We start from the raw sequence: 72,089 nt of genomic DNA on the forward strand, positions 1-72,089 counted from the left end.
CACCACACTAGCCCCCACCCTCTGACGCTACCATGAGGGGCCTGCCCGCTCCATGAGCGGCAGCTCCATATGCTGGCCCCCCTGCCGTGCCGCGGGTCTTACCTTTGATCTCCTGGCCAATGGGCCATGGCGTGGCGGCCCTGAGCTCTGTGCTCTCCCACATGCACCGAGAGATGCCTGTGGCGCAGGAGAGCAGAGACCAGGCCACCTGGCCAGTTTTCGAGTGGTCCATTGTTGCTTGCTCGCTCCAGCTGCCACTCTAGGTGCAGCAGCGAGATTTGGGCAAAAATTGTCGGTTTCTTTGCTTCCATGCATGCATAGAAGCAAAAAAATTGCAATTTTTACTGGAATTGCACCAGTTACATGTGCATGCCCAGTGGCAATGGAGCAGGCCTTCGCACTCTGTTCTTGCTGGTGGAACGGCGTTCCCAGTTTGACGCCCATCCCTGGAGCAAATCAAGGGTGTACGCACTCACACTTGCAAACCAGAATGTATGTGAATACCACCTCTGTATTTCAGGCTGTACTGTATGGAATTCTCCACTACCCAAGCCCTAATGTATATTCGGTGTGAATTTCATTTGGAATACAAAATACCTGTTTTTCCCCCCCAAACAATTGCATAATTACTTTAAGACTACTTGATTATCCTTTTTGCAAGCTATTTGCTCTTATCAGGTTAAGTTGCAAAATGTAAAATCATGTTTGTTGCTCATGAAAAATAATTTCTGTTCCTGCAAGGTCCGTCTGGGAGTGCAATAGTATATGTTTATTCACATTCAGAGGGCGACTATTGTCTCGGCTTCATTTTCTTCCCCCCTGGATTTCTCTCTGATGACCCATCTGGGTTAGAATAAATTCAAAGGCCTTTCCCAAATTACCCTCATCTGAATACATCTGCAGTGCAGGAGGAATCAATAGACAAGTAATTGTGGCAATTTTCCTCCTTCTAAAGTCTGATGGAAACTTATATTCACAATGTCGGTAATTACCCTTAATGAAATATTATCAAGCCCCACCGTTTGCTGCAAGGGGGAAAGGAAAAATGGGTTCCTGGAATCAGAACAAGGCATTAGTCTCTCAGCATTGGAACAATTTAATAATCATGCTTAACATTTATCGAGGGCTCTTGAATACTCAAGGCACTTTTTATCCATTACTTTTAAAAAATTATTTTTCCTACAGTTGACAGGGACGAGGGAAATAGCTCCTAAGGTGGGAGGGCCTGGTAATGCATGGCATTTTCTCCCATCTCTTTTAGAAAACATTGATTTTTAGGCACAGTGATATGGACCTTTCTGTATTACTTACGGGACCACCTTCTGCCGCATAAATCCCAGCAGCCGATCAGGTCCCACAGAGTCAGCCTTCTCCAGGTCCCGTCGACCAGACAATGTCATCTGGCGGGGCCTAGGGGAAGAGCCTTATCTGTGGTGGCCCTGGCCCTCTGGAATCAGCTCCCTCTAAAGATTCAAACTGTCCCTACCCTCCTCGCCTTCCACAAGAGCCTTAAGACCTATCTATGTCGCCAGCCATGAGGCAACTAGCTTATGCCCCACTCCTCCTGACCATTAAATGTTATGTATGGATACGATTGTGGAATATTGATTGTGTTTTAGGATAATGGGCTTTAGCAGTAGTTTTAATGTATTAGATTTGTACCTGTATTGATTTATTGTTGTTGTGAGCTGCCCCAAGTCTTTGGAGAGGGGGGGGACATACAAATCTAATAAAATAATAATAATAATAATTATTATTATTATTACTATTATTATTATTATTATTATTATTATTTATTTATTTATTAGATTTGTATGCCGCCCCTCTCCGAAGACTCGGGGTGGCTCACAACAATAATAAAAACAATGTTACAGTGGAACAAATCTAATATTAAAAGAGAAAAAAATATATAAAACCCCATCATTTAAAACCAAACAACACACACATACCAAACAATTAGATCGAGCCCCCTTCCCCTGTCTATGAAATGAAATATGTGGTTGTGAATGAGTTGGTTGATTGATTTGAATATATATGGGATTTTTAGTAGTAATTTTAATTATTGTGTTGTCGTGCTGTTTTTTTTATTTGAGCTGCCCCAAGTTTTTGGAGAAGGGCGGCATACAAATCTAAATAATAATAGTAATAGTAATAGTAATAATAATAATAATAATAATAATAATAATAATAATAAAAACAATAACAACAACAACAAACAATAATAATAATAACAATAACAATAATAAAACATTAATAAAAACAACAATAGCAATAGCACTTAGTCTTATATACCACTTCATAGTACTTTACTGCCCTCTCTAAGCGGTTTACAGAGTCGGCCTATTGCCCCCAACTATCTGGATCAGATAGTACAGAGGTCCCCAACCGCCGGTCCGCGGACCGGGACCGGGCCGTTGGGGTTTTCCAGCCGGTCCGCGGCGCTGCTGCCCTCCCGGCAGAGGACATTATGCAGGACAGGGTGGGGCGTCGGGCAGGGCGGGGAGAATCAGGAGGCTCCTTTGGCGGCTGGGGGCTGCCTGGCTTTGTGATTTTGGCTGGGGGGGAGTTAGGAAGGTCCTACTTCTCCCCCCCCCCAGCCAAAAACTCAAAGCCTATCTGCTGGATACGGGCGATGAGTGGGACAGAGCGGCGCAGAAGCCTCTTGCAGCAGCTGCCACAGCCACCGGCTTTGGCGCCGCTCATCCCGCTCATTCCCCGTGTCTGGCAGAAGCTGCTGCCCGAGTGCTCTTGGCCGGCGGGATTCAAAGGGGAGAATCAGGAGGCTCCTTTGGCGGCTGGGGGCTGCCTGGCTTTGTGATTTTGGCTGGGGGGGGGACTTAGGAAGGTCCTACTTCTCCCCCCCCAGCCAAAAACTCAAAGCCTATCTGCTGGATACGGGCGATGAGTGGGACGAGCAGCGCCGAAGCCGGTGGCTGTGGCAGCTGCTGCAAGAGGCTTCCGCGCCGCTCTGTCCCACTCATCGCCCGTATCCAGCAGATAGGCTTTGAGTTTTTGGCTGGGGGGGGGAGAAGTAGGACCTTCCTAACTCCCCCCCCAGCCAAAATCACAAAGCCAGGCAGCCCCCAGCCGCCAAAGGAGCCTCCTGATTCTCCCCGCCCTGTGGAGAAGTGTGGAGGGCTGCGTCACTAAGCTCCACCCCTCCATAACCCCACCCCCATTTGACCAAAGCCCCCCCCCCACCAGGCCGTGGAAAACTGGTCTAGCTTAAAGCCGGTTCCTCGTGCAAAAAAGGTTGGGGACCTCTGAGATAGTAGTCTCTCTTTTTATAGGTAGTCCTCAACTTACAACCATTCATTTAGTGACTGTTTGAAATTACAATCTCTCAGGTGTCCATTTGAAACAAAGGATGACACAGTTACCAAAGACCCCTCCTAAGTAAGTTTCTCCAGCCATTCAGAATGTAGCAACATATGAAAGAGGAACGTTGATAATGGATATAAAACCTGGGCTAGCTCCTATGAGAAGAGATCATTCTTTCATTTGCTAATTCCCAAATCTTTTAAGAATTCTGAGATAATCACCGGGACTTTGAAGTGTTGAACTTTAACCATTAACCCAGTATGTCTTCTATAATCAGTTTCTAAATTCTTCTGAATTTTTGAAGTTTGCATCAGAACAGAGGCATCAAAGGTATGCCATTAATGTATTAACTACATTGTTATGTGCTGCAATACTGTAACTTTTTAGTGGACACCATCAAAGCTGACACCAGCCAGAGCATAGAAACACATAGTACAAGATTGGAAGATATGGTGGAGAGACCTGGCCCATAGAATCACCAAAAGTTGAACACGGCTAAATGGATATCCTCTTCCCCTTCTCCTTCCTCTTCCTCTTGTTCCTCTTCTTCTTCCTCCTTCTCTTCCTCTTCCCTCTTTCCCTATTCCTACTCCTACTTCTCCTCTTACTTCTCCATCCGCATCATCCTCATCATTACCATCATCTTATTAGAGAATAGGGAAGAATTGCCTTGTTCAGAAAATTAGATACATAAACAGACACAACAACTACTGTAATTACTGGGATTTTCTTTTAGTTATACCAGAAAAAAATGAAGCCAGGGCTGAACAGCCAAAATTCACATTATAAATTGCAATTTGAAATGGAACATTTTGGGATTTCACTGGAGAAAGCATTGACTCTATTACGCAGTCCTAAATCACATGTTGAAAACAGGCCATGAATTTTTGACCCTGATTGGCTGGTGATTTGACAGGTGGGAGGAAAAAGCCTTCTTTGGAGCATGAAAAAAGACGCCATGGCAGTTTTCAGGAGAGGCAATGCTGCCTTACAGGGATGGGATGATGATCAGTGAAATGTCAAATAGTCTGTTTTTTAATAGAGAATAAATAGCCAGCCCTTCTAGGGGAAGATAAAGGGATTCTTTCCCTTTAGGTCTAAAGAGAGAAAAAGCTATATCAGCCCGTAAGACAGAACAGAATTAATCACCATAGGCTTCACAAAGCCAACAATATTAGACAAAAAAAAGTTAAGGGCTGTTATTTATTTCCTCCCTCAAGAAAATACAGAAGGGAAACACTTCAAAAATACTCTCTGAAGACATCTTTCAGGGGCCATGTCACAGATAAACCTCATCCTGAAAATGGAAGCCTGGATGAGAAGAGATTTCCCAGAGGCTAAATAAAATTGTTTCAGTTGAGCTAAGACAGGGGTGTCAAGCTCAATTTTATTGAGGGCCGGATTGACCTCAGGGGCTGTGGTGGGTGAGGCCAGGATGGGCGTGGCCAGCCGTACATCACTCATGTCAAGAACATCTGTGGTTTCAGGTGCAATGGCCTCCTGCCACTCTCTGCCAATGAAAACAGAGCTCCATTTTCACTGGCAGAGCATGGCAGGAGGCTGTCACAGCTAAAAACGGAACATGGTGGACCGCACACAGCCCTCCCGAGCCCCCTTTTTGCAGGCAGGGGTACTGTGGCCCAGTACTTTGCTGTTTCTAGTGTGGCCCCACTAGAGAAAGAAAGAGAGGAAGAGCAGGAGGGAGGGAGAGAGAGAGAGAAAGAAGAGAGAGAGGAAGAGAGAGAAAGAAAGAGAGAGAGAGAAAAAGGGAGAGAGAGAAAGAAAGAAAGAGAGAGAGAGAGAGGGAGAGAGAGAGAGGAAGAGAGAGAGAGAGAAAGAGGAAGAGGAAGAGAGAGAGAGAAAGAGGAAGAGAGAGAGGGAGAGGGAGAGAGAGAGAAAGCGGAAGAGGAAGAGAGAGAGAGAAAGAGGAAGAGAGAGAGGGAGAGGGAAAAAGGGAGAGAAAGAAAGAAAGAGAGAGAGAGGAAGAGAGAGAGAGAAAGAGGAAGAGAGAGAGAGAGAGAGAAAGAGGATGAGGAAGAGAGAGAGCGAAAGAGGAAGAGAGAGAGAGAAAGAAAGAGGAAGAGGAAGAGAGAGAGAGAAAGAGGAAGAGGAAGAGAGAGAGAGAAAGAGGAAGAGAGAGAGAGAGAGAGAGAAAGAGGAAGAGAGAGAGAGAAAGAGGAAGAGAGAGAGGGAGAGGGAGGGAGAGAGAAAGAGGAAGAGGAAGAGAGAGAGAGAAAGAGGAAGAGAGAGAGGGAGAGGGAAAAAGGGAGAGAAAGAAAGAGAGAGAGAGAGAGGAAGAGAGAGAGAAAGAGGAAGAGAGAGAGAGAAAGAGGATGAGGAAGAGAGAGAGAGAAAGAGGAAGAGAGAGAGAGAAAGAAAGGATGAGGAAGAGAGAGAGAGAAAGAGGAAGAGAGAGTGAGAGAGAAAGAGGATGAGGAAGAGAGAGAGAAAGAGGAAGAGAGAGAGAGAAAGAGGAAGAGGAAGAGAGAGAGAGAAAGAGGAAGAGAGAGAGAGGGAGAGAGAGAGAGAAAAAAGAGGAAGAGGGAGAGAGAGAGAAAGAGAGAGAGAGAAAGAGGGAGGGGGGGAGAGAGAGAAAGAAAGAAAGAAAGAAAGGGAGAGGAAGGAAGGAAGAGGAAAGGAGAGGGAGAAAGAGATAGAGAGAGAAAGAAAAAAAGAAACAAACAAACAAACAAAGCTTATGACCACATCTGAGCCCAAAATTTTGGTTGCTAAGCAAGAATGTTGTTAAGTGAGTTTCACCACATTTTACAAGTTGGCCATGCCCATCCAGTCACACATTATTTGCTTTTACATTGATTCCTATGGGAAAAATTGCTTCTTCTTACAAACTTTTCTACTTAAGAACCTGGTCACGGAATGAATTAAGTTCGTAAGTAGAGGTACCACTGTAATGCCATCCCTTCCAATATTTAGGAGGGTAGTGAAGATGGAACTGTCCAAGAGAGCTTTCAGTAGCCAAATATTATTACTGGGAGATGCCCATATTTATATAACTCTAGTAATTTAAGAGATTATTGTGTGGTGCCAGAAATCCACTGACAACATGGTGGTACAAGGATATTTTTATATCCATCTATATAAGAGGCTAGACACTGTACAATTTACAGATTACAGATTATTAGAGTTGGAAGGGACCTTGTAGGTCATCTAGTCCAGCCCCCACCGCTCAAGCAAGAGTCCCCTACACCATTTCAGACAGATGACAGTCCAATTTCCTTTTGAAAGTCTCAAGTGTTGGAGCTCTCACAATCTCCGCAAACAAGCTGTTCAACTGGTTGATTGCTCTCACTGTCAGAACGTTTCTCCTAATTTCGAGATTGAATCTCTCCTTGGTTGGTTTCCATCCATTATTCCTTGTCTGGCAAACAGCTTGCTAACAAACTTGCTAACGAACAAGCTCTTTATCATATAACAGTTCAGTAACCCAGCAAAAATCCTGTCTGATAGCAAGCCCTTTTATAGGGAGCTGTCAGACTGTCAACCAATCACTTTCAAGTATTCAAGACTGTCAACCAATCACTTGGAGAGTGGCTGCATACAAATCTAATAAATAATAATAATAATAATAATAATAATAATAATTATTATTATTATTACTTTCCCACCGTAATGGCGGTGATTTTAGTGAAGCCTTTGCATAACATGAGTTGAATACATAACAGATATAATCAATCAATCAATCAAAAGTCAATATAGAATAGAATAGAACAGAATAGAACAGAATAGAATACTTTATTGGCCAAGTGTGATTGGACACACAAGGAATTTGTCCTGGTGCATATGCTCTCAGTGTACATAAAAGAAAAAGATACATTACTCAAGAATCATTAGGTACAACACTTAATGATTATCATAGGGGTGAGATAAGCAATCAGGAAACAACCAATATTAATAAAAATCTTAGGAAACTTTTCTGTACTCATAATAAGTTTATAGCATTTTTATATTTGTTAATGTTTGGCAGATCAGCAGAAGGGGAACATAGACTATTAGAACCAGCATTTGTCCTTTCTAGCTTGCCATTTCCCAGAACGCCTCCCATCACAAGCTACCAAATGTGTAAGCTTCTCTCCTTAAAAAGAAAAAAATGAAACCCACTTTGTACTCTGCTTTAAAATATGGCAGAATCAATGCATTGGATAAAGGAAGAGGAAGAAGCTGCCTGCAAATAGGCGTCTTGCAATTCACAATTTTCCAGCTTCTAGTTAATCATTGGACCTTAAAAACTCAAACTAGTTTCATTGTATTGTTTGAAAAGGTGCTTACAGAGTATATTTCCCCTAAAACCCAAATCTGATCTAGAATCTTTTGCTGGGTCTATTAAACATGTGAATCCAAAGCCTCCAGCTGATATTTCCTTCAAAGACAGTCAGTTTTTTAAAAATGGCATAACACTGAACAATGTGACTAAAAGCTTCGTTCAACCCTTTTTACGTTTCCTCCTTCTTCACCTGCTGGATGTAGTGTCTTGAGATGGTCCAGGCCAGCTGCCACCTCAGATAATAATCACTGTATAATCCAGTTCTAATTTCTCTTGTCGGTTGAATAGCCTCCACAATTAATCCTGGCAGGGTTCCCTTTAGGAGCTATTTTTCAGTCACTTGTTAATTCATACAGAAAATTGTTACTTAGGCACATTGTAGTAAATCCATACTCGGTTGTATATGTTGCTTTAAACGTTATACCTTCTGAAAAAGTGCCATGCATAAAAGTCTTATATTCATTTTTTTAAAAACCCTGTTCAATAAATATTTAGCTTTTAGTTTGTCTTCCCATATAACAGATAGAGATAGATAGATAGATAGATAGATAGATAGATAGATAGATAGATAGATAGATAGATAATAGATAGATAGATAGATAATAGATAGATAATAGATAGATAGATAGATAGATAGATAGATAGATAGATAGATAGATAATAGATAGATAGATAGATAGATAGATAGATAATAGATAGATAATAGATAGATAGATAGATAGATAGATAGATAATAGATAGATAGATATAGATAGATAGATAGATAGATAGATAGATAGATATAGATAGATAGATAGATAGATAGATAGATAGATAGATAGATAGATAATAGATAATAGATAATAGATAATAGATAGATAATAGATAGATAGATAGATAATAGATAGATAGATAGATAGATAGATAGATAGATAGATAGATAGATAGATAGATTGATTGATATATATAATATTATATCTATTGTTTTCTAGATAAGATGACCCAGTCTTGTAGATAATCAAAGTATTGCTGGGGACAGGGAACTGGGGCTGAGTTTCTGTCTTAAGAGTTCTACTTCTCTTGTAGGGGAAATATTTTGCCTTTTTAATATTTCCTAAAATATTTCATTCTTCTAGGAGAGGGTGGGTGCTAACTTTCTAATGCTAAACCACAATATTATCTGATTCAAGCAACTGGGAATTAAGGATAAACTTCTTAAGAATTAACAATTAACTAATGGAATAGTTTTCCTTCAGAAAACATGGGTGCTCCACCACAGGATGTTTTTAAGAAGAGACTAAACAGCCACTTATTATTATTATTATTATTATTATTATTAATTATTATTATTATTATTATTATTATTATTATTATTATTATTTATTAGATTTGTATGCCGCCCCTCTCCGAGGACTCAGAGTGGCTCACTTGTCTGAAATAGTAGAGGTTCTTCTCCTCAGGAGTGGGTTTCAAAACTTTTAGCAAGGGCTTCTCTGCCCCATTGCTGGGTGGGTGTGGCTGCAGTGGGTGTGGCTTAGTCAGCTTCCTATACTATGGCGACGTGGGAGGGGGGTTGCCCTCCCTGGGCTCCGGAGGCTTTTCTCAAGCCTCTGGGACGCCGATAATTGCCTCCTCAGGCTCCAGAGGCCCTCTGGAGGCCGGAAACGGACTGAAGTTCCAGTAGGTCTATTTTTCGCCCTCCCCGAGCCTCCATGCATGCCCTACACACAATGGGCTACTTGGGGACTCCTGGGAGGAGTGGAGGGGTAGGTAAGGCCCAGTAGCGGTTTGCTACTGATACGGTAAAGGGCAACACACTGGTAGCAATCACTGCACTGTGTGCGCAGCTTCAGTTATCTTGTGTGCGTGTGCATCCCAGCATGCTTTTGCTTCTGAGATTTTGCTGAAATCTCAAGTATGCGCAAGCATCCTCTTGCGAGATTTTTCTGCGCAGAAGCAAAAACTCGCTGGGATGTACGCACGCTCATGCAAGCTAACTGAAACTGCAGGTGCAGTGAACTGGTAGCAGTGCTAATAAGAATCCGCCCATGGCAGGGCCAGCCGTGAGTGGGATTTGGGGATTCTCCAAACTGCACAGATTCCTAGTTAGAGGTTCTCCTGAATCCCTGCAAACCACCAGCAGCCCACCCCTGGTTCTCCTGCTTCACTAGAACAGTGATTTTCAACCTTTTTTTGAGCCACGGCACATTTTTTACATTTACAAAACCCTGGGGCACATTGAGCGGGGGGAGGGTGGGGGCTAAAAAAAGTTTGGACAAAAAAATTATCTCTCTCTCTTCCTCCCTTTCGCTCTATTTCTCTCTCCCTCCCTCTTTCTCTCCCTTCTTTCTCTCTCCATCCCTTTCTTTCTCTTCCTTCCTTTCTCTTTTTTGCTCTCTTTCTCTCTCCCTCCCTCCCTCTATGTCTTTCTCTCTCTCTCCTTCCCTCCCTCTCTTTCTCTCTCTCGATTGCTTTCTTTCTCTCTCTTTCTCTCTCTCGTTTCTTTCTCTCTTGCTTTCTTTCTCTCTCTGAGCTTCACGGCACACCTGACCATGTCTCACGGCACACTGGTTGAAAAACACTGCACTAGGAGATCTCCAAGCTCCCTTCCAGGTTTATTTTCTTCAAGTTCAGAATGATTTATGGACTCATCACTGTAGTTTATAAAGCAGAGTTGATGGGCTCAGCAGAAAAATATCTCACTTTAATCCTAATCCTAACCCTAAACTACCCATCTTGATTTTCCAGCATTTTTCATTGTGTCTGCTCAGCCTGCATTTGGTGATTTGGGGCAATTGCATACCATATGTCCTTCATTACAGGCTTCCCAGTTTTTTGCAAAAGAAGGGTATTCCTGAGCATGTTGAGAGATCCCTGTTGTTTCTTAGGGACCCTAATTTGATTTTAGAGACCGAGGCAAGCTCTAGCTCTGTAGTGCCCCCCTTTTTATTATATGTATAATACCCCCAAGTTATAGCTATCTTCATTCCTAAGCTCTGTGACTCAAAAAGGTCATTTGTCAAATAACTAGGCAAGTGATTTTCTTTTTAATTGCACATGATTTGTTTTCTTCCATCCTTATTCCTGCTGGCACTGCATTAATATTTTACAAAGTGTTCAGAAGGAATGAGGGTCTGCTTATTCCCCACTGCTTTTATTTGATTTTTGAAAGCTGGGTTGCAGTCTTGTGCATGCTCTCATAGGAGAGTCTATTCCAGCGATTCCCAAACTTTTTCAGTCCACACACCCCTTTGGTGCTACAAATTCATCCTCAGTGTCCCACACCCACACCCCTTAAGGTGGGCGTGTGTTGGTGGTCAGGTGACTGGGTGGGCGTGGCTAACTTGCAAAATGTGGTGAAACTTACTAAACAACGCTCTTGCTTAGCATCCAATGTTTTGGGCTCAATTGTGGTCATAAGCTTTCTTTCTCTCTCTCTCTTTCTCTTTCTCTTGTCTTTCTCTCTCTCCCTTCCTCTTTCTTCCTCCTTCTTTCTTTCTTTCTTTCTCTTGTCTTTCTCTCTCCCTTCCTCTTTCTTCCTCCTTCTTTCTTTCTCTTTCTTCTATCTCTTTCTTTCTCTTTCTCTTGTCTTTCTCTCTCCCTTCCTCTTTCTTCCTCCTTCTTTCTTTCTTTCTTTCTCTTGTCTTTCTCTCTCCCTTCCTCTTTCTTCCTCCTTCTTTCTTTCTTTCTCTTTCTTCTCTCTCTTTCTTTCTCTTTCTCTTGTCTCTCTCTCTCCCTTCCTCTTTCTTCCTCCTTCTTTCTTTCTTTCTTTCTTTCTTTCTCTTTCTTCTCTCTTTCTTTCTTTCTTTCTTTTTTCTTTCTTTCTTTCTTTCTCTTTCTCTTGTCTTTCTCTCTCCCTTCCTCTTTCTTCCTCCTTCTTTCTTTCTCTTTCTTCTCTCTCTTTCTTTCTTTCTCTTGTCTTTCTCTCTCTCCCTTCCTCTTTCTTCCTCCTTTCTTTCTCTTTCTTCTCTCTTTCTTTCTTTCTTTTTTCTTTCTTTCTTTCTCTTTCTCTTGTCTTTCTCTCTCCCTTCCTCTTTCTTCCTCCTTCTTTCTTTCTCTTTCTTCTCTCTCTTTCTTTCTCTTTCTCTTGTCTTTCTCTCTCTCCCTTCCTCTTTCTTCCTCCTTCTTTCTTTCTCTTTCTTCTCTTTCTTTCTTTCTTTTCTTTCTTTCTTTCTCTTTCTCTTGTCTTTCTCTCTCCCTTCCTCTTTCTTCCTCCTTCCTTCTTTCTTTCTTTCTTTCTTTCTTTCTTTCTTTCTCCCCCCTCCCCAGTGCTCCTTGAGGAAGGCCAGGAGGGGATGTATGGCTGATTGTCTCATTCATAGTTCCATGGGGCGGATGGGCTGAAGGAAGCGCAGTTGAGCAGAGTCGGGGCAGTGCAGCCTATTGTGGTTTCTCTTACCCCACTCTCCATCCCAGAGGGCTGCCCATCGCCCCACCAATCCTCCGTACAAACAACCCACCCTGTTTCTGCAAAGGCAGAGCCCTGCAGTGCAATCTAAAGAGGGGAGGGGGATGCTATAGAAAAGGCCACCTTCCACCCCTACCTCCCGTGCCAGATCCACAAGACTTGGGGCTCCGAAGCAGCCTACTAACTTCCAACCAGCCCTGCAGGCCAAGTTCCCAGAGTGGCAACGGCAGTGGTAGGGCGAGAGGCCGGTGAGCTGCTTCAGGGACCCAAGCATCACAGAGCCGGCAGAGGATCACCTTGCAAGTGCCTTCCTGTTACCCCTCCCAGCACCTGCATTTCCACCAAGGGCCACCCACTGGCCAGGCTGGGCTGTATGCCAACTTTGGAAGACAAGCGGGCATGGGGGACCACTGGGAAGGCTGTGTGGAAGGCCACAAAGCATGGCAGGGCTGCAGGGAAGGGAGTAGGCTGCTACCTCCATTTCCTGCTGCCCCAACAGGCTTTCCTGCCTTCCATGTGGCCTCTTAGTGCCCTTCTGCTGCCCCCCTTGCTCTTAGTGCCCCCCTGCCACCCCTCTTGCCGCTTAACGCCCACCTAAATCATTCCACCGCCCCCTAGGGGATGGCACCGCTCACTTTGGAAACCACTGGTCTATTCTATTCGCCTTGTTTCTAATAAACTTGCACTGGATCGCCTTAAGTAGAGGATTCTTCAAAAATTATTTGGAAGAAACACTTCCAATGTCATGCAAGTGCAACACCTTTCTGCTATTCATTAAAGCAATCCAGTTTCTCCCCCACCCCCAGAAGCTTGGGAAAAACCGCCACTGCTTTAAAGAGTCAGATTAACTTTACTGAGTGGATCCCTTAAAGGAATTACATCTGTCTAAAGCAGATCTTTTTCAACAAGATCTGCAGATAGGTTCGTTGTAGAAAACATAAATTGCTCAGCATTCAAGAAGGCTGTTCCACCATATGTCTTATTCGACAGATCGTGTATAATTTTTAAACTAACTCTTTATTTGCATAGAGATGTTTTCCATTTAATTATTTTATTAACATTTTTAAAGGGCACTATTTGTGAAATTAATTATTATTCTTATCGGATGATGCCTCGCTGTTACTCCAGTAAATGCACCTGCCCATTCAAAACTAATTACAGCAATTAAGGATTAATGGTTCCACCAAATGCGACTGCTCATTAACTTTAATTATTCCTGAAATGCAGCTGCTCAGATACATGTACATAGGTCCGTATTTATTAATTCCTCCTTTTAAAAACACTCTTTGAGAACAGGACAGCGTTGGATAATTTCCTCTTTAACATCATTATTTATTATTATTCCATGTTTCCTCACTCTTTTCCCCTTTCCTCCAGCAAGCAGTGTTCAGATTTTTGCTTTTAAAGCATTCCTTGAAGTATAGGAAAATGAATGGCTTTATTGCCTTCGTGATAAATGCATTAAGCAACTCAAACTCCAAAATGAAATTAGCCCAGTTTTGACTGGAAAAAAAAAATAACAATGAGATTAAATAGTCAATTTGGTTGATTTTATCAGATATAAAACTAATCAATAGTCAGGATAAAATTATATAAATCCATATGTCACGTGACTTTCCTGTCTGAGATATAAAGGGCAATACTGCTTTAGCCGTCTTGCTGCTTACACCAAACTTTGGAAAGGCTGCTGGGTTATCTGATCTTGCCTTCTGCAAAATGCAGCAGTCTGTCTGCCCATCCATCCACCCATCTTGCTGCCCACCTCAACGAATGACTCTAGTCTAGTCAGCGTATGTCATAAAAACAATTAAAACAATACAAATAAATGTATATGGTTGTGTGAAATATTCAATGACTTGAATGTAAATAGTTGAATTTGAATGTTTAAATTTGATTGGTTGTTGGGATGAAGCGGGAAATTTTGCCGCGCTGTCAGTTTAGGCGGGAAAACCAACAGTATAAAGATAACAGCCCGGAGCTGTTTGTCACTCAGCGTCTTTACTTTGTAGCGGCTGGAGAGACATTGTTATTATTGCTTGCAAGAAATAAACCTGTTGAATTCCGAGTGCTCAGGCTCCCTTTATTTTAGGTTGCCAAGTAAAATTCTTGCCGCAGGTGTTAATATAGCCGAGAAATTGGGCCTTTAACATACTGAGGGACTCAGGCCTAGACAAAGCAAGCTCTTCATGGCCTTACAAAAGGCCATCCTAATCTCTGAGGGGAGAAAATTCCAGAAGGCAGGACAACAGCAGAGAAGGTACACTTCATAGTCTCCACCGGGGCGGATTCCCATTACTGCCGCTACTGGTGTGTTGCACGCGCAGCTTCATTTCTCCTGCGTGCACGCGTGTGCCATGTGTTTTTGCTTCTGCGCGTGCCCAGGAAGCAAAATCTTGTGAGGGGAGCACACATGTGTGAGATTTCAGCAATTTTTTGGCTTCTGTGCAGGCACAGAAGCAAAAAATTGCCAAAATCGCACACGCGCGCACCCCTCATGAGATTTTGCTTCCTGGGCATGTGCAGAAGCAAAAAAACCTCCTTGGGATGTGCACACCCCCATGCAGAAGAATAGAAGCTGCAGTAGCAACCCACTTCTGGTCCCTGCCAGGCAACATTCCTGGGCTGATAGGACCCATAAGGGCCCAACCTGCTGGACCACATTGGATGGAAAGAGATTTATTTATTTATTTATTTATTATTTAGTCCAATACATAATACAGATAGCTGGGAGAAGATGGTCCCTCAGGTAATCTGGTCTCAAGGCATGATGGACTTTAAAGGTGACAACCAGGAGCCAATGTAGCAGTGATGTCACATGTGTTGAATAACCAACACTGTTAAGTACCAACGCAGCTGCATTCTGCATTGGTTGAAGCTTTCATATGTTCCTAAGGACCAGCCCCATGTAATCTAACTATAAAGTAATTCAGATGATTACTTTATAGTTAGATTGCACTTCTTATAGATTCCGTTGTCTGCATTTTATGGATTACTTTCTTTGGTTTTTAATATTCACAGGAAATTGATTAAATATTCTTGTTATAAACCTTTGATTTTTTTAAAAAAAGGTAAGTTCTCTACAGCAACAAAAAGAAGAAAAAAATCTATTCAAGTGAGTCTGCACCAGATTTTCACATATTCTCTTTACTCCACATATATTTTTAGAATAAGCCACAGTAATTTTTCTACTAGTTTGCATATGCATTTTTATTGCTTTATCAACTGCAGAAATTTATGTACAGCATAGCCTTTATATTATTCACTATAACAACTTTTGCTCTAGCAACATTTATAATCTCACTCTGTGAACAACCCCATCAGTAATTGAATATCCTACCAAAAATATGCAAGCGTTAATTTCAATTCTTTATTAGCCATTTTTCAGCTTAGCCTGTCAGAGCAGACTAGCCAAATAAAAATATGGAGTAATAAAAATAAAACAGAAATAGCGGATAATATGCCAGAATAACAAAGACTAATTGTGCAATCCTTTCTTTTCTACTCCAATATTTAAAGATCTGATGAATAAAAAAATAAAGCTTCTCTTCTATTTTCTTGAGCTATGGGCAAGCTAGGTAGAGGAATGCAAAGCGAACAATATCTGCCTGTACAAAGGGACTGGAAATAGGAGCACAGTGCTAACTCACATGCCTCGACCCCTGTAAAATCGGGTCCAAGGTGGCATGGTAATGGGATGGGTAATAAATGACCACATTTGTTTGATGATCTATAAAACCTTTTCCAATGTTTAATTGTATGGTATGCCATAACTATACCAAGACTGTCACTTGGATACTTAGATGAGATGCTCTGACAGGTACCTGTGCATCATTTTGGCAATATTGTAGTTTTGATGTAGATGCCAATGATTATGAGAGCTTCATCCTTCCCTTGCATCCATATGGCCTGATTATACATGGACATGATCAGCCACAATTTTCCTCTAAACCAAGAGTCTCCAACCTTGGCAACTTTAAGACTTGTGGACTTCAACTCCAAGAGTTCCCCAGCCAGCTTTGCTTCTGCCGCACGAATCCCAGCGACCGATTAGGTCCCACAGAGTTGGCCTTCTCCGGGTCCCGTCGACGAAACAATGTCTTCTGGCGGGACCCAGGGGAAGAGCCTTCTCTGTGGCGGCCCTGACCCTCTGGAATCAAATCCCCCCGGAGATTAGGACTGCCCCCACCCTCCTTGCATTTCACAAACTCCTCAAAACCCACCTCTACCGTCAGGCATGGGGAAATTGATTCCCCTGGGCCGTTTCTACTTTATGCATGATCTGCGTGAGATGTATGATTGTTTTTATGTTAAGGGTTTTAAACTGTTTTTTAAATATTGGATTTGTACTATTTTTTCTTGTTGTGAGCCACTCTGAGTCCTTGGAGAGGGGCAGCATACAAATCTAATAAAATAATAATAATAATAATAATAATAATAATAACAACAACAACAACATGCAAGCGTAGCATGCATGCGAGTGCTCACATTTGCGAACCAGTAGGGAAGTTAAGCGAATACCACCTCTGCTTTAAACCAAGGTTTTTTTCTTAAAACTGTAGGCAACAAAGAGGAAATACCAATCATCTCTTTCAAAAAGCATTATGAGATTCGCCTTTCTCCTACCACCTTTGTTCCTCCACTCATACACAGTGGCCTCACCTAAGTTGAATGAGGAGTGCAAAATTAATCCTCCATTATCAAGCCTCCTTTCCTGCATTAGCTAGTCTTACATTTAAAAAGGCTTAAGATTCTTATTTGACAAGCTGTGAATACATGTATGGTTATTTAAAAGCATGATTTAGGATCATGAGTCTCTTATGCCCTCTGAGCTTTGAAGGCTGTGATTTATGAGTCAGAAAAACTGCCCCTCCACACACACTTTTGCAGGATCCTTTGAAATGTTCTTTTCTGAACCATGGAAGAAAACAGAAACTCTATCCCCAATTCCCTTTTTTTAAAAAAGTTTAAGTTATTTACAATTAAAAAGAAAACAATACAAAGAAAGAAAAAAGAAACACACTCGGACAAAACAATAAAAAAAAACACAACTATACCTCAAGGGTTATCTTACAGCAATTAATTCCATCCGGATCAATTCACTTTTTAAAGTTGGGTCAGCAAGGCTATATCTAAATATTGGTGTATTTAAGCCCAGGTACGATGAGAGCAGACAAGAGTATTAAATATCCTGACTTTTGAGTAGGTATGGGAAGGATGAGTTTGTTATGATGGAAATCTTTTTTAAAAAATTAGATATTTTTAGGGAGGTGTATAAAATGAGACAGAAGGAGGCGAAACAGATAATACATGCTGCTAAAGCCTCAAAAGAGGAAGAAATTGCCAAATCTGTAAAGGAGGGGGATAAAACCTTCTTCAGATATATTAGTGATAGGAAGAAGAAAAACTGCAGCATCACAAAGCTTAGTACCGGGAATAATACATGCATTGATGGGAATAAGGAGATCGCTGACCATTTCAATAGCTACTTCTGTTCAGTTTTCTCAAAAGACACCGTACAAAATAATACTATAGAGGGATATAGCATTGCTTCCAGCTGTACGGATTCAGCTCCAGTGATCTTAGAAGCCGATGTCTTAGAAGAACTTGAACGATTAAAGATAAATAAGGCAATGGGTCCAGGTGGCATCCACCCCAGAGTTCTTAAAGAACTCAGATCTGTAATTGCTACCCCCCTGACTGATTTGTTTAACCAATCCTTGTTAACAGGAGATGTTCCTGAGGATTGGAGAATGGCCAGTGTTGTGCCTATCCAGAAGAAGGACAGTAGAGAAGAAGCTGGTAACTACAGGCCAGTTAGCTTGACATCAGTGGTAGTTAAAATGGTGGAGACTCTACTCAAAAAGAGGATAAATCAGCACCTAAAAAACAATAACTTATTGGACCCAAATCAGCATGGCTTTACTGAAGGCAAATCATCTCAGACTAATCTCATTGATTTCTTTGACTATGTCACAAAGGTGTTGGATGAAGGTGGTGCCGTGGATATTGCCTATCTGGACTTCAGTGAAGCCTTTGATACGGTTCCACATAAAGAGCTGATAGATAAATTAGTGAAGATTGGACTTAATCCATGGATAGTTCATTGGATTTGCAGCTGGCTGAAGCATAGACATCAGAGAGTTAATGTTAATGGCGAGTATTCTGAGCAGAGTCAGGTTACAAGCGGTGTGCCACAAGGGTCTGTTCTGGGTCCTATTCTTTTTAATATGTTTGTGAGTGACATAGGGGAAGGTTTGGTAGGGAAGGTTTGCCTATTTACCGATGACTCTAAAGTGTGCAATAGTGTTGATATTCCTGGAGGCGTCTGTAATATGGTAAATGATTTAGCTTTACTAGATAAATGGTCAAAGCAATGGAAACTGCAGTTTAATGTTTCCAAATGTAAAATAATGCACTTGGGGAAAAGGAATCCTCAATCTGAGTATTGTATTGGCAGTTCTGTGTTAGCAAATACTTCAGAAGAAAAGGATTTAGGAGTAGTGATTTCTGACAGTCTCAAAATGGGTGAACAGTGCAGTCAGGCGGTAGGGAAAGCAAGTAGGATGCTTGGCTGCATAGCTAGAGGTATAACAAGCAGGAAGAGGGAGATTATGATCCCGCTATATAGAATGCTGGTGAGACCACATTTGGAATACTGTGTTCAATTCTGGAGACCTCACCTACAAAAAGATATTGACAAAATTGAACGGGTCCAAAGACGGGCTACAAGAATGGTGGAAGGTCTTAAGCATAAAACGTATCAGGAAAGACTTAATGAACTCAATCTGTATAGTCTGGAGCAGTGATTTTCAACCTTTTTTGAGCTGCGGCACATTTTTTACATATACAAAATCATGGGGCACATTGAGCGGGGGGGGGGAGTGGGGGGGGCTAAAAAAAGTTTGGACAAAAAAATTATCTCTCTCTTCCTCCCTTTCACTCTATTTCTCTCCCTCTTTCTCTCTCTTCCTTCCTTCCTCTCTCTCTCCATCCCTTTCTTTCTCCCTTCCTTCCTCTCTTTTTTGCTCTTTCTATCTCTCCCTCCTTCCCTGCCTTTCTTTCTCTCTCTCTCTCTTTTTCTCTCTCGTTTTCTTTCTCTCTCTCTCTCTTGCTTTCTTTCTCTCTCTCTTTCTCTCGCTTGCTGAGCTTCGCGGCACACCTGACCATGTCTCGCGGCACACTAGTGTGCCCCGGCACAATGGTTGAAAAACACTGGTCTGGAGGACAGAAGGAAAAGGGGGGACATGATCGAAACATTTAAATATATTAAAGGGTTAAATAAGGTCCAGGAGGGAAGTGTTTTTAATAGGAAAGTGAACACAAGAACAAGGGGACACAATCTGAAGTTAGTTGGGGGAAAGATCAAAAGCAACATGAGAAAATATTATTTTACTGAAAGAGTAGTAGATCCTTGGAACAAACTTCCAGCAGACGTGGTAGATAAATCCACAGTAACTGAATTTAAACATGCCTGGGATAAACACATATCCATCCTAAGATAAAATACAGAAAATAGTATAAGGGCAGACTAGATGGACCAGGAGGTCTTTTTCTGCCGTCAGGTTTCTATGTTTCTATGTTTCTATGATATTTAACAGTTCTGTTCACACAACATAATGAACTACCAACCACATTTAACTAGTATCTTGTGTGAACTCCAGTTGTATGCTAAATTCATGGTTGTGCCCTGCAAACTCAGAAAATGTTAATTGAATAAAACTGATTAAGTTAACTATCAATAAATACATCAGGCAAATCTAGAACATGTATTCATATAAATATTGATTGTATGCTAGTTTGCTTTTATAATTCTTAAAGCTAAGAATGTTTTCTTTGACATCATACAACAAGGACTCATACGCCCCAAGTCCTTTGGGATTGGGTGGCATAGAAGTCAAATTAATAAATAATAAATAATAATAAATAAACAAGCTAGGCTAAAAAGGAAATTGTAAAATGATTGAAATAAAATATTTATCCCATGCATAGCTGACCTTTTTTTGTCTAAATCAAAAGGCAAAGCAAACGTTAAGTCCATGGTAACCCTGTAAATCTATCATCTGTGCATGTCCTCAAACAAGCAGCAGGTTCTTTTGTAGAGCCTGACAGTAGAGAAGACAGCACCACTTCCAGTAGGAACAATTCTCTCATACAAGAAGAGACAACTCTGCGATGTACTGGCTGGTTACCACAGATGGAGCTAAACATCATAAACCGTTTGATTTGTTCTTGGTTTTAGTAAGAGCAAGGCTGGTGACTGATGATCCTAAACTGGACAAGGTGGCAATGTTACACAGCTGAAGGGCTGTTGGTTTAAGAGGAGTCTAAAATTTCTTGATGTAGAGCTAGATCAGATCCAAAGGAGGTTCCCAAACAAAAAGAGGCACCTATACAGAAGAATATTTGTAGGTAAAGGCTGAAAAGGGGGGGCTCTTTGGTGCTCTTGAACTCATTTTCATGCAGACATTTCATTACCCAAACTAGGTAACATCATCAGTTCTAGCAAAGTGTGGGGGTTTACTCTCAATTTATTTTCTAATGAAGGATGAGGAATAGTGATGGGCGAACCCAACGGTGTTCAGGTTCGGCAAGTTCGGATGAACTTTACGCAAAATTTGGCTGAACCCGAACCGAATGGGGAATCCCACCAAGAGATTCCACGGGCGGAGCTTTGACGTCACGTATACCGGTAGGTTGCTAAGGACGCCAAGGTGATCACTTCCTGGATTCCATGGAATCCAGGAAGTGATCACCTTGGCGTCCTTAGCAACCTGCCGGTGACATCAAGGCTCTGAACGCCAAACGCGACCCCGAACTTTGCCCGAAGTTTCAAAAAATTTCAGGTTCGTGTTCGGCAGACTGAACACCGCAAAATTCGGTACGGACCAGAATTGTGCGGGTTCGGTTCGCCCATCACTAATGAGGAATGATGGCCCTTTTATAACTTGTGGACTTCAACTCCCAGAATTCCTTCAACTCCCAGTTGAGGTCCACAAGTCATAAAGGGGCTATTGTACCCTACCTCTGTTCTAATGGCTTGCCCAACCAAATTCAGAGAGCACCAAGGACCCCTCAAAAACAGGCACGGAGGGACTTTGTAGGCCTGTGGTGAACAAGGAAGCCTTTGCCGGTCCTTCACTTATCTCTTATTTATTTTATTTATTTATTATTTATTATTTGGATTTGTATGCCGCCCCTCTCCGAAGACTCGGGGCGGCTCTTAATAGAAGACAAGAAGAGTATTGACAAATCATGAGGTCTACTGTACTTAGCCAGCTTGCTGTTTTATTAAAGAGGAAATTCCACACTGGAGCATCTTCACAAAGTCTTTGCAGACCTTAAAAGCCAAGTGGGATTCTAAGCAAGGCATGGCTCCCTAGACAGGCACATCTTAAGGTTCTTGTCAATGCACAGAATTGTTCAGGTTCTTCACTTTCTGCCATAGATGACCGTTTGCATAACATATTGGCTGATTTCTCAAAACATATTAAAACATCCTTGCAAAAAACTTGCAGCTTGAGGTGTAAAAGTCAAGCAGCTTTCCCAATAAAACTTTGGTGGTTTCCATGTACAGGCAGTCCTGTTAAGTGAGGTTTGCTCCATTTTATGACTTTTCTTGCCACCGTTGTTAAGTGAATCACTGCAGCTGTTACTTTAGTAACATGGTTAAGTGAATGTGGCCTTCCTATTGACTACTTGTCAGATCACACATGGTGATCAGTTTTTTTCAGCAATTTCAGTCTAGCCTAGTGCTTCTCAAATAGTGGGGCACACACACGGGGGGAGGTGGAACAGTGCCAAAGGGGGCACGTGTGACCTTTGGGAACATGCATGGTCCGTCTCGATCAATTCCCCTGGACGGGGAGTGTTTTCTCAGTTGCACCCTGCTCCAAGCCCAGAAGAGAAGGTGGCCAAGCAGGGTGGGGTGGCTGTGTGGGTTCTTCTTAGTATCAGCAAGTGCCATAGTAGCCACGAATGGGTGGCGAACCTGCTGCTGGACAAGGAGGAGCATCCTCTAACCGAAAACAGGCTCCACTGACCTGTGACTTACTCCCAGGTAAGTGGGTAAAGCAGCCTTCCCCAGCCAGTTTGGGGGCACGAAATGTTTATTTCTTCCTAAGGGGGACGTAACATAAAGTAATTGATAAGCACCGGTCTAGCCCAAAGCCTAGGATTTCCTAATGGCCCCGAACCCTGTTTTAGGTTCCAAACCCTGCAAAAGGCCGCCTTAGGTGTACGGCTTTGAACGTGGCTCCCAAAATGTGCACTGTGGGGTAAAAGACCAATGACCCAACAAGTCCTTCCCCTCCTTCACCGCCAGAGAGCAGCACGAGCCCCCACGAAGCGATACCATATTCCTGGCTGTTAAGCACTAGTTTTAGTGCCTCGTGGGCCACCGTCGAAAAGCACTTTACGGAGGCAGGCCCCCCATGTTTGTGCTGATTCTCCTTCCGACTTTTCTCTGTTAAACCCAGAAGGCACCGCGAGCAAAGGAGGGGGGTGGGAGGAAAAACGTATTTCGCCCAGCGTTGTCCCGGCACGCATGCGCCCCGACGCTTTCACCCGGCTCGGCCCTTTTCGCTCACACGCGCCCAGGGTCCAGCAGGCGGCGCTGTCGGGGAGCTGCTGCCAACAGAGGCCTGGCGTATCCCAACGTAGCGCGCAAGCCAGCGTCCCCCTCCACCCCTCCGCCCCCCCCGCGCGCGTTCGACGGAGTGCCACGTCTTTGGTGCGGCGGGGCAACGTCGGCTGGTTAACGCGGGAGGGGCGGTTGCGCCGCGCGCCGCCGGAGAAGCCGCTGCCGCTGCTGCCGCCGTCGCTCGGCGCCCTGGTCGTCAGTCGCTGGGCCTGAGCCATGGGCTTGTCGCAGAGCGTGGAGATCCCCGGCGGGGGCACGGAAGGCTACCACGTCTTGAGAGTAAGAGGAGGGCACGTGGGAAGGCGGTGCACGGAGCGTGGGGTGCGGGTGGGGGTGGGTGGAAGAAGGCACCCCGGCAGGCGAAGAGTGCAGGAATGCGGGCAATGCCGGGACCAGAGCTGTTCTTGGAGCAACCCTCCGGCTACGTCCCACGGGTGACTTCCAAGACCTGTCGGACTATAATAAGCCCCACCGGGGGAAAGGGGGGGTGAGATTAGTTGGATTTTGGAGGATCGGTTCATCCAGAACAGTGTTTCGCAACGTTGGCAACTTGAAGATATTTGGACTTCAACTCCCAGAATTCCCCAGAATGCTGGCTGGGGAATTCTGGGAGTTGAAGTCCAGATATCTTCAAGTTGCCAAGGCTGGGAAACACTGATCCAGAAACATTAATCCTGGGGAATCTGATCTCCCTGCCAGAAATTAGTTTGGCTACTTAGCGCCTCTCTTTAAAAGGTAAGAGAACCCGAGAACGAAGTGCCCGTGTGTTTATTCGTTATGAGATGGCCGAGGAGTTGCGTTTACACGTTCCCGATAACTCTGGGTTTGAGTGACTTCGGGGAATGCGTTTCGGGGCAAAGAAATCTTGCTTGAATCCGGCATCAATGCTCAGTTTTGTGCGCAGATCTAGTTTTCCCGAGCTTATGGTGGTGGTCAGTCTCCCTGACCTTGGTTTCTTTTTTTAAAAATAATAATAATAATAATTATTATTATTATTATTATTATTAATAATAATAATTTTTGTAGGTTTTCATATTTTCCACATCTTAATATTTCTAAGCAGATCCACTTCCGTGTATATGCATTAATATATAGTTTATACATTATACATTGCTTTTCCTTATTGTCAATTCCTATGTTCCTATCCCACATTGTCGTCTCCTCTTTCTTTTTTTTATCCATTCATATCGTTTACTCCATATACTGTATTATGGAACTCAGAGTCTTTTTGTCCATTTAGCTCCATCATTAGTCTGTCCATCTCTGCTCCCTGACCTTGGTTTCTTTGATTTATTGATTTATTGATTTTCATATTTTCCACATCTTAATATTTCTAAGCAGATCCACATCTGTATATATGCATTAATACTTATATAGTTAATACATTATACATTGCTTTTCCTTATTGTCAATTCTTACATTCCTATCCTACATTGTTGTCAACCTCATCTTTCTTTCTTTATCCATTTATATCATTTATTCTGTATAGCAGTGGTCCCCAACATTTTTTCCACCAGGGACCAGTTTCAGCAAGGCAATTTTTCTATGGCCCGGTGGGGGCGGAAAGGGGTGTGGTTGGGGGCGGGATTAAGCATGGGGGTGCTGGTCCTTCCCGCCCCTCTTTCCCGCCATCGCCCTGTGGCCGGCAGAACCTGCCTCCCAAACCCTCTTGCCCGGCGGCAGGTGAAGCGCTGGAGGGAGGGGGTCAGGCCGGCCCTCCTGCCTCCCCCCCCCAGCCAAAAACGCAAAGGCGTGCCACGGCAGAAGCCAAAAGAGGCTTGAGCCTCCCGGTCCTTCCCGCCCCTCTGTCCCGTCCATCGCCCTGTGGCCGGCAGAACCTGCCTCCCGAGGCCTCTTTCCCAGCGGGAGATGAAGCACTGGAGGGAGGGGGCGGCGGCAGGAGGACTGGCAGCTGCTGACTCCACGGACTGGTGCAACATGCCCCGCGGCCCGGTACTGGTCCGCAGCCCGGTGGTTGGGGACCCCTGCTGTATAGTACTCAAGAGTCTTTTTGTCCATTTACCGTAGCTTCATCGTCTGACCTTGGTTTCTATCACTGTATTGATTCCGTATGCTGGAACAAGCTGTCCCATGCGACAGTTGCATTACTGCCTCTCGGTCAACCTCCAAATAGTCGAGACTTCGAATGACTTTATTGTCACTTTAAATGTACCCTGATCGGCATACCTTAAAATGAAATTTCATTGCATAATGTTTCTTAGTGTCTCCACCTGCCATTTACACTGCATAAAACATGACAAAAAAGTACAACAGTATGCAGATAACCACGTCTATTATGATCGCATATAAAATATGTGATGTACAATATTTGAATCTCTTCTATGGGAAAATCAGGGGTCTTGTCACTTCTGCGCTATAAAATGTAGTCTGTCTTTCCCGCTTTTGGAGAAGTGATTGATTTTAAAACATAAGATGAATTTCCAAAGCATAGTCAGCTAGTAAACTTAATCCGGTAAAATTGTGAAATAAGCCATGTTGGCAGTTAAGATAACTGATGTGTGTTAAGCCATTAAACTATTGAAGCATGTTAGCAAGTGGATAATTGATCTCCATTGTCTTCACATACCATAAACTTTCTGGGAATTTCCCTACACTTTGGGATTCATGTTATTGTTATATGTTGGTGGAAGTGTTCTTGTTTTGACTTTTTTAAAGCAAGTGTATGGTGCAGTTTGAGCAGTTTTGTTGCACTTTCTTCAATTGAATTCCACAAAAATACAATAGTAAATTGCAACTTGTCAAGCTGTTGAAACATTCATATTTGTGAGATTTGTTCATTTCTTTCCTCATCATCTGATTCCAGAGTTATTACAACTTTAGTTGGTTCAAATAACTTTTTTCCATATAAATAGGCATCAAGAGGCAAACATGTTCAGTAATTTGCTATTTTAAGGATTTCTAGGCAAGAGATATGAAATACTTTGTTCAAGATCTCAGTAATGCCAGAAAGACTAATCATGTTGTCAATTATAAGTTCAATTAATTCCAAACTAACTGTGTAGCCCTAGAGGAAATTTGTGTCAGCTTCTTCTCCATAAAAATAATTAGAGATTGGATTTGTGTAGTAGTGCTTCCTTAACATTGTAGTCTACATAGATATACAGTACTGTATAGCTCTTTTTTTCTTCTTTCATTCAGACGTGTCTGATTCTTGGAGACTGCCTGGACAGGTCCCTGCAGTTTTCTTGGCAAGGTTTTTCAGAACTGCCATTGCCTCCATCCTAGGGCTAAGAGAAAGTCAATGATGCAGAGTCACCCAGCTGGCATTATGCCTAAAGTGGGACTAGAACTCAGTCTCCCAGATGCCTTAACCACTACACCAGGGGTCCCCAAACTTGGCAACTTTAAGATTTGTAGACTTCAAATCCCAGAATTCTCCAGCCCAAATAGCTGGCTGGAGAATTCTGGGAGTTGAAGTCCACCAGTCTTAAAATTGCCAAGTTTGGGGACCTCTGCACTACACCAAGGAGTGAGTGAGTTTATATTTTATATGCTGGTTTGAAATTTTATATTTCTCAAAATCTGTAATTTGTCAACTTTGTTCAACAATGTCATAATTTTGAAAGTACCTGTTTATTTAGAGTGGGCTTTTTTTTAATGACCAGGTAACTTAACCCTTGGAAGTGATGAAGAGTGCAGTGTATGTTGTGTACACATTGATTAGAAAGTTACATATTGATATAAACTCCTTAGGCAGCTATAAGGCAGTTCTTCCTGAATTAAAAAACATTAGATATGTATTAAGGCCTCTCATATAGGCATTGGATTTATGGCAATCTGATTTGTCTTCTTCCTCCGCAATTTTTTTCTTTAGTCATTCATTTTTTACAGAAATTAGTAGTGATATTTTTCCTGGGTTTCCCCAGTAATAGGGAATGCTGTAATACATTCACAATTAAAAAATACTTTTCTACTAGGCAGTAAAGTCGCTTGATATAGTAAAAGCTATTGTTTGAAATCACAATGGGATTTTCCAATGAGCATTTGTAGATTCCTTTTTGGTTAGAGTGTTGTACTGCTTAGTGAGATAGTGTAATGGCTGAATGGGGCATGAGTTGCCATCAGTTTAATGCATTCTCAGTTATCTCATTTTTCTCCAACTTAGTTCAATAACTTCAGATATTATGTATTGATACTTCTAAGGATAGCATAGCAAATTGCTATTATGAATTGGAGACATAGAATTCCATCCTTATTTCTGGTTTGTTTGCTTGTTTGTTTGCTTGCTTGCTTGCTTGCTTGCTTGCTTTTGCGTTCTAGTTGTAACATTAAATACGTATCTCTTACTAGCTACATTTAACAAGAAAGCTAGGAGATTCTTCTGTGTTTCAAATCTGACTAATATCACAGCTCTTCACATGATGTTCAGAACCAGATAGAATTGGCCACAACTTCCATCCGGCATAACCTTTCTTCCCCAATCCATTTAGGTCTTGCAAGTATTTGAGCTTGTTTGGAGTCAGGTTTAAAAGTGTTCATACAACTTGAGGTCAAATAACCAGTATTTTGAGTACCATGGATAGAAGCCATTTAGTTCAGGTAAACGCAGATACAGTACAGCTTCCCTTTAGACCACTTGAGTCAGTCCAAGGAAGTAGGGAAAAAGCAAAGAGAAAGTACTGCATTGAGCCCCATTAAAATATCCAGCTTAAATGCTGTGCTTTCAAACAACTGCCTGAACATGGCTTGTTGTCACTAATAAGGCATGTGTCAGAGGTTTCATTTGTATCAGAATATTTTTTTAAAAATCAAGAAAAATAATTAGAGGTCAATGAAACAAATAAGATAGTAGAATGAAATTAATAACTAGTAGAATATGAAAATTTTGACATTATTTACCCTAAATCTGACCCTGGATCTAGTAACTTGGAGCCAGGAAGAACCCATAAAAAGAGGAAAATCAGATTCATACACTCCTTATTTGACATATAGATATGCAAATCTCCAGAGTGTGATAGAAAATTTCAAAAAGCAGATGCTTCAAAAGTCTGGAATATCTGACCAGTATTTCACCAATGTAGATTTATTGAAGAAAATATACATGAATAAATACATTGGAATATACACTAATATAATACACAAGATAAAACAGCATTATATCAGGTTTATACATAAAATAGTAATTATCGGCTGTATATATAAATATCTGTCAGAAAGGAGATGTGAATTAAGTAAATGTAGGCTAAGAATATAAAAGAAATCATGCTGAAGATGCATCAGCTAAATGAAATAAAATGTAGTTCATTCCTACACTAATTTTGGAAAGATCTGCTAATTAATCTATGACCAAAATAAAAATGTGAAATAAGTTAAACAATTTACAAGCTTTTATACAGAATCTATTAGTTCTTTGCCTGCATGTATGTCAAACTATTTTTTGTTAACATTTTTGTCTTTTTTAACTTTTGCAATATAACTTGCATGTTAGTGCTTTTTTAAAAGACACTTTTTGCCTCAGGCAGTGATTTAGAATAAATTCTGTGTGTTTAAGACCCCAAAGAGATACATAACCTCAGGGAAGTCTGAACTCTTTAGTACATCTAATAGCAATTATGTTAATGAAGAACAAAATCAGAGACTTACAAGGGATTTTTTAAAAATGTAAGTATTTGCTGTCCTTGCTAAGATCCTTGGTAGCACATTCCATCCTCCTTGTTTGCTTCTGAACAAAGTGATAAAACTTCTCATAGATAACCAGCGGTAATTTGCAGAAATGTTTATAGTCTATTCTGTAGATAAATGTCATATAATAACTGTATGCTGTATATGACATTTAACTACAGAATAGACTAATTATACATATTTCTGCAAATACATTTGGAAAGCAAACTGAGATTGTCATGGTTCATATAGTAATAATAAATTATATACACTTTATGAACTTGCCATATTACTTACAGAAGGAAGCATTGTTACCTAAAATTATTTGCATGTTAAATAATCTTTTTAAGATTGAACTTTGGCAATAAGACCATCTAGATCAGGAGTGTCAAACTCACGTGATCATCATGTGATGCATTTGAACTTTTTCCCCCTTGGCTAAACCAGGCATGGGCGTGGCCTGCGCATGAAGCATGACACATTTGGGGCGTGAATTTAACAATTCTGATCTAGATTATTTGGGGGGGGGGGTTGCTTTCTTATGTCCTGTTTGGTTATAACTCTGGTAGAATGAATGATAGTGCCCTAAAACAATCAAAGAGATGTAGCTGTGTGCTGTGATTTATTTTCAGTGTAGGTGATTTTTTTTTCTTGTAACAGTTGGATCAATTTACTTAGAGCTTTTTCTCTGAGAAAAGAAAGTTGTTTCTGAATAGTTCGGTGGAATCTTGTGGTAGCCAATTAAAAAGAAAATAAGCTCAGTCGATATTAATGGAGGGAACTGAAGTATAGCCTTTAATGCAGACTGTATGCTGAAATGTTTTATTACATTATCTATCAAAAAATTCTGCCTTCAGCATTTTTTCAGTTGATAAACTGGTTGCTGCTTTTGTAGCTTTCTTATCAAAAGCTCTTCTTAAGCTTTTTGGGTTGAAGGTAATATCCATAGTAGTATAAATTTTAAGTGCTTATGGAATTTTAAAAATTCTAAAATAAGAAAATTGACTTACAAATGAGTTCATGTAAGCTATTTGAATCAATCTTTGTTAATTATTAGTGGCATCTATGAAATTACATGTGTAAACTTTCGTATCACATCTTATAAATCTAGGTTAGTTGTACTACTATTCTGCCAACTAATATTTATCAGATGGAGACCAAGTACAGTAGTACCTCGTGATACGAACCCCTTGTCTCCCGAACTTTTCGAGATACGAACCCGGGGTTCAGGATTTTTATGCCTCTTCTTACAAACTTTTTTCACCTTACGAACCCGCCGCCACGAACGCCGAACCCAGAGGTTCGGCAAAAGTTTGGGTTCGGAGTTCGGATTCGGCTGAGAAGCACCGCCGCCCAGCTGTCACCTTTTGAAACAGCCGGGGGGGCTTCTCAGCTTTCTCCCAAACTTGGAAGTTCGGCAAAAGTTCAGTGTTCGGGTCCGGGAGGCCACCAAGGAGCGTTGCCGCCCAGCTTTCAGCTTTGCAGAAGAGCTGTGGAGCTGTCGGCCGGTCAGGAGGCTCAAACGGAGGTGTGGAATCCCAATAAGGAATTCCATGGGCGGAGCTTTGACATTACGGACGTCCTTCCTGTCTGGCCGAAACGTGGCCCTTTTTGCGATTTTTTTTCCTTGCACGCATTAATCCCTTTTACATTGTTTCCTATGGGAAACATTTTTTCGTCTTATGAACTTTTTGCCTTACGACGAACCTCCTCCCAGAACCAATTAAGTTCGTAAGACGAGGCATCACTGTATGTCCAGATTCTTTCTTCTCATGCATTCTTACAATTGCAGTCCATCAGATCACATGGTTATGGTTTAAATAATCTTGTATAATAAATCCAATTTTGATTTAATATATGCTGTATTGTGCTCTAAGAGACATCAGTTTTAGAAGATGAGAAGGTAAATTAGCTCTTCTTTCAAAACTTTGCCTGGAGCAGGATGATAGTCCTGTTCAGTACAAGTAGTCCACAATTTATGACCACAATTGACTCCAAAATTTCTGTTGCTAAGTGAGGGAGTTGTTAAGTGAGTTTTGCCCCATTTTATCACCTTTCATGCCACAGTTCTTAAGTGAGTCACTGCAATTGTTAAGTTAGAAACACCATTGTTAAGCTTCCCCATTGACTTTTCTTGTCACAGGGTCACAAAAGATGACCTCAGGAGGTCATAATAAATATGAATCCGTTGCCAAGCATCTGTATTTTGATTATGTGACCCATGGGGATGCTGCAATGATTGAAGAGTGAAAAAAGGCCATAAGTCACTTTTTTTCAGTGCCATAGTAACTTTGAATGGTCACTAAATGAAATGTTGTAAATTGAAGATTACCTGTATAACAATAATCTCAAAATAGCTCATGAACAGTATATAGGCGATAATAAGTAAAATATAATATTTTAAAACAAATGTAAAAATATATGGTTCTTCTCAAAGTTTAATAGATGTTAGTGGGTTGCATAGTGAGTGGCAGAATGCAGCTGAACAGTCTTGTTTAATGGTCCCTTCCTGCCAGCCAGCCTGCCTTCCTTTTCCCTGAGGGATTCTTTCTACAAGACCGTTGGTAATCAGACCAATTTGTGGTCAGGTAAAAAACAGAACATGAAGACTTCCCTTTGTTTCCAAATATATTTGTAAATTAGAGCAGTTACAGATAAGGGATGTAGGGAATTGTCTGAATACCACTTTTACCAAACCTTAAAATAGATGATTAATATAGGTTAATCATCTAAAGTAAGGCTTGACAGTTATGTAGCATTATATATGTAAAACAGAAGACACCCACACACACATGTATCTCTGTGTGTGTGTGTGTGTGTGTGTGTGTGTGTGTGTAAGATTTTGTATACACTGTCTGTCTGCCTGTCTATATCTGTCTATTATTTCTTAATAGCCATCCAGTTCTTTGAAAATGACACTGGGAAGCAATTATAATTGCAGAACAATTATATAAAAAGAACTAGACTTAACTATTAAACAAAGACATAGAAAAAAATAGGAGAGGTTTATAACAACCACAATATGGAAGCCATCACAAAATTTACCCAGTCTTCTGGGATTCTGTCAGGCCTGAATGTTTGTAAATCAAGGACTACATGTAATGTTTACAGATAAAATATCGTAAAATGGGGCCCTACTCACATAACTGTCTTGCTTAGCAACGGAAATTTGGAGTTCCATGTCTTTATGATTGTGATGCAATACAGTTCTAGCAAAATAGCCACAAAAGAGAGTAAATGATATCCCGAAATAAATATGTAGACACCTGTATATAAATATTATTGATTAATGACGTAAAACATCTTTAGTTATTAGACTTCAGGACCTCAGAAAGGTCTCAGGCTTTCTTCGTGTTTAACTAAAAAAGAATTAAGCAGTCATTTGTTTTTCTCAACAGTTTTTTTTAACTGTAGTCTTCTGATGATTTTATCAGTAGAGCTCCTGATACAGTTCTACAGAGGAACTATTCAGTCTGTCATCTGCACCTCTATAACTGCCTGGTTCGGTTCTGCAACCCAACAGGACAGACACAGATTTCAGAGGATAATCAGAACTGCAGAAAAAACAATTACTGCCAACCTGCCTTCCATTGACTGCACAAGTTGAATAGAGGGCCATGAAAATATTTACTGAGTCCTCGTATCCTGGACATATCGTATTTTATGGGGTATAAGACACACACCTGTTTGCCCTCTAAAAGAGGGTGGAAATGTCAGTGTGTCTTATACACCAAATACAGCCATTTTTTGCCTCCTGAAGCCCCTCTCCTGTGTCCCAATTTGGGGGAAATTGCTATGTTTTTCGTAAAAATTGGGTGCAGAGAGGGTTTGGGAGGTCTGCAGAGAGCTCCTAGGGGGTGGGAGGTGGCAAAAACACCCCTGTTTTTGCAAAAGAAAACCACCCGAAAACCGGGTGAAAAGTGGGGCATTTTTGCCTTCTCCCACCCCCTAGGAACTCTCTGCGGGCCTCCAAAGTCCTCTGAATGCCCTATTTTTTGCACACAAAAAAACCAGGCCACTTTTTGCAAAAATCTGGATGTTTTCACCTTCTCCTACCCCATAGGGGCACTCTGCAGGCTCCCAAATCCTTTGCCCACCCAATTTTTGTGAAAAAATGGGCAAAAATGGCCCATTTTTCGCAAAAATTGGACGGTTCTTGCCTTCTAGTTACCCTATCTAGTATTACTGGAGGAGGAATTCTGGGAGTTGAAGTCCACTAATCATAAAGCCGTCAAGTTTGAAGACCCCTGGGTTCGGGGTGCAAGGGTCTTCAAAATTGGGAAGTTTAAAACTTGTGGACTTCAACTCCCATTCCTGAGCTAGCATGACTGGAGGAGGAATTCTAGGAATTGAAGTCCACAAGTCTTAAAGCTGTCAAGTTTGAAGTTTGTAAAAAGTGTACGTTGTTGTAAAAAATATACATGTTTGTAGAAAGTATTCTGCTACATTAGTATTTTATTAAATAATATATTACTACACCATTTAGTTCAGAATACTTTTTTCCTTGTTTTCCACCTCTAAAATCTAGGGTGCGTTTTATCCTCCAGTTTATCTTATACTCCAAAAAATGTGGTATAACTTTACAATCCAATGTTATGTAGATATTCCTAGGGCGGGAAGGTATTAAACTTTTCCCAGTTGAAAAGAGCTCCGAACTTATAAAAAATAATTTGAAACCTACTTATACAAGCAAATCTATTTCCTCTGGGAAGTTTAGTTGGTAAAAGAAAACACATTGTCCCAAGCAATAAATCTTTCTCCTCTTTCACTCCAAGAGGCTGCGCAGACACAATGAGTCTTACAAAGACTCATTTCTGATGGAGTTTTGAAGAGAGAAAGATTTCTTGCATTCAGAGTGCATCCCTAAGGTGCACTCTGGTGCTGTGTCTTACGGCACTCTCCCCTCCCACGCTGAGAGAGAGGGGGACGTGTTTGAAAGAGACAAGGAAGCACCACTGAGCCCAGCTAGAAGTTTGGCTATCATCTTGGCTTCCTCAGGCAACTCATAAGAGTTTCTCCCCCCTCCCGCTTCACTCAAGAGCCGGAGGCGGGGGAGGATCAGTGGACACAGCACCAAGGAACGGGTGGCTGTTCCTGCAGGAGATTCCCAAGCACCGCGCTCACCTGCATCCCCAGTTTTAGGGACATGGGGAGGGCAGGTGAAGGATGAGCAGCCCGAGCCGACGAGCAAGGGGTGGGGAGGCAGCGGCAGGAGGCAGACCCAAAGGGGCATAACAGGGATGTCTGCTGCTCAAGCCCTGCTCTTGTGGGCTCACTGTACCCAACCAGCCTCACTGCTTCTTCGTAGGCAGAAGCACATTTCAAATTGCCGTAAGCAGAGCCCTGTGGAACCCAGTTAGTCCTGTGTGCATCCATCTCTCATTTGCTCTCGCTCTTGCCCGCCACAAATTTGAAGTTTGTAAAAATTATACATGATTGTAAAAAATATACATGGTTGTAAAAAGTATTCTGGTACTCTGGTATTTTATTAAATAATATATTACTACATCATTTGGTTTAGAATACTTTTTCCTTGTTTTCCTCCTCTAAAATCTAGGTGCGTCTTATACTCTGAAAGATACGGTAAATTGTTTCAACTCCTACCCTCAAAACAATGCTATAGAGCAGTGGTTTTAAACCTTTTTTGAACAGCGGCACATTTTTTACATTTACAAAATCTTGGGGCACACCACCAACCAAAATGACACAAAAAATGACACTAACACAATACATATTATACAATATAGATAACATTGTTATGCATTGTGATGCATTGTATATCACTCTCTGCGGGGGTCTCTTATAAAAAGAAAAAGGTCAAATATCTATATACAGTGTTCCCTCGATTTCTGCGGGAGATGCGTTCTGAGACCACCCGCGAAAGTCGAATTTCCGCGAAGTAGAGATGCGGAAGTAAATACACCATTTTTGGCTATGGACAGTATCACAAGCCTTCCCTTAACACTTTAAACCCCTAAATTACCATTTCCCATTCCCTTAACAACCATTTACTCACCATTATTGCTGGTACTCAACATTGAATAAGACACTTAGTGATCCTGATATTTATAAACATAATTATTTATTAACAATAATTAATTTTTTTGTTATTTATTTGCAAAAATTATTAGTTTGGTGATGACGTATGATGTCATTGGGTGGGAAAAACCATGGTAAAGAAAAAAAAACCCGTGAAGTATTTTTAATTAATATTTTTTGAAAAACCGTGGTATAGGCTATCTGCGAAGTTCAAACCCGCGAAAATCGAGAGAACACTGTACACCATCAGGATAGGCATAACCAACTGAGACTGAGGCTTCATCTAGTGGTGGCAACATTTACCTCCAGTCCTGACCAGGATTAGAAATCGGGATCATGGGGAGGAGCTGCAGCTTCAACTACTCGCCGTGGCCACACAATGACAAGTGCACGGCAGCCCGAGCGGGGACCTTCCTGGGTGTGGATGAGAGGCGGCCTGCTATTGGTTCATCGCTAGTGAACCTAGAAGGTGATTGGTCAGTGAGCATTCCCTGTTCCTCCACTCTTCCTGTCGCTGATAGCTGGAGGGATTGTGAGGGGAATGTTTATGTTCGGATGGAGGCAGATGGCAGTGGGCCAGATAAATGGCCTCCATGGGTCGTATCTGGCAGGCGGGCTGTAGTTTGGGGACCCATGTTTAATTTTCCCATGGCACACCTGACCATGTCTCGCGGCACACTGGTTGAAAAACACTGTTATAGAGCACTACACACCAAGGCAACTAGACAGAATAATAGTTTTTTCCTGACTATTATCACTTTGCTAAACAAATAATTGCCTTACCACTGTCAAACTATTTACTAAAGATGCATTACTATTAGTCTTCTCATCACCTATTTCCTCCGACATATGACTGTAACTTTTTGCACATATCCTTACAATTTATATTATTTATTTGTTTGTTTGTTTGTTTATTCAATTTTTATGCCGCCTTTCTCCTTAGACTTAGGGCGGCTTACAACATGTTAGCAATAGCACTTTTTAACAGAGCCAGCATTTTGCCCCCACAATCTGGATCCTCATTTTACCCACCTCGGAAGGATAGACAGCTGAATTAATATTGATTTTTTTTCCTGATTCCTTATGTGTACCCTATGACAGTCATTAAATGTTGTACCTCATGATTCTGGACAAATGTATCTTTTATGTACACTGAGAGCATCTGCACGAAAGACAAATTCCTTGTGTGTCCAATCACACTTGGCCAATAAAGAATTCTATTCTATTGTATTCTAATCCTTATGGATTTCTTGTTTAAGCTATCTTCCTCAAATAAAATATTTATAGAAAATAACCTGATCTCCAGATAGTCACCAGGAATAGGTATCTGTTATTGCAATACAGAAAGGAGTGTGGGAATGCAAAGATACGTAGCAAGTGTCTGCAACTCCTTAAACCAAAGGTGTTTTTTCTGGGGTTGAGGTGCAGCTTTGCAAGGCAGCAATACAATCTAGATATAAAATGGAACCAATTTTATGAGTCACAGAAAGATGCTCCCTTTTCATCTGCATGCCCTGGAACTCATTTTTGCCTCTAATTCAAAAACTGCAGTCCTAATGTCTGCAAATTTGTTTTTGTTCTGTCAATCTTGGTTTGGCTCTAAGCTGTTTCACTAACCTGTTAATGGAATTTCCTTTGAGCTATTATTACTCTTAACTGTCATATTTAAAATGTGATCTACATCTTTGCTATTTATCTTTTTTTAACTACATTTTACTATTTTATTAGGAACTCTAGCTTTCTGTGTTATTAGGTGTTTATTTCACATCTATAACCTTGTTCTTATTTTTAAAAAGAAAAAATAACTGTAATACTTCTTACCATGTATAATGTAGCTGTGTTCAAAATAAATTCATAGGTTAATTCATAGTATTAGATCTTTTGTGCGGAGATTGGCTTGTATATTTTGAGAACAAGCTCATACAATCAATAACTGGAAAGTTATTGAAACCACATTTCAAAGGCAGCAGCCTTTAAATTACAATTACCTATGTGACAACTGGATTTCCTAAAATACCTCCACAGTAGTGTCTTGATAACATGACTTGTTATCTGTTATTTCCAAGAGGTGACATATATTTGTCTTTTTAAATTGGTTTGACTCTCTAAAACTTTGTTTTTTCCTATAGTATATTGTTGGCTTTAATTAATGACAAACATTTATAGTTTTATTAAAGTTTCCCATGCTGGGAATCATAGTGCTGTGGATACTACTTTTGATTATAATATTTTCCATGTAATGTTTATGTGTTAGGTGCAAGAAAATTCACCAGGACACAGAGCTGGATTGGAGCCATTCTTTGATTTTATTGTTTCTATTAATGGTTCCAGGCTGGTAAGTGAATCCCCAAATTAAAACTTAAGGGTGGGTACCAGATTTAATGTATTTTCCGGAGTATAAGACGTACACACACTCCAAAAGAGGGTGAAAATGTCAGTATGTCTTATACACCGAATACAGCCATTTTTGTTGTCTTTAAGCCCTGTCCCGTGCGTGCCATTTTTGGGGGAAATGGGCCTGTTTTTCTCAAAAATGGTGTGGACAGAGGGTCCACCATTTTTGTGAAAAAATGCGTAAAAAATGGCCAAATCCTTTGTGGTCCCCCCCTCCCCATTTTTGAGAAAAGGGCATTTTTGCCAACACCAAAGAGTTCCCTGCGGGCTTCCCAGACCCTCTCTTGACCCCTTTTTTTGGCAAAAGAAACGGGCAAAAACGGGCCGTTTTTCACAAGAACAGGGGTGTTTTTCCCTTCTAATTACCCCATCTATCATGACTGGCGGAGGAATTCTAGAAGCTGAAGTCCAATTGTCAAGTTTGAAGACTTAGGGGTTAGGGGTGCAAGGGTCTTCAAACTTGGGAAGTTTAAGACTTGTGGACTTCAACTCCCATTCCTTTTTTAATTATTAAATATTTTTATTGATTTTATAGAATATAAACACACACACAACATACAACAGGTGCTCTGTGATTGGGGCGATTGGGGCCCACTACCAGACAAACATTCCCACCCCACCACCAAATTGGGGTTGTTTCTTATATATACTCTAGCATGAGTATAGCATGACTGAAGGAGGAATTCTGGGAGTTAAAGTCCACAAGTCTTAAAGCTGTGAAGTTTGTAAAAAGTATACATGGTTGTAGAAAGCCAGCAAGCGAGTGAGGGAGGCAGCGGCAAGACACAGACCCATAGGGGCGTGACAGGGATGTCTCCTGCTCAAGCCCTGCCCTTGTGGGCTCCCTGTACCCAGCTGGCCTCGCCACTTCTTTGTAGGCAGGAGTACATTTCAAATTGCCATCGGCAGAGCCCAGAGGAACCGAGTTAGTCCTAGGTGCACCCACCTCTCATTTGCTCTTGTGACCAAAAGAGTGCGTGCCACAAAGAGAGCAGCTCCCGGCACGCCCCCCGGGAAAGTAGTTGGGGTGGCCTTATTTTCGGGGGGGGGGGGGGGGGTTATTTCAACGCATGTCCTGAAAAGTCCTGTGGGCCTTATACCTTGTTCTATTTTCGGGGAAACACAGTATACAGTGGTACCGCTACCTACAAATGGCTCTATTTACGAACCTTTCTAGATAAGAACTGGGTGTTCAAGGTTTTTTCCCTGAAGAATCATTTTCCACTTATAAACTCGACCCTCCGAAACTATAACCAGAAAAGGCAGGGAAAAGCCTCCGTGAGGCCTCTCTAAGAATCTCTAGGGAGGAAACAGGGCTGAAAAAGGCAGGGAGAAGCTTCTGTGGGGCCTCTCTGGGAGGAAACAGGGCTGGAAAAGGTGGAGAGAAGCCTCTGTGGGACCTCTCGGAATGTCCTGGGAGGAAACAGGTCCGGAACAGGCAGGAAGAAGCCTCCATGGGGCCTCTCTAGGAATCTCCTGGGAGGAAAGAGGGCCTCCATCCTCCCTGTGGTTTCCCCAATTGCACGCATTATTTGCTTTTACATTGATTACTATGGGAAAATTGCTTCCTCTTACAAACTTTTCTACTTAAGAACCTGGTCACGGAACGAATTAAGTTCTTAAGTAGAGGTACCACTATATATGGTTTGTTATGAAGAACAAATAATGGTTAAAAGAGTGAATGATTAAAATTATAAGAGCACGCTTTTGGCCATTTTCTTGTAAGAAAATTAAAGTTTAGTACATTAGTAAAGGCATAGGTTTAATGCTAAGGAATGCGCAAAATATCCTATGCAAAATGTTTTTCTATCAAATACTTTAAAATGCTGATACATTGCCATAGTGTGAGCATAACTGCAAATGAGTTTAGCGAATTTTTATCTTTACACCTTCCTTTAGAATAAAGACAATGACACGCTGAAGGACCTGTTGAAAGCCAATGTGGAAAAGCCTGTTAAGATGCTGGTCTATAGCAGCAAAACTCTGGACCTTCGAGAGGCATCCGTAACCCCCAGCAACATGTGGGGAGGGCAGGGCTTGCTGGGCGTGAGCATTCGGTTTTGCAGCTTTGATGGCGCCAATGAGAACGTGTGGCATGTGCTGGTGAGTAGAAGCTCCATTTTTATTTTTAGAGAACAAAATCATTCTGTGTGGAGAATCTTCCGGCTTTATCTTCCATAGCCTTTCGGCTATGTGTGTCCAATAAGAATTCACCCAAAATGGTGTAGAAAAAAACCCAATTAGTTGCATATATCTCTTTTACTGTACTTTCTTTATTAAATTAAAATTGCTATAATAAAAAAGTGTGATGGTTATTGTAGAGGTTGTTGTTCTGGTGGGTATATTTTTAGAAACAAGGAAGAGATAACATTCACCAACACAGCCATGCATTTAATGCATTATTACTTATAGGGGATTTTTGTCTCCAAAACAGCAATCAATATTTATTTATTTATTTATTATTTATTTATTTATTTATTTATTTTTATTAAATTTGTATGCTGCCCCTCTCCGCAGACTCGGTGCATCTTATACACTGCAGATAGCCACACCCACCTTTAGCCTCTGCCTCCCAGCAATTTACCTTCTTTCAGCAAACAGAACAGATCCCGTTAAGCCAAATACTGTAACTCATTATCAGCTTACCGATTTGAGGCTATCACATGCTAAACTGAAAGTGAAACTAGCTGTAAGGAGACAAAATGCTTGAAGAGAGAGAGTCATATTTTTTTTCCCTGCTGAACTGGATACAAGGAGACAAGTCAACAGCTATAAATGTCTGTAGAATGTTCAAATTATTAGACTTATTTTTTAAAGACTGCTTTAGTATTATTCTAGACAATAAAATGAAGAAGCTTTTTCAAATAAATGCTTGATCTGAAGAGTGCTATTGTATCTTCTTTTAAATAGCAGAAAATAATTATACTCTCAGAAAGCCACATCAGTTTTAAAGATCTGTAAAAGTATAATCTGAAATGTAACAGTGTCCTGTTTTAGTGTTAAGATAAGGCAGCTGAGTTAAACCCTGACTTAGTCATATTTGGAGTAGATCTATTTAAATAATTGGGAGGAGTTAGTGTGACTACATTTAAGAAAACTATCTGGCATTAATATACTGCCATAACTTACATTTCTCCATTTTTTTGCTATTTTTGTGGGTCAGGTATATATGCCCAGAAATATACAGCAAACAGTGTATATCATCTGTACTGTTTGTTGGGAGGCAAATTGCTGCGAGGCAGAGGCAGAATTTCCCCCCCCCCTTGTTTTCCTCCCTCAAAACTAAGGTGCATCTTATACTCAGGTGCGTCTTATACTCCGAAAAATACAGTATAAGGCAAACGTGTGGCACAAATCTTAATCATACTGACGCCTGGGGTTTCATTCTCCGTACTGAAGGAGCGGGTCCAGCAGTCACATGGGTTGCTCATGTCCAATCCGGTGGAACTGAGCCTAGTGTTAAAAAAGCTTGCTGGATCCGCCCCTTCCCCAGAATTCGCTCAGTTCGCATATCCTGCGGTTGTATTGTGATAGCTCGTTCAACATTCTAACACCTTCCCTTCGATCCTTCCTTCAAAGTAGTAAGAATTGTTTATCCTTATTTGTTTACTTGCACTAATAGCGCCAGCCGTTTGTGGCTCGGCTTTTTTCCTTGGGAGAAGTTGCGGTTTCGTTTTCCCCCGGCTGTTTTGCCGTTTACGATCCCCGCTGCCGCTTGTGGATTCCTTTAATCCTTTGGCCTGGAGGTCTTGGTGCAAGTATTGCTTCATTGATTTATTACAGTATTATTGTTAAAGGGCTTAAGAAATACCTCCTGCGGAGTGAGACGCTTCTTTCTAGTCTCCTGGACTTAGTCGATCGCTTCCCCTTTAAGAGTTCTATTACGGAGCGATTTTTCGGCGCGAAGGCCTTCGCGCCCTTTTTAAATTTAGGCCTCTCGTGTTGGCCTTCTGCCAGCCGCGTAGGCCTCAGTCCACCGCTTGGATCCCGGAGTGGGCTTTGGGACGCTCAGGCTTAATTCTCCACCGGCTAAGCCTCCAACCAGAGTGCCTTGGTTACTTTAATTTAAGTTTAGGGAGGCTGGCCACGCTGTATTTGGGGACACGAACTCTGGGTTTGCCCAGATTGCCCTCAAGTCTCAGCAGCTCCGAGGCCTCGGAGCAGGATCCATTCCTCTTGGGAAGTCTTTGAAATCTTCTCCCTAATTATTCAGTTATTTGGCTCAGCCTTGTCTTCTGTTAATTGTCAGACTATGGCTACTTTTCCCAAGAGAGGCACCACTCAAGGTCCCAGAGAGGCCAGGCCTACAGGCGATGAGATTACCAGTATCCCCCAGGCCTCGACCTCCTCTTCTTCAGGGGCCCGCCCCTCGACCAAGGTCACCAGGGCTGAGAAGAGAAGGGACCTAGCCCTACAAAAAATCCATGACAAATCAGCAAAGCGTTTGAAAGTACAGGCCCAAGTACTCAGTAGTCATGACCCCCCAGAGGCTTCTAATCTGCCTTCTTCTGGGGTCACTGTGTTATCTCTGGATGAGCCAAACCTAGACAGACCCCAACCTAACCTATGGGGAATAGGTCCAGAGGAACCAGATATTATTGAAGATTCCCCCCAGCCAGGATCCTCCCAGGCCTTCAGGGATTCTTCTGCCATTCCTGCTGATATTTCTAGCTTACCTCCTGAATTCCAATCTATATTTTCAGTGTTATCCAAGGCCATTGATGCTAAACTCTCTACCATCAATGCGCTTCCCTTACCTCCTCCACCTCCTCGTCCCTCCCGCCCCTTGGGTTCTTCCCCAGCGGTTAGAGCTCCTATTCAGGATGAATCAGATTCCTCTCAGGACGAATATGAGGACATGGAGGAGGATGAGGACCCTTTTCAAGGCCTCTCAGATGATGAGGAGTCCCAAATAAAGGTTCCTTCTCCAATTACTATTTTCCCTTCTCAATTGTTCAAATCTCTCCTCCTCAAAGCTAGAATTTCTACGGGATTGGCGGCCCAGGAGAAACAGGCCTCCACATCCACTGATCCCCCGGAGGAGAATTTACCTTACTTCACAGAGGAACAGGAGGATAACGAGGTAATTCCTATGCCTAAATTGTTTAAAGATGCCTTACTTAAGCAGTGGGATTTCCCAGCCTCTGGCCTTAATCCCTCAACCAAGGACAAAAAGTTGTACAAACTCTCCTCTTCCTATGAGGAGCTCCTATCCTTTCCTAAACCGGATGAACCTGTCAAGATCCTTCACTCGGCGGCTGCTGTGCCAGGCGAAGCAGAGGAAGTCCTCCGCCCAGAGGACAAGCGGATTGAACAAATGCTCAAAAGAGGATTCACCGCAGATTCCTGGGCCATTAAAAGTTCTGCAGCGGCTTCCTTTTTCTCCAGAGCCATGCTTCTGTGGCTTCGCCAACTTCAACAGCATATTCCTCCTGATGACTTGAGAGGTCAACAAGACTTCAACAAGGTCTTTGCAGCTGCTCAGTACGTGGCTGATGCCACTTTACAATCTACTAGATTTTCTGCTAAGTCTATTGCAGCTTCTACAACGGCAAGAAGACTCCTATGGCTTCGCCCTTGGCAAGCAGGAGTACGTCAGAAGTGGCAGTTATCTCTGGGACCCTTAAAGCGCGACCTTCTCTTCGGGGATCTTCTGGATCCACTCCTCACGGAAACCACGGACAAGAAGAAAGTATTGGGTCCAACCACCAAAAAGGCTACCAAAACGCAGTCCTTTCGTCGCCCAGGGCGTCAGCAAGATCAAGCGGCTTCCTATCAGAGATCTCCAGGTCAGTATTCCCCCCGCTTTCGTTCCCAAGGTAGGAACTCCAGGGGCAGAGGTTTTCGCTTCCAAAGGGGAGCGTCCTCTAACAGGGCTTCAAAAAAACCTAGGTGGTAGTTTTTCCTCGATTCCCATAGGGGGTCGCCTAGCCCATTTCGCCTCTAATTGGCGTCTCACCTCCAAGGACCCCTGGGTCATTGACACTGTTCAAACAGGCCTTCTTTTAGAATTTATTTCTCCCCCCCCCGAAACGTTTTATTTCCTGCCCTTCTCCCAGGTCCTCCTCAGATTGTAACCGTATGGAGGAGGCCATTTCCCACTTATTGTCCATCAGAGCCATTCAACCGGTTCCTCCCGGTCAGAAGGGTCTAGGTTTTTATTCCATCCTATTTATGGTTCCAAAATCCTCCGGAGGTTGGAGAGCTATTTTGGATTTAAAGAAGCTGAACCTATTCATCAAATATAGGAAGTTTAAGATGCACTCCTTATCATCCATTTTGGCCGCCATTCACCCGGGAGATTTCATGGTCTCTTTAGACCTCACTGAGGCCTACCTCCACATTCCTATAGCCAAATGCCACAGAAAATTTTTACGTTTTTCCTTTCAGGGCAGGCATTTCCAGTATAGGGCGATGCCATTTGGCCTTTCCTCGGCCCCTCGGGTCTTTACAAAGCTCTTGGGGTCCCTGGCGGCCTATATCCGGGCGTCTCCCATTCACATTTTATGTTATCTTGATGATATTTTGATTCATGGGAACTCCCTAGAGAAAGTGAAAACAGACCTTTCTGTAACCATGTCAGTTCTTCAGGACCATGGATTTTCCATCAACTTTGACAAAAGTCATCTCCAACCTTCCACATCCATTTTACACCTGGGATCCGTTATTAATTCAGAATCCTCCCAGGTCTTTCTCTCTCCTGAGAGAAAAATCAGTATAGGGGAGTTAATTTCTTGCATTTTATCTCATCCTTCAGTATCCATAGTAACCCTGTCCTCCCTTTTGGGGAAGATGGTGTCATGCATAGGCATCATTCCCTGGGCTCGCCTTCATGCTAGGGAACTACAGTGGCTCCTATTACCCTTTCAGAGATCGGGGCACAGCAACTCAAGTCGTCGCATTGTCATCCCACCAATTGTTCGCAGATCCTTCAAGTGGTGGAAGTCTCCGGCAATGGACAAAGGATCCCCGTTCAGGTGCCCGGATCAATTTGTCATCACCACAGATGCCAGTCTATCGGGATGGGGCGCCCACGCCCAGGGGATGATAGCCCAGGGCACGTGGTCCCCGGAGGAAGCTTCCAAGCCAATCAATTGGCTAGAGTTAAGAGCCGTTTCCCTGGCTCTGAAGCATTTCTCTCCTCGCATTCCCAACCGGCACGTTCTCATTCTCACCGACAACATTGCCACAAAAAGCCATATCTGCAGACAGGGGGGCACGAGATCCAAGGCCCTCATGAGGGAGGCCCTCAAGTTAGGCCTTTGGGCGGAAAAACATCTTCGGTCGCTCCTAGCCGACCACATCTCGGGGAGCCTCAACGTCCAGGCGGATTGGCTATCTCGAGCAACGATAGGCCCAGGAGAGTGGAATCTCCATCAAGACCTGTTCCATCAAATCAGCCTCAGATTCGGCCTACCAGTTCTGGATCTCTTCGCGACCAATGCGAACGCCCAACTCCCTCGCTTTTTTTCCAGATTTCCATCTCCGGGAGCGGAAGCAATCAATGCCCTCCGGAGCCCATGGCCTCCAGGCCTACTTTACGCATTCCCTCCAATTCCAATTCTCCCGGACGTGATTCACAAGGTCCTCACCGAGAGGGCCCGAGTAATCCTAATCGCCCCTCATTGGCCCCGCCGGCCCTGGTTCGCGGATCTCCAACAGCTGTCCGTCCAGGACCCTTGGCGACTCCCCGTTTCGGGGGATATGCTGCGGCAGGGGGCCTCATTCCATCCAGACCCGGAGTGGTTCCACCTCACCGCCTGGCTGTTATCAGGAGAGACTTAGAACTGCGTGGCCACGACCCCGATACAGTGGAGGTCATTTTAAAGGCCAGAAGGGGTTCGACCAATCGAATCTACGATCATACGTGGTCCAAGTTTCACCAGTGGTGTCTACAGGAAGGCCTCTCTCCCCTGTGCATCCCCATACACAGAATCATTTCCTTCCTCATGCAAGGTTTCCATCAGGGACTCTCCACCAGCACCCTCCGGCGTCATCTGGCGGCCATTTCCTCTGTCCTAGCGGGGCCCCGCAGACAGCCTCTCCGCTCCTTTCCAGCAGTTCAGGAATTCCTCAAGGGCATAGCCAACCTCAGACCTTCCAAGGTCCACAGGTATCCATCCTGGGATTTGCCACGGGTTCTCCATTCCCTCACGCAGGCACCATACGAACCCCTAAAATCGGCGTCCCTCAGGTACCTATCCTTTAAAGTAGCATTCCTGGTGGCTATTACCTCTGCCCGACGCATTTCGGAGCTGGCTGCCCTCTCAATCAGGCAGGACCTCTGTCAATTTCATCAGGACAAGGTAGTCTTGCGACTGGACCCCACCTTCTTACCCAAGGTCAGTTCCATGTTCCACAGAACTCAGGATATTGTCCTACCTTCCTTCTGCCTCCAACGAGACCATCCCTTGGCAATTAGATGGCACACCCTGGATCTCATTAGAGCGCTGAGAATCTATATCCAACGCACAGGACCCTTTCGGAGGTCAGAAGCACTTTTTATAGCCTATCACCCCAGAGTCATGGGTGCCAAAGTGTCTTCAACAGTAATAGGCCGTTGGATCAGAGGGACTATATCTAAGGCCTACGAGTCGGCCTCCCTCTCAGTTCCAAGGAACATCACAGCGCATTCCACCAGGAGCGCAGCCACCTCGGCCGCTTGGGCGACTCAAGCCCCGTTGGAGGAGGTCTGCAAAGCAGCCACTTGGGCCTCGCCAAATTCCTTCATCAGGCACTACAAGATTGACTCTTACGCATCAGCGGACGCTGCCTTCGGCAGAAGGGTACTCCAATCCGTTATCTCACACGATAGCAATCTAATCCCACCCTAGGGACCATCTATTGGGTATGTCCCATGTGACTGCTGGACCCGCTCCTTCAGTACGGAGAATAGGCGTTGATTGCTTACCTGAACGCCTCTTCTCGTACGGTGAGCGGGTACAGCAGTCACTTCCCGCCCTTGTATGTGTCTTCTTCTTTACCTTCCTATAACCTTTCTTCCTCTAACAATGAGAGTTGAACACTACAGAGCTTCACAGCTGAGCCTAGTCTATGGATTCGCGAATTCTGGGGAAGGGGCGGATCCAGCAAGCTTTTTTAACACTAGGCTCAGTTCCACCGGATTGGACATGAGCAACCCATGTGACTGCTGTACCCGCTCACCGTACGAGAAGAGGCGTTCAGGTAAGCAATCAACGCCTATTTTCTCTCTTTTTCTCCTCACCTCCCTTCCTTTTCTTCTCTCCCTCTAAATATAAATTAACAATAACAGATTTGGAAGGCACATTTGCAGGTCTTCTAGTCCAACAGGAGTTCCTGTACTATTTCGGACAAATGGCTGCCCGATCTCTTCTTACAGTGTGCTTGTGCCTATGTAGCCATTAGCAGTTGAACTTGATTTGACAGAGTTTTTAATTTTTTTATCTATCTTTTGTACTTTTCTTGGTCTGATTAAGGTTTTTAATTTTTTTAAAAAAAATTATGTCTTGTAATTAGGAAGTTGAACCAAATTCTCCTGCTGCAATTGCAGGTCTTAGACCTCATAGTGACTACATCATTGGGGCAGATACTGTCATGAATGAGGTAAATATGTTATTTCATTTATTTTAAAAAAATCAAGATTCTGACCATTTTATACTGAACTAAGGTTGCTCGTAATTATTTGCAATTGGCTTTGTGATTAGCATTGTTCAGCTTTCTTTTTGAGTCGTCATACATAACTTAGAAATTAATATTTGTTGTTATTTTATTAATGATTTAAAGATGTGCAGAAAGAACAAGTGAAAGCAGCAATGAAAGATTGTTGTAGAATTTGTGCGTACATGCTTTTTAAAAATTTATCGGTAGAAACAAACTAATGAATGTTGTCAACTGCTAAACTGAGAAATTCAACTCATTCTGAATTTCAGAACAATAAAATAAATAAAATATAGTTGATTAAAATTAATTGAAGTGTCATCTAAATATGTTTTTTTCCTTAGTCTGAAGATTTATTCTCTCTCATTGAAACACACGAAAGCAAACCATTAAAACTTTATGTATACAACACTGATACTGATAACTGCCGAGAAGTCGTTATTACCCCAAATACAGCATGGGGTGGAGAGGGAAGGTAAGTTGATTTTGTTCAAAGAAATATGAAATGTGATTAAACTCATGGTTTTGTTACTTATTTTCTGGGTTTGTTTCCACAAAGTCAGATCTGTACCAAACTCAGCAGATGCCATGACTCTGTAAATGTTTTTCATAGATTAAATTGATATTAAGTATTTTAAGATATTTATTGTTTACCCATGAACTCCATTTGCATTTTGAACAGACAGACTGTATGAAGAATAATTTGCTAGTGTGATTCTGTTTTACAATAAAACATTTTAGAGTAAAATTCACATCAAAACTCAACTCACATAAGTGCAAGATTTTGTTCATTTTTTACTGAAGACAGGCTTTAAATTTTCATATTGAGTGCTATAATATTACGAATTTTGTATTTCATCTAGGTATTTTATGAATTCTGTATTTCATCTAGGTTTTGATTAATTAAGAAAATAAATGTCTATTCTATGAGGCTACAGATCTCTTTTTCTTGGCTGTATAATTTTCCATGTGACTTGTAGATTTTTAATTAAGTTTTTAATGACGTACTTCAAATGTATAGTGTATGAATATGTCCCTTTATCATGAGAAATAAAGTTCTGCATTCTATTCCTAATTAGCTGAAAAGGGAATAGCATACAGGTGATCCTTCACTTACAACTGGTCACTTAGCAACCATTCAAAGTTATGATGGACCCAAAAATAGTATTTACGATCTGGATTTGAAATCTCAACATCTCCCCTCCCCCCACTTGTGGTCATGTGATCACATTTTGAGCGCTTGTCAGCCAGACTGCATTTATGGCCATTTACAAAGTCCCACAATCACATGGCTGCGCTTATGGTATTTTTTGGCATTTACTTACAGTTTCGGCAAATAATACCTATTGCAAACAATGGATTCATTTAATGACTGCATCATTTGTTTAACCACAATGATAATAAAATCCATCATGTGCTCACATGGTTAACACATTTAACAACCAGCATAACTTAGAACCATAACTCCATTCTCAATTATGGTAGTAAGCTGAGCACCTCCTATTAAGGCAAATGGAAAAATGAAAGCAGAGTCATACCTCTATGTATTCCCATGAAATTTCCATGGGATTTCTGTATAATTATGTAATTGTATCTGGTGTCCCTGAAAAGCTTTATTCAGGGGGGTGGGGAGCTATGGAGTTATTCATTAGATACTTTAGGCCTTGGAATTTTATATGCCCAACCCTTCAAATGTTTCTACTTAATTTTTTTTAGACTCTTTCTTTATGATGTCTTGATGGCAATGGCTTATAATTGCTCTAGAGATGTGTAATTTTTGGAAATGAGCACAATCCTTAAAAATGAATTAAAGTTGATATATGTGTGCATGCTGCTATTAAATTCATAAACATAGTGTGGCTATTTAAAGATATTGTTTAAATTCTGTCCGTACAATTGTTCAAAGGCAATTCATTGGCATGGGGTATTTATAAACATATTTAAGGCTAATATCATTTCTCTTTCTTTATATTTAAAGCCTAGGTTGCGGCATTGGCTACGGATACCTGCATCGAATACCTACTCGGCCTTTTGAAGAAGGGAAGAAAATTTCTCTTCCTGGGCAGTTGTCTAGTACACCTATTAGTCCACTCAAAGATGGCTTCACAGAAGTAAGTTTGTCAACCTTTTCTTTTGCAGTCTACAGTGTGACTCTCCGAATCCCTTCTGGTTGAATAACATTCCTGTTTTGTAAAGTATTATTCCGATATGCATGTTGTTTTCTAAGCATTTATTTCTTGTAACATGTTACGAAGCAGCAAATTTATTATAAAACACTGTTCTCTTTTATTAGGTGCAGCTGTCTTCAGTTAATCCCCCTTCTTCACTGCCACCTGGAACTACAGGAGTAGAACAAGGCTTGGCTGGTCTTTCCATTAACACAACTCCTGCTGTCCCTAACGTGCTTAGTACAGGTTTGTCTTTTGTGTAATCCTAATACCAGTATTCTGTTTTCCAAATGTAATTATATCAGGGGTAAGTGACAGTTCTATTTAACTTACATGTCTTGTACACTATTTTATTTATTTTATTTATTTATTTATTACTTAGATTTGTATGCCGCTCCTCTCCGAAGACTCGGGGCGGCTCACAACACGTGGAAACAAATCATAAATAATCTAACAAATTTAAAATTAAAAGATTTAAAAGACCCCATATACTAACAGACATACACACAAGCATACCATATATAAATTAAACATGCCCAGGGGAAGATGTTTCAGTTCCCCCATGCCTGATGGCAAAGGTGGGTTTTAAGGAGTTTACGGAAGGCAGGAAGAGTAGGGGCAGTTCTAATCTCTGGGGGGAGTTGGTTCCAGAGGGCCGGTGCCGCCACAGAGAAGGCTCTTCCCCTGGGGCCCGCCAACCGACATTGTTTAATTGACGGGACCCGGAGAAGACCCACTCTGTGGGACCTGATCAGTCGCTGGGATTCGTGCGGCAGGAGGCGGTCTCGGAGATATTCTGGTCCAATGCCATGAAGGGCTTTAACCAACACTTTGAATTGTGACCGGAAACTGATCGGCAACCAATGCAGACTGCGGAGTGATGGTGAAACATGGGGATACCTAGGTAAGCCCATGACTGCTCTCGCAGCTGCATTCTGCACGATCTGAAGTTTCCGAACACTTTTCAAAGGTAGCCCCATGTAGAGAGCATTACAGTAGTCGAACCTCGAGGTGATGAGGGCATGAGTGACTGTGAGTAATGAGTCCCGGTCCAGATAGGGCCGCAACTGGTGCACCAGGCGAACCTGGGCAAACGCCCCCCTCGCCACAGCTGAGAGATGTTTTTCTAATGTGAGCTGTGGATCGAGGAGGACGCCCAAGTTGCGGACCCTCTCTGAGGGGGTCAATAATTCCCCCCCCCCAGGGTAATGGACGGACAGATGGGATTGTCCTTGGGAGGCAAAACCCACAGCCACTCCATCTTATCCGGGTTGAGCTTGAGTCTGTTGACACCCATCCAGGCCCCAACAGCCTCCAGGCACCGGCACATCACTTCCACCGCTTCGTTGACTGGGCATGGGGTGGAGATGTAAAGCTGGGTATCATCCGCATATTGATGATTCCTCACCCCATGTCCTTGGATGATCTCACCCAGCGGTTTCATGTAGATGTTGAATAGCAGGGGGGAGAGGACCGACCCCTGAGGCACCCCGCAAGGGAGAGACCTAGGAGTCGACCTCTGACCCCCCACTAACACCGACTGCGACCGGCCAGAGAGGTAGGAGGAGAACCACTGAAGAACAGTGCCTCCCACCCCCAACCCCTCCAGCCGGTGCAGAAGGATATCATGGTCGATGGTATTGAAAGCCGCTGAGAGGTCAAGGAGCACCAGGACAGAGGATAAACCCCTGTCCCGGGCCCGCCAGAGATCATCCATCAACGCGACCAAAGCGGTTTCCGTGCTGTAACCGGGCCTGAAACCCGACTGCTGGGGACCTAGATAATCGGCTTCTTCCAAGGACCGCTGGAGCGCCACCACCTTCTCGACAACCTTCCCCATAAAGGGAAGGTTGGAGACTGGACGATAGTTGTTAAGCACAGCTGGGTCCAGGGAGGGCTTCTTGAGGAGGGGGCGCACGAGCGCTTCTTTATAGAGTGATGGAAAAACTCTCCTCCCCAAGGAAGCGTTGGTAATCTCCTGGGCCCAGCTCCGCGTCACCTCCCTGCTGGCCGAAACCAGCCAGGAGGGACACGGATCCAGTAAACAGGTGGCGGAACTCACAGCTCCAATGGCCTTGTCCACTTCATCAGATGTCACCAGATCAAACTCTTCCCAGACAGGTGGACAAGTACGTGCCCCAGTCACCTCGACTGACTCGTTGTCAGTCAACTCTGTTTTACAATTGGAGTCGAGGTCGGCCCGGATCAGAGTGACTTTATCAGCGAAAAACGTGTTAAAATCCTCGGCACTACTCTGTAAGGGTTCCCCAACTCCTCCCTGGTTAAGAAGGGAGCGGGTCACCCTAAACAGAGCGGCCGGGCGGGATTCCGCTGATGCAATCAAGGCGGCATGATACGCGCATCTTGCCGCCTTGAGCGCCACTTTGTAAGTCTTAATAAAAGCTCTTACAAGTGTTCGGTCGGATTCAGACCTACTCTTCCTCCATCGCTTCTCAAGACGTCTCTTTTGGCGTTTCAACTCCCGGAGCTCCTCGTTGAATCATGGGGCTCTACGGGGTCTAGCGCCACGGAGAGGTCGCAAAGGCGCAATCCGGTCAAGAGCCCCCGCCGCAGCCCTGTTCCAGGACTCCGCGAGAGACTCCGCCGAACTGTGGACGAGTGCCTCTGGAATAACCCCAAGCGCCGTTTGAAAGCCCTCTGGGTCCATCAGGCGTCTGGGGCGGAACATCTTCATTGGTTCCGCCTCCCTGCGGGGGAGGATTGGAGCCAGGAAGTCAAGCCGTAGTAGAAAATGGTCTGACCATGACAAAGGCAATACTTCTAAGCCCCTTAATCTCAGACCATTACTCAATTGCTCGGAAAGGAATACCATGTCAGGTGCGTGCCCTCCCTCGTGAGTCAGACCCTGTACTACTTGAGTCAGGTCCATGGCTGTCATGGTGGCCATGAACTCCTGTACCAACCCAGAGGTTTCGCCGAGTGACGGCAGGTTGAAGTCCCCCAGGACGATGAGTCCGGGGAGCTCCACCGCCAACCCGGCTACCTCCTCGAGTAGCACAGGCAGGGCTTTTGACACGCAGCTGGGAGGCAGGTACGTGAGAAATAAGCCCACCTGAACCCCTAAGTCCAACTTCATCAAGAGAGACTCGCAAACCGCAATTTCCGGAGCAATGAGTCTACGCAGGCAAAGGCTCTCCCTGGCTACAATAGCCACTCCTCCCCCCCTTCCCTGGGGTCGAGGTTGATGCCATATCTGAAACCCGGCTGGGCAAATTTCAAAGAGAGGAACACCTCCCTCCGGGCCCAGCCAGGTTTCAGTAATACATGCCAGGTCGGCCTCCTCATCCAGGATCAAATCCCGGATGAGGAGAGCTTTATTTACTACCGACCTGGCATTCAGCAGCAGCAATCTGAGCCCAGGGCCAGAGTTACACTCACCACCAGTACCCAAGATTGGGCTCACAGAGCCAGAACAAGGGACCCTTATTAAGCAACGGTCCCTCGTTCCCCTGGAACGGCTAACTCTGTGGCCCCCGCCATATCTGCCTCTCCCCAGCAACACAGGGATATTTCGACCCTCTGCCCCCCCAGAGATCGGCGCCCCTTCCTCTCCTGTCTCCCGAGCATCATTATTATTATTATTTTTATTATTTATTATTTATTGGATTTGTATGCCGCCCCTCTCCACAAACTCGAGGCGGCTAACAACCATGATAAAAAACAACATGTAACAATCCAATTTAATAAAACAACTAAAAACCAAACATACACACAAACATACCATACATAACTTGTAATGGCCTAGGGGAAGGAATATCCTAAGTCCCCCATGCCTGGCGACAAAGGTGGGTCTTGAGTAATTTACGAAAGACAAGGAGGGTGGGGGCTGTTCTAATCTCTGGGGGGAGTTGATTCCAGAGGGCTGGGGCTGCCACAGAGGAGGCTCTTCTCCTGGGGCCCGCCAAACGACATTGTTTGGTCGATGGGACCCAGAGAAGGCCAACTCTGTGGGACCTTATCGGCCACTGTGATTCATGCATTGTATAGCTACAAAATGGAACATTACTAGAGGGCTGGATGGAGAAGGGTCTGATGCTTGAGAAAGAGGTCAGATGTTTAAAATCTCAGTTTCTATAAACAGAATTTTGCCATCTTTATTCTTTCTTTTAAAAACAATTGTTCATTGCTAGTCTTGTGAACCCATAGTAATTTGATTCTGAGGGAGGGGATACACTCTGGAACTCCATGCATTGCAGCACAAGGTTTTTCATTAAGGAGAACGAATGAGCAAATTTTAGAGTTCTCTCTGAGACGTCACGAGAAGGGCGGCATACAAATCTAATAAATAAATAAATAATGCATCCAAAACTCTAATTATGTTTTGTTTCCTGGGCCAATCTCTTTGGCCAAATTTTATGCATGACGGGTGATCAGAAGCAGCAAGTACTAGCTGTATCTCACCTACCATTATCACCTTGAGATAAAACAAGGGAATAGGGGCTTACAGGAAATTCCTATTTCTCTTACAAAAGCAATAACAAGCCACAAAACAGTCCAGTTGCATTGCTTGAAACAGGTGGAACGCACAAAGTGATATTTCTCAAAACACACAAGTACAGTACTACCTCATGATACGAACTTAATTGGTGCAAGGAGGAGGTTCGTAAGACGAAATGTTCGTAAGATGAAACATTGTTTCCCATAGGAAACAATGTAAAGTCAATTAATCCATGCAACCAAAAAAACCCCGGAAAAAAATGGCTTTCGGCGACTGCTGGGAAGCCGCGCGGCTGTTTTAAAAGGTGACAGCCGGCCTGGGGGGCTTCCCAGCACCCCCCCGAACCTGGGTTCAGGGTTCGGGGGGGTGCTGGGAAGCCCCCCAGGCCGGCTGCGACCTTTTAAAACAGCCGCCCGGCTTCCCAGCTGTCTCCTGAAGCCGAACGCCAAAGCCGAACTTCCGCGTTCGGCTTCGGGAGACAGCTGGGAAGCCGCGCGGCTGTTTTAAAAGGTCGCAGCCGGGCTGGGGGGCTTCCCAGCAACCTCCCAAACCGAACCCGGGGTTCAGAAAAATTTTGCCTCTTCTTACAAACTTTGTTCGAGTTATGAACTGGCGTTTGGGAGGCTTCTGGGAAGCCCCGCCGCCCGGCTGTCACCTTTTAAAACAGCCGCGCGGCTTCCCAGCAGTCTCCGAACGCCGGTTCGTAACTCGAAAAAAGTTTGTAAGAAGAGGCAAAATTTTTCTGAACCTCGGGTTCGTATCACGAGTTGTTCGTAAGACGAGGGGTTCGTATCTTGAGGTACCACTGTATTGAGTTCTCCAAATGCAGATTTCAAATTCATTGCATTGGATTCGTCTTTGCATGAACACTTTTCCTATTTATCTTAACACTTTAAATCTAAAGAAGTACAACAAGATCATTTATTTGTTGTGAGCCGCCCCAAGTCCTCAGAGAGGGGCGGCATACAAATCCAGTTAATAAATAAATAATAATAAATAAATTGTATAGCAAAGGTTGTGTTTCTGCCGAAGAAGATAAAATACATTACTTGGGAATGAGTACCATTTATTCATTTCTGTTTTTATTTTAGAATAAAGTTACAAAACAAATATATATATTATTGATTATTTTGACTTCTTTTTAAAATTTATTTTCAACACTGAGGGGCATTCTCTGACACAAAATGATGCTAGTGTCTAACATCTCCATCTTTAAAAAATGAAAGTGGTGAATAATAATAAATATTATTGTTGGAAAACCTGGAGGCTACTTTTAAGATAGGTTGGGCTGGGTCAGCGATTTTTCTGGATATGTTCAAAATAGCATTTGAAAGATAATCTGACTTGATTCTTCATTAGGTGTTCCTACAGTACCGCTATTGCCTCCTCAAGCAAATCAATCTCTTCCTCCAATTAACCCAGCAGCTCCATTACCAGGTATGAGATATAAATGTCGATGAACGTTCTTGTGTGTAATAGTGAAAAGGATGTTTTCAAAAACAGTAGATATAAAAAGTCTACAAACCCACACACCCCATGCCAGCTTTTTGAGATGTAAAAAAAAAAATCAGAACAAGATAAATCACTTCAGAATTTTTCCCACTTTTAATATTCTGAAGTGATGTATCTTGATATGATTTGTTTACATTTCAAAAAACTGGCTTTTAACAGGGAGGTATAGATATTCTATATCCCCTGTAGAAAACAGTCTGTGAATATTTTTTCCCATTCACTACAGTATCTGAGTAGATTTTTTAAAAAAATATTTGAATCATGCTGTATGGTTGGTTAATTTTCAGATGCCGCTCCAAGAATGTATTATGTTTCTCCAAAAAGAAGTCTGGGTCTTATTTTCTTTTCACATCCCAAAAAAACATTAAGCCTTCTTTTGCAGAGGCTTCTAATTATTGACTAATCTCGCAGTGGTGGCACTGACGGCCCCGCCTAGCATAAGCCTGCTGCTGGCCCACTTCTGTGGTCGCTTGCTGCCACTCTCACGCATCACCCCGGCCTCTGTTTCGCCTTCAGATTTCTTCAGCAGGCATCTGAAGGCAAAACGGAGGCCTGGGCGATGTGTACAAGTGAGGGCAAGCGGACGCAGAAGAAAGCAAGGCAAATGTCCCGGTATGCAAGGCCTAGTAAGTAGGGTAGCTCTACCTCCCCACCCTAGCTTATTTTTTTACCTTTGTGCCTCACCTCACCCCCTATACCCTGGAGTGGGAGGGGTCTTAATTAGGGCTAATTTTGTGGGTGGGCTTAATTTGATTTTGTGGGAGTGGGTGGGCTTAATTTGATTTTGTGGGAGTGGGTGGGCCTTTTATTTTGAGGGAGTGGGCGGGGTTAATTTGAGAAATACGGTAGTTTTAAATATAGTACATTTGCTTATACCAAAGGGAAGAGATATATTCTGAGAACTAGAGGTTCTAGCCAAATAAGAGCCTTCTCTGTGGCAGCCCCGACCCTATGGAACCAACTCTCCCCAGATATCAGAGTTGCCCCCACCCTCCTTGCCTTTCGTAAGCTCTTAAAAACCCACCTCTGTCGTCAGGCATGGGGGAATTGAAATATTCCCTTCCCCTAGGCTTATAAAATTTATGTATGGTATGATTGTATGTATGACTGATCTCTTAAATTGGGGGTTTTAGATTTTTTTAATATTAGATTTGTTTACGTTGTCTTTTTACTGTTGTTAGCCGCCCCGAGTCTACGGAGAGGGGCGGCATACAAATCTAATAAATAAATAAATAATAATAATAATTTTATTTCAATGAATATGTGTGTGGCAGATATACAATTTCAATTAATTGAAAACCAACTATCTTTTCATAGGTCTTATAAATTAAAATGTAAAAAAGATATAGTTTTACTCCGTATTATATGAATATACATAGAGAGGCAGGCTAGAAACTGAGAGACTGTGATTTCTAGTCCCACCTTGGGCACAAAGCCAGTTGGGTGACTTTGGACTGGCTAGTCTTTGTCAGCCTTAGGAAGGAGGCAGTAACAAATGACTTGCAAAAAAGTCTTGCCATGAAAACTGAAGGGAGCAATCCAAGAAGTTGTCAGGAATCAACACTTACTTGGAGGCAAACATACGCACACACATACACAAACACAAAGATGGTATGAATATATGAGAACCAAGATAATCTTAATTTAAGGATTTTTAAATAAAACCTTTCATAGTCTATTTAGTGGGCAAGTCACTTGATATTTTGTTTACATGAGCCCTAAAAGAGAATCTGACATGAAATGAATTTTCAATAGCAGCTCTCTTTTAAAACCTGACTTCATACAAGATAAAAACAATGTAAAAATAAATATAATGACTCTTTACTTCAAGGTTAGCACTAAAGACCTTGCATGATTGGATTACCTCCACAGTGCTCCAGACTAGATGAGGACATATTAACAGTTTTGGACTGAGTAGCTTTGCACAGTCTTAATGCATTGTTTGCCTTTGAAATATAATGTATTGTGTCAGCAAATTAGTGCAGGTTAGAATTTACAATTTGGAGAAATAATACATATAACTGAAAAACCTCCTTCTATCAGGACTATTCTAAATATAGTGCTATTGCTAACATGTTGTAAGCCGCCCTGAGTCTAAGAAGAAGGGCAGCATAAAAATCGAATAAATAAATAAATAAATAAATAAATATACAAAAAAGACAGAGCTAGTCTTGTGCTCTGACATGACAAAAGTAAATAGAACTGGGAACTCTAAAAGGGAAAGAACTGCACTGGTGCAGCAATTAAACCTGTAAGACTATTGGAAATATTTTGCAGTTTATGAGTAACAAAACCTTTGTTCCTTGTTTGTTTGTCTGTCTGTAACATTTGGGTCAGTATTAATATACATTTTTGAAAATCATAGAAGAGCCGTTCTCTGAAAAGAATACTTAAAGGTATATAATACAGAGGATTATAGAAAAATGACACTAGCTGTCTCTCTTATAAGTAGACTGCTTCTTAAAACATTATGTGAAGGAAGGAAGTACATGATGGTTATTTCCATATATCTGAACTAGACCAATTCCTTGAAGTGATACACATGACAAAGGATATTTTTGAAAGTCCATTTGTCTAATGTTCTCTGTCTTCAATATGTTGTGATTGTTAGAAAAGAGTCAAAAGCGTTCCGCCAATAAATATCTTCGTCACTTTTTTTTTCTGTTTCTGTGAATAATATGGAATTCTGAAATTTAGCATCTTATTTTTATTAGGACTGATGCCTTTACCTGCTGGACTTCCCAACTTGGGAAACATCCCTAACTTGAATTTAGTTGGTCCGCATTTAATTCCTGGTCCTGGATTAGTAGACATTGGGCAGTCTGGTATGTTTTGATAAATTTCTGAACTGATACCTGATAATTTAATCTAATGATTTTAGTTCAGTCCTGTTGCACATGGCTTTATGTAACTACTAAATTATTTTAAGCTTATAATAAGTAAAGCTTTTATTCAGCATCATAACATTTAGATCCCATTCAGGTGAAGAAAAGCCCCGAAGATCCTATAGAGAATCTTGCAAAAGGAGGATGCTTTTTCCTTATTTTTCTTGCAATCCCAAAACTAGCATTATTATACAAGTTGTGTCCCTAGCTTCTTCCAAAAATTGCTGCCACAATATAATTGATACGGAAAAGGGAAATAAATAGATAACTGTTTCTTTATTTTAATTTAATGTTAATTAGATTTAAATTTAAATTATTTTAAGTTACATTTCGTTTCTATTCTTGTTCTTTTTGGCATGCTACCTCGCCTGCTAATCAGGATGCTCTTGCGTGCTAAAAATTAAAATTAGATTTGACATCAACTAAAAAATGACCATCATTTCATATTTTATTGGCATACTTGAGAATAAAAGTAATGTTAAATCTTTTTGATGCATGATTATCAGTGGTACACTATTACTGTGAAATAAAAGACTTCCTATGTAAATGTAAAGTACAGTACTAGATTTACGGTGTAAAAATGCAAAAAGCTTTATGAACCCTGGCATATAAATTGATTTTTATATTCAAGTCATTTTCCTGAAATCTTCATGAATAGATATTGGCTTGGACAGAATTCAGAGGACCGTGAAAACAGAATCATATGCCCTTTAGTTTGTCTGCATGTTTTTGGCTAATGGTTGTTTATTCATTTGGGCTCTATAAGCTGCATAAAGGAATGTGGGTTTTCTGAAGGGGGTGGTTTCTTATATGAAATACCTGTGCCATAAGAAATTAACAGTGGTCTTAAAACTTTGTTGTATTCCGATTAATGTGAGACCTGCCCATCTCTATAGGAGTTTTTAAGCAGTAGGCCATGATCCTTTAAGGGTCATGAGGAAATTTTAATAAAGTAATACAATTTTGCTTCTTGCTCACACAAAGCAAATTGATGTCAGGAAGTTATTTTACTGTTGGTTCCAATGAAATGTTATTTTTTAAAAAAAAATTGGAAGGTCCTTTCAACATTTCATCTCGTAGATGGATTAAATGATGAAAAGTTTATTTCTTGCCCAGTCTTAACCCTAATGAAATAATGATATTAGCTATCACACATTTATTATTTTAGGAGGAAATGGAACTGCAAAATTTGAGAACCTCCAGGAAATTAATCTCTCTAGCAGATCTTGCTCAGGATACACATCTGTAGGGACTCTTATGGAAAGCCTCTTCTCTTTGGTTCTTTGTATATATCCCCACCATCTTCCTTGCAATACGTAAATGCAGTGTAAAATTGCTATTTAGAAATGACGTAGCTCTGTAGGCTAATGACTTACGCAAGTAGACTACAAGCTTGTTTTTGTCTTCCGATGTTCTTAGGATTGCCACCACTTCCTTCCTTGCCTCCAGTCAACCTGTCTGGAATTGCACCTCTGTCACCGGAATTCCTTGCCAAGTTCCCACTGGTCAATGAGATGCCCACTCTGCCTACGAATCTGTTGTCTTCTGTTCCCATCACAACAAGCTTCCCTGCAAATCCTGGCACGACTGTAAATGTGGAACACATCTCTGCACACATTCTGGATACGGCTGTTCCTCCCCCCATTGTTACTACTGCTGCTTCTAATGCTTCCGCTCTCAAGGCATTGTCTCCTGAAGAGAGAGGAGATGGGATAACTTCCTTCAGTGAAAAGCCAACACCCTTAGTCACAGATACGGCTGTGTCTGAGTCATCATAACTTCAACTGATTGATTGGATTGGGCTTGATATATTTATTCAACAACAGTATATGCAAACTATCGTTACTTTCATGCTAGTTTGTATTTTGTTGTCAGAGTTCTTGTAAATATATGGAAGGTGACTTAGGGGTCCAGATTTTTACAATGGGCTTGGTGTAGGGTAGAGAAAGGGGAAGGAGCTGCTTATATTTTAAAAAAAGAATAATTAAAAGGAACTATCAAGGTAGGATATGCAGGTGTCCACTGCCAAAATTGAGGATTTATTTTTTTTTAAATGTAATCTGACTTTTCAGTAGGCTACCTTGCTTACTTTTCGCCCCACAAATTTGCTTCTCTTAGAAATGAGCAAGTAATTCATGCTTGTAGTCTATGAAAACTTTTTTTCTTGTATTTTGCAAGAATTAGAATTTTGGTAATACATTGTGAGGGGCAAAAGTATTTACTTTTGTCCAAGTTGTACATTTTAGCAGTATAAAGATCTTCAACCTAGAGCTGTTTTATTAAAAACTTCAGAACACGACTTGTAAATTCAGCCTCAGTCTGCCTGTATGCAGATCTTTTTGTTGGGCTACTGCCCTTTACCTAAACCTAGCCTCTGCTGCTTTGCTTTATAAGCCCACTGTCAAAAGTATTGTGGAGAAATCAAAAGGAAACCTCATAATGTTGGACATGGCTGAAAAACAGGAAGGTGAAACTTTTGACCTTTTTTTGTAAAACAGGTTGTATTGAAAGAACTTACATAATGGCAATAAATTCTGAGGATTTTACCTTGTAGCATTCGGTGAGCATATTATTAACACTGAACAGGAATACATGCACAATTGTAACACAGTTTTGGAATAAAAAACATTTCATAGGCACACAGATTTTTCCCCCCAACATTTTTTATTGTTGGCCTTGCTGAGCTGGAATTTCTGGAAGGCCACGGTTATCCAATTCTACAAAATAAATTTATTTTTTTAAATAAAACTTAATTATTAATTGTGGCCCATCTAGTGGCAAATTAGATGTTATAGCATTCAGCTTCAAAGCAAGTTCTGTGATTATTCAGTGTGGCCTACGCAAGGAGCCTTAGATTAATTGAATCCAGATAATTCATACCACTCTTTTAAATATATGTATTGTTGACAAATTGATTTTCCTTTTCATGTAATTTTGGAGTTCTAAAGCAAATATTGAACAAGTCAACACTTATAATGTATATGATTTCCTAGCTGTTACCGCCCCTCCAGAAGTTTAATTTCATGGTCTCAGGTGAATGGAAGGCTACATTAAGATTGTGTAGGCAAGCACTTTACTCAATGACTCTGCTTTGCTGGTACATAATTGTGTGTATAACACTTGTCAGCTTTTAGTCTCTTGAAAGCATTACTTAAGAGATGGTCTCTATTTCCTGTCCTGGTGGGAGAAAGAGGAAGAGTAGTCTGCTTTTCCATTATTTCTGATCCTTTCAAAGGGATCCATTGTAGTGGTAGTGCACCCTTACATCTGAGAAAAGATCATTGCCAAGATCATGACTGGCTCTGAAAAGCAGAAGATGGAGTACAGTGTGTTCTGCCAAAAACAGGTACAGTAAATGGCTCTCCAATGTTAACAGATGTAGTATGCTTCCATTTTAAGTGAAATATTTCCTGCCCACTAGTAAAATGACGATATTCGTGTTTACTCAAAAGACCATCTGGTTCAAACCGCTTAATGTCCAAGTTATTTGTGGAAAATTGACCTTGATCTGACATTGCGGGGTTGATACATTTTCTATGTCCCTCTAACTGTCTCCAAGTAATTGTTCTTAGTTTCTGTACTCATAGAGAAGTACCTATCACTTTGCCTCCCCATGCAACAGCAATGCCCCATTTCAAGAATGGAAAGAGGAAAATCATAGTCCCATTTCTGCATCTTTATGGAAAATTAATTTATCTGGAAATTGAGCAAGTTTTCAGAACATTGACTGATCTTTCATAAATGATTTCCAGAAAACAGAGATGTGTCACCTATTGGTTTATCTTATAATAATAATAATTTAAAAATAATAATAATAATAATAATAATAATAATAATAATAATAATAATTTGCCGATCCCAGTAAAGCGGCCTTAATGGAGATTTTGTCAATTCCGATGGTTTTCAAATGTCCGCTGAGATCCTTTGGTACTGCGACCAGTGGTACTTGGCACGCTGGGCGCAGTGCCAAAGGATCTCAGCTGACATTTGAAAACCATCGGAATTGACAAAATCCCCATCTGTCAATTGCAAAAGGCCGCTTTACTGGGATCGGCAAACATAATTCGCCGCTACATCACGCAGTCCTAAGTGCTTGGGAAGCGCCTGACTGGTGATGAAATACAAAATCCAGCATAGTGATCTCGTTTGCTGTGTTGTACTGACATAATAATAATAATTTATTAGATTTGTATGCCACCCCTCTCCGAAGACTCTTAGAGATGTAGATCAAATTAATGAATCAGAAAACCTGCTAGGAGGGCCCTGATGTTGGTGAAAGGAGAAGTGTCACACAATTAAACCTGGATATGAGTCGGCTTGTAGAAAATAGCTGAGGCTAATTTTCAGGCAATCTCGAAGACTTGAAATGAAGACCACATTGGTAGATGTGCCCTTGTCGTTTTGGAGGCAATCACAATCATCATCAACACTTCCTCTCACCAACCAAAGAGTAAGTCAAGCTTGGAAGAAAAAAATTGAATGTGCTCTTGTCACAACTCATAATATATTACACCACCTAAAAAGCGTATTGTGCACCGATGAAAAATGCAGCAGCATCTCATGAATAGTATTCCACAAGGTGGTTTTTCTGATAAAACAAGGGAGGAAGCTTTTGTGGGTTCTGTCCTTTTGCTGCAGAAGTTACTGCTCTGACATCTCCAAAGAAATAGGAGATTTTCGGGAATATATCTGGAGGATATTGATTGCAGCAAAAGTTCTCTTCCTTTCTATCAGGAGGACTCTCAACGCAGTGGTCAAAGTTCAGAGGTCACATTGACTTTAAATGCAAGTGACAAAAAGTATTAATTTCTCCAATTAGAAATGTCAACTTTTCCTGAAGCCACAACCTTCAATATATGTCCAATACTCATGTAGGAACCCTATAAAGGTCCTATCAAATGCTTCATTTGCCTGGATAAAATAAAACGTACTCTGATTCTCCTGGGCATTACAAATGAGATGCTGTTTTCTTCCTCTAGAGTCATTACTGTCTACAATGTCTTTAAAACATCAGAAATGTCCTCAGTAATGGCTAGCAAGATAGTTCTTCCTCTACTATCACTAGAGCTGCTACTGCAGTTTCTACCTATCTAAAAGGCTCTTAAGTTTAGCGAAGGGTCAGTTACTGTCTCTCCAGCAGAATTGAGCTGAAGTTGTAAAGTTTGCACAAATGTCGCCTGTTTGCAAGTAATGAAAATTTGACTTGGAGGTCGTGAAAGATCAAATATAAATCTTTATTTTCAAAGTGTATTTCCATCGCAGGGTTCCTTGTAGTTTCTTTAGGTATAAGTGAACTAGCATATAGCATCTTCTCTATATGAAAATTAAATTATCACCGGTGTAACACAAAGAAAAAACATAGTGATACCCGTCATTTAAATCATCATCATCAAATGAATACAACATAATTCAGAATAAATATGTACAGACAAGAAGTTAACGAGGTCGATGGTTCTGAAAAGATGTCCATGTTCCGCCTCTGTTGGTTGAGGCAGGCAAGATTCCCTTGGGTACCATTTGTTGGGGGTCAAGGGAAAGGGAGGTTCTTGCCTTCTCTTTCTGCTCAAGATCCCCATGTACAATTGGTGGGCCACTATGTGACACAGAATGCTGGACTCAATGGGCTTTGGCCAGATTCAGCATGGCTGTTCTTATGTTCTTATGACCCTAATGATCAAAAGAAGAAGAAAAATGTTTCTTGTGAATAGGACAACAGTGTCAGATCCAGATTTTGTCATTAAAAAAAAATTGTTTCGGTAAAATAAGGCATGGCTGCAAGTCATTAAAAATCCCAATACATAGCGTGACGCTGCCATGACGATGTGAGATTGACAGCCCGGCTTATACAGTAGAGGTTAGGATTGTAAATTTGCCAGTTGAATTTATGCGAATATTTCTTAGGAATGGAAAAATGAAATAGCTTTGCTTAAAAGATAGTAATAATACATATAATCCTCAACTTGCGACCACAATTAAGCCCAAAATTTCTGTTGCTAAGCAAGACGTTTGTGAAGAGAATTTTGCCCCAACTGTACAACCTTCCTTTGCCACAGATGTTAAGTGAATCCCTGCTGTTGTGTTAAATTAGTAATATGATTGTTAAGTGATTCTGGCTTCCTCATTGACTTTGCTTGTCAGGAGGTCGCAAAAGATGATCACATGACCCTGGGACACTGCATTCGTCATCAATATGAGTCAGTTACCAAGTACAGTGGTACCTCTACTTAGGAATGCCTCTACTTAAGAACTTTTCTAGATAAGAACCGGGAGTTCAATATTTTTTTGCCTCTTCTTAAGAACCATTTTCTACTTAAGAACCTGAGCCCGGAAAAAAATTCCCAGGAAATTTGAGAGTAGCATGTTGGCTCAGCCAGTTTCTTGCCCTTCCCCCTTTAATCCTGACCATCTCAGGCTTTTCTGGGCTGCCAGAGGAGCCTTTCGGTGGCGCTTAAAGAGGCTTTGGCAGTCCATAGTAAATGAAGCACTTTCCTTTCTCTGGACGCTTGGAGAGGGAATAAACCTCTGCCAGCGCCCAGAGAAAAGAAACACTCCCTTCGCTCTGAGCAGCGACTGTCTTTCAATTCCTCTTCCTCCCACCCAAATTCCGAGCTTTTATTTCTTTCCTAATGGGTTTGCACGCATTATTTCCTTTTACATTGATTCCTATGGGAAAAATTGCTTCTACTTTTCTACTTAAGAACCTGGTCACAGAACGAATTAAGTTCTTAAGTAGAGGTATCACTGTATCTGAATTCTGATCCCAGGATAACGGGGATGCTGCAACATTTGTATATGTGAAAAAGGGTCATAAGCGATTTTTTTCAGTGCCATTGTAACTTTGTAAGTCGAAGGCCTATCCGCAATTGCTTTTCTGTAGACTCTTGAAGACCTGAATATCATTTATCTCCCCCCCCCCATTTAAGCTTAGGAAAATTCCATACTGTTCTGCCGGGGTGTCTCAACCGCCCGTAATTACAGGGTAATTAGTCCAGGAAGGCACACCACACGATAAAAGGAAAACCCAAAAGTTTTTATAAACAGAAAAACAGAAACAGCTCCCTTTTTAAATGTCAAAAAGATTTTCTGGTACACACAAGGCACAGGTTAAATGCAGTCCAATTGCTCACTCAATAACTGGGAAATTGAGTCCAATTCTAAAGTCCAGAGTCCACACACACAATATTGAACAGCAAAAACCACGATCTTGATGAAACAATGAATGAGATAAACTGCCATGAGGCTAAAGCACCAGGCTGCACTTTTATCTGTAGTACTGTACTAATTACAGCAGCCCCACCCAACCACAGGTGGCCTCATTTTCTCTTGTAATAATCCTTCAGTTGTTGTCTCCTATGCATCACTCTACACATGCGTGGATGTGTCATTAATTCTTGTTCAGAATCCAGGGATGATATAAATGACTGATCTCCTGGGCTGTCTGCCAAACTCCCCTCTTCCCTGTCACTCACGCTTCCTTGGTCAGAGGAGACTTTGTCGGCACATTCTACTGGGAGCAAAACAGGCCTGCGGCATGTGGATGTCTCCCCCACATCCACATCCACATTCCTTGGGGCAGGAGCTAGGCCAGAGCTAACCACAACACATACCGTATTCAGTTCTGGCTATTTTGGCAAGAAACCTCCTCTTTGAATTCAAAGAACCAAAAAGATTCCTTCCTTCTATGGCGGCCTGATTCCATTCAGTACTCCCCGGCATTAAATGCACACTTCTACTTTCAGTTACTTCTACTTGGGGAAAATAATATTGCTCCACTAGATGGAACCACATCACTTGCTTACCGGTAATTTTGTTTGGTGGAGGCTTGAGTTTTGTTTTGTTTTTCTTAGAAATCTAGGCTTATTTAGATCTTTATCAGTTGAGCCTTTCACACAAAAGAATACTGAGCAAGCCCTAGCTGTTATTTTTTTAAGGCAAGTGTACTTGAATTCAGGCTAACAAGGACAAAGGTTGCTGCTTCATTAATAGGCAGTTGAAGACTTCTGCAATCTGTGAGGTGCTCACAAAAATGTTCCATTTAATTAATTAAAGGAAAATTCTGTATTGTTGCATTAAGTGACATTACATGAATGTTAGCTTTTCATTAGGAGAAAATTAATACCCAAAAGGAAAACATTAAATTGCTTGCCTGCTGTAATTTTTAAATGAGTATAAGCAGACACTGTAGAAGAATGAAGAAAGTAGTATAGTAATGAGTTTGGCAGGAGTCCCTCTTGCTGTATGTATTAATGAATTAATTTCTCTTTAGACTTAATAGGCTGTGTTTTATATAGTTCTTCCATGGAGCTGAATAACATTTATTACCTTGGTGTAGAGACTACTGCTGGAGAAACTGTTTTCCCAGGCCTGTTTTACCCAACAAATAAAGTAGCAAGTACAGTTTCCTATCCTTAAACATCCATATCATCATCATCATCATCATCATAGATTGATTATTTTTAAAATAAATTGATGAAAAACAACAAGAAAAACTTAGCTGATATCAGGATCTTAAAATCGAACTACGACGACTCTGGCATAAACCAATAGAGGTGATCCCAGTAGTAATTGGCACACTGGGTACTGTGCAGGCGGGGGTTCCACTTAGCGGCCACTAATGGTACACTCTGCAGGATCGTTGAGGATACACGTGTGTGCCCGTTGGTGCGAGATTTGGCTTGTGCGCAAGCAAAATCTTACGCAAGGACACTCGCATGTGAGATTTTGGCAATTTTCGGTGGTTTCTTTGCTTCTGCGCAAACACCAAAAAATTGGCAAAATCTAACGCACAAGAGTGCCTTGCGTGAGATTTTGCTAGCTGTGCATGCATAGAAAACAAATCTTGCGTGTGTACGCATCGGGGGCACGGAGATGTATGCAATTTCCGGCACCGTAGCCCCAAACCCAGCCATACCAGCTGCAACCCATTACTGTTGCTGTGCCAAAAGACCTCAGCTGGCAATTGAAAACAATAAACATTGACAAAATCACAATCTGTCAGTTGCAAAAGGCCACCGTACTTGGATCTGCGCGCATCATGCAAAAATACATCACACAGTCCTAGACGTTTGGGAAGTGTTCGACTTGTGATATTGTGATACAAAATCCAGCATATAAATCTCATTTGCTGTATAATAATAATAATAATAATGATAATAATAATAATAATAATAATAATGAGGAGGAGGAGGAGGAAGGAGAAGAAGAAGAAGAAGAAGAAGAAGAAGAAGAAGAAGAAGAAGAAGAAGAAGAAGAAGAAGAAGAAGAAAATGGTTTTAAATGTGAACAACTCCATCTCAACAAATATGGAACAGGTCTGTGTAGCTTAGAGATTGGAAAAGATTGATATAAACAAGTATTCCCTCTTCCAGAAAGTCTTTCCTTGTTCAAAAGCTAAAAAGTCATAATATAAATCAAGGGAAGGCAAAGTTGGCTTTTCTGTGACATGTGGCCTTCAACTCCCAAAATTCCTGAGCTAGCATAATTGGCTAAGGAATTCTGGGAGTTGAAGTCCACAAGTCATAGAAGAACCAACTTTGCCTAGCCCTGATCTAATCATGCTTGTTGACATCCTTTCCCATCCAGCCATGCTGCAGAAACACTGTTTTGGGGTGGAATTTCCATTTGCCATTGCCAAGGCTGTATTGCTACCTCTTCACTCTTTTAAGCATGCTGCCCAGAAGATGGTTCCTACCAGTTTGGTAATATAATAAATTACCTATATATTATAACAACAACAACAACAACAACAACAACAATAATAATAATAAACATTATTTAATAGAACTGAGTCTAAGGCTGGGTCTTTGCTTGCATCTAACCATGGCATAAACATGGTTTTTAGGGGATATCCTTTTTATTTCTTTGACCCCCATAGCACTACTTTCATTTCATGCCCACCAGAGAGACGGAAGTTCAGCAGAGGCTGTGCTGCCATTAAAGCAGTACAGTAATACCTCGTCTTACGAACTTAATTGGTGCCAGAAGGTGGTTCGTAAGGCGAAACGTTTGTAAGATGAAACAATGTTTTCCATAGGAAACAATGTAAAAGCGATTAATACGTGCAAGGGGGGGGATCACAAAATGGTGCTCCACTAGGCGCCGCCGTCCGGCTGTCACCTTTTAAAACAGCCGGGGGGCTTCTCGGCATTCTCCTGAACCCAAACCCGAACTTTTCGGGTTCGGGAGGCCACCGAGAAGTGCCGCCGCCCAGGTGTCACCTTCTGAAACAGCCAGGGGGCTTCTCGGCGTTCTCCTGAACGCCGAACCCAGAAGTTCGGCAAAAGTTCGGGTTCGGGTTCCGGAGGCCGCCGAGAAGCGCCCGGCTGTTTCATAAGGTTACAGCCGGGCGGTGGTGCCCGGCGGAGAGTCGTTTTTGCGATCGGCAGTGGCGTTTTTGGCCGATCTGGAGGCTGAAATGGAGGTGGGGAATCCCAATAGGGAATTCCATGGGCGGAGCTTTGATATCACGAAGACATCCTTCCTAGAGGCCATGTTTCCCCGGGTTCATATCTCGAGATGTTCGTATCACGAGGGGTTCGTATCACGAGGTACCACTGTATTTCCCTCATTCTTCCAACCCCACTTAAAGTGCGCCTTAACATGTGTAAAATACTGTATATCAGACTTCAGCCTCCATCACTTCAGAAGCAAAGTCTGGTGCCTAGAAATATTGTGGATGGGAACCAAGAGGCAGTGATTGGCTCCTCCATAATGTCACATACTTATCCCATATTACACCTGATCAGCTCCTTTTGCCAAATTCTGCTCTTGTTTCCCTAAAAAACTGCACCAAAATGGGCCTCTATCTTGGTGGTCCATCAGATATATGTAATAACTTTGCAGGCCAGCGCGAGCTTTGTTAGTTTTGTGCAAGACTGAAATAGTTTAACAGTGAAATGCAATAGAATTGTCTAGGGCAAGGGTTCACAGTCTCTGGGACATGGCACACTACTGGGCCATGAGCTGTTCACAACCGGGCCACAGAAGCAGCAGGTGAGTGCATGGGTGCATCCCCCACTTGTTTGAGTAGCAGGTGAAGGCATGCGTGTGTGTTCCATTCGTGCAAGCAGTGGGCATGTGTGCCTGACTCTTGCACAAATGGAGCTATGTGCATTTGCCCTTGCTGGTCATTTGTAAGGAATGGGCAGATTGTCATTAGTGTTGCAACTGGTGTGCTGTGCGTGCAAATTCAGTTCCCTTGCATGTGCACGTCCCAGCGTGTTTTTGCTTCTGTGCATACACAGTAAGTAAAAACACACTGAAATCTTGCAAGGGCATCTGCGCAAGAGAGATTTCAGCAATTTTTTGCTTCCGCACATGCGCAAAAGCAAAAAATCGCTGAAATCTTACACGTGCACACGTCCCCTCGCGAGATTTTGCTTCTGTGCATGCACACGAAGCAAAACTATGAAAAAACTGAAGAAAAAAGATGGCACTGGCCATAGGACTGGCACCAGTAGCGGCCACGCACAAATTACGCAATCTGGCGGCCACTATCAGTGCGCCTTCCCCTACCAAAATACATTATCATTATCATTATTATTATTATTATTATTATTATTATTGTTATTGTTATTGTTGTTATTATTGTTATTATTGTTATTATCGTTATTATCGTCATCATCGTCATCATCGTCATCATCGTCATCATCGTCATCATCGTCATCATCGTCATCATCACCAAACCGGTAGCAACCCATTACTGGCAAGGAACCATCCCCTCTCTCTCCACCCTGCCAGTGTGCAAAACTGGAAAGTGTTGTGGTTGGCTCGCAGCCAGGCCATCTGGCAATGGACTTTGAGCCTGATGAACTGGGGCCATCTGGGTACGGTCGGCCTGTGTGGCTGTTGGAGGAGTCAGACAGCGAGCTGAAAGATGAGGGAAAGTCTGGGTGTGAGGAGCCTACAGAGGCTGTAGAGCCCCCCACTGGGGATTTGCAACCCCCAACTGGGGCTTTGCCAGGATCTGAGTAGGAGGAAGAAGAGATAAGAGACCCAATCCTGAATGTACCGGTGAGAAGGATGAGGGGGCGGCAGGAGCAGTTAAGAAAGCTCAGAAAGAGGAAGTGAGTTCAGGTGTGCATAGTCTGCACTCCACGAGAGTATATAAGGGGGAGGTATTGGAGGGTGCTCTTTGCAAGAAGCCAATGTCCTTGCCTCGAGAGGAGAAGAGCCTGTGAAGACTGTTTTTGCCTGACAAACCTGGATACAGTACTGGACATTCATAAGGTTAATAATATTGTGAGTAGACTTTTGGCTGAGAAGCAAGTGTGTGTGACTTTATTTTATCAAGTTGACCTCACGCCTGGATTTTGGCAGGGGAAAAGACATTGTTTTGGTTTGTGTTTGCGCAGTTCAACAAACCTCTCATAAAAAGACACTTGTTCTGTTTGAAACCTGTGTGTTTTGAGTTTTAATTTGGGGTTAATTACGGGCTGGCTGCCGTGCAAGACAGAACAGAAAGGTTGGGGAACTCTTTGTTAGGGTTCCAAGTAACACTCCCAACAAAAGAAAAGTCTGAGGCTTGATCAAAGTTCCATTTTATTAGAGATGTTATATTGGCACATCTGGGAAAATCCGAATCTGAAAGCTTCCGGGTTTTCCCCACCCAAAGGAAAGTACAAGTACTTGCCCCAGCACCCACATGTCCATCACATTGTCCAATCAAAGCACTGTGCCAACGGGAGATGCCTCCCAGTCACACCCTTCCAGGTGCAGGGTAGATTGGCCTTGATTCTCGAAGAAAGGAATGTTATTTTGAATATGTAACTCACCAGCTCCAAATACTCCCACCTCCCGTTTCCCACAGCAGCAAATGTGACAGGCCTGAAGGCCTAAAATTGGTTTTCAGGCGTGACACTCTCATCTAGGAAGATAAAATTTCCTTCCTTCCTTCCTTCCTTCCTTCCTTCCTTCCTTCCTTCCTTCCTTCCCTCCTATTGTCAATATACGTATCTAGGACAATTGGGAAATTCTAACCTCAGAGCGTTTTAGTACAGGAGTGAGGATTCCTCCACATGGCTCTAATCATACTTTCCCTCATTTCGAAGAAAACTGTGAAAACCCCTATGGAAATGCAGCAATTTACTGTAGATAATATAACATAGATAATTTGCTTCTATTAAAATAACTGAGATGTAACAGTATTTAAATTGGGCCTTAGATCAAGCCTGCAAACCATTTAAAATTTCCTATCCTTTCAATTTCAAACTAATACGTGATTTTTAAGCATACCGTATTTCTGATGTTTTCTGAAAAGGGGCGTAACTTTCTCCCTACCCCTGCACCCCCCAAACAGTACAGGAAAGGCATGTAAAAATATTTATCTTTATTTCTCCTGGTTGGTTGGCTAATTACTTTGTTGGTTGGAGGTTTGGGGGGGGGATTGGAACATTACTATATGACTTAATGCTACATAATAGCAATATCGCTTAAACCAGTGGTTCTCAACCTTTCTAATGCCGCAACCCCTTAATAGAGTTCCTCATCTTGTGGTGACCCCCAACCATAAGTCTAGCACCAATTCTCCCAACAGAGCTTTAAGCTAATTGGCAGAAAGTTCAGAGGGACACCCCACTGTAAACACCTGATTGGTTGGATTGTAAAATATGTTTCAAGGTGCCAGAATAGAAGCTTTAATTCCTAGCACCATGGTAAATTTGTCTTTTCCCGTGGTCTTAGGCAACACCTGTGAAACGGTCATTAGACATCCAAAGGGGTCCTGACCCCCAGGTTGAGAACTACTGGCTTAGACTTATATACAGTGGTCTAATGGTGGTCTAATAGGGAGTTGTTTAAGAGGGATGGTTTGCATCCATCATACAGAGGTACCCAGGTACTCGGTGAGGAATTCAGAACTTTTTTGGACAGGCATTTAAACTAGGTAAAGGGGACAGAGATGTAACTGATGTGGGTGATTTCTGTCCCCGACCAATGAGGATAAAGCAGTTTTTGGAAGCTTATGAAAAGGGAGCTGCAAATAAAATAGATGTAGTTGTTGATGATAAGGGGCAAACTAATAATGAAAATAATGTTCTTCGTGTAATGTGCACGAATGCTCGAAGCTTGAGCAACAAGCTCTGTGAATTAATGGCCATAATATCTAGAGATAATTTGGACCTGGTTGCCATAACTGAGACATGGTTTAAGGATTCTAATGAATGGGAAATATCCATACCAGGATATACACTGTATAGGAAGGATAGAATAGAGAGAAGGGGAGGTGGAGTAGCCATTTATGTTAAAGAAACTCTAAAAACAACACTAATTCAAAATACATGTCAAGATCTAGAGACCCTCTGGATTTGCATGCAAAATAAAGACGGTTCTGTCATTAGAATTGGGGTGATCTATAGGCCTCCAGGGCAATCTGAGGAATATGACAACAAGATGGTGGATGAAATTACCCAAATGGCAGTAAAGGGAGATATTGTGGTTATGGGTGATTTCAACATGCCTGATGTTGACTGGAATATCCCCAGTGCCCTTACATGCAAAAGTAAGAATATAGTAGAGGCCTTTACAGGAGCAGCTCTGGCACAGCTGGTTAAGACACCAACTAGAGGGGAGAATATTCTAGATTTAGTTTTTACGAATGGGAATTGGGTTTCAGAGGTCAAGGTGGGAGAAAATTTAGGTTGCAGTGACCATCTATGTTTGTGGTTTGATATAAAAACTCATTGTGAGCAATCCTATAATGCAACCAAAGTATTGGATTTCAGAAAAACAAATTTTAATGCAATG

General features: G+C 42.1%; 1 protein-coding gene across 1 annotated transcript; it reads left to right on the forward strand.

The window, feature by feature from the left end:
* The first annotated feature begins 22,443 nt into the window (after window positions 1-22,443).
* Window positions 22,444-59,893, forward strand: GORASP2 (golgi reassembly stacking protein 2). The gene is made up of 10 exons (XM_070731736.1): window positions 22,444-22,908; window positions 36,545-36,625; window positions 38,584-38,787; window positions 46,183-46,269; window positions 46,668-46,798; window positions 48,302-48,434; window positions 48,617-48,737; window positions 54,310-54,387; window positions 57,177-57,287; window positions 58,767-59,893. Exons 1-10 carry the CDS (start codon window positions 22,846-22,848, stop codon window positions 59,123-59,125), a joined length of 1,368 nt encoding a protein of 455 aa, XP_070587837.1. The 5' UTR covers window positions 22,444-22,845; the 3' UTR covers window positions 59,126-59,893.
* The last annotated feature ends 12,196 nt before the right edge of the window (window positions 59,894-72,089 follow it).

This window comes from Erythrolamprus reginae, chromosome 1 (genome assembly GCF_031021105.1).
Source record: "Erythrolamprus reginae isolate rEryReg1 chromosome 1, rEryReg1.hap1, whole genome shotgun sequence".
NCBI lineage: Eukaryota > Metazoa > Chordata > Lepidosauria > Squamata > Dipsadidae > Erythrolamprus > Erythrolamprus reginae.

Bases quoted from the DNA above. Each gene is read 5' to 3' on its own strand.
- GORASP2 (XM_070731736.1), top strand. From the start codon at position 22,846: ATGGGCTTGTCGCAGAGCGTGGAGATCCCCGGCGGGGGCACGGAAGGC. The intron at 38,788-46,182 runs GTGAGTAGAAGC...TCTTGTAATTAG, and splicing joins AGAACGTGTGGCATGTGCTG to GAAGTTGAACCAAATTCTCC. The intron at 46,799-48,301 runs GTAAGTTGATTT...TTATATTTAAAG, and splicing joins GCATGGGGTGGAGAGGGAAG to CCTAGGTTGCGGCATTGGCT.